We start from the raw sequence: 72,089 nt of genomic DNA, 5'->3' as shown, positions 1-72,089 counted from the left end.
GTAACGTTTAAAAAAATGAAAGTATATTTAACTTAATTTACATTAAAAAGAGAAAATTACTTATAAAATTCTAAGTTATTACCAATGACTAAAGCTAGGCTAGTCTAGAAAGGTCCCAAGGAAGAAACTATGAAATTAAGAGCCAATATTTCACTGAAAAATAAGTTAACAAAATATAAAAACTTCAAAGAGGAAAAGGTTAAGAAAGGAAAACTTACTTTTTCAGATTTATATGTGTAAGATTTCACTTGAGATAAAATCATCTCAAATTGTAAGTAGAAATTATAAAACCCTAATTTATTTTTTATTTTTAAACAGAGAAATATCAATAAACAATTTGACTACCTGAGCCAACATTAGGAGCAGAGTTGTCAATAGTATGTAAAATGCCTTTGTATGAATTAGAAAAAGTTGCCATCTCCGGGTAGATGAATCACAGAAGGTCATCCCTTTTCTCAAATTGACCCAATACCAAGTAGGGGTTCGTGTAGAGATTCCACCCCAATGTGATCCTTCTTCAGGGACCCTTGTTCAGGGAACTACCTGAAAAAAAACAATACAACAGACTTGATTGATGTCACAGGCAGAGGAGAAAGCAAACTGTTCAAAAGAGCATCGTTAGAAACATACCAAATTAAAGTTATCGATCGTGAAACAGACAAATACTGGAAAAAATTCAATTATTCCACAAAGGTGAAGTAATTTCATAGTTATTTAGATAAAAAATGTGGTGGCAGGGTGCATCTGAGTGAAGAAATAAATACAAGTTGTCCACTATGCTTATAGCCCAAATGTTCTTTCACAGAATTAGTGACAGATGTCAGATTCCTTTATGATAAACACATATAAGTTCTTCTGGTCCCCATGAAAAGCCTCTAAATGTTTAGTTATTCTTTGGCTCTGCGACCACACTTGTGTTAGTATATCTTTTCCCCTAACGTTATAAAGAAAAAGCCTTCAGATAATAATGTAATAAACATGTAAGTAAATCTAACAAAAAAATGTTGAAAGCAAGCAGGATGAACTCAATATCTTATAAATTGTTTGAGATTCATGTTTTTCTGATAGCTGACTATCGATACATCATGCATGCTGCATTTCCTAAAAAATGATGCCCTGAAGCTAGGGCTGGTCATGCATACTTAGCTTGTAAATAGAAAGCCTGTATGTATGTATGTATGTATGCATGTATCATGTATGTATGTATGACAGTGGGTTGCTTCTAATAACTGGAAGCAAAATGAACTGATGGCCATAGAGGAAGATTGAGACACACTTTTTTTTCTTTTCCTTTTTTTTTAAAATCTGAACTATACCTGCCTTGATTTTTCCTGTGAAATGGTAATACGGATTCCCAAATTCTGCCATCTCTCTCTGCTGCAGTTTGGTTTCTCTAGAAGCAGATGCCGAGATGGAGTTTGAAGCCACATTGATCTGTTCTAGCAAAGATTCCATATCTGGCACAGTGTTGAAATTGTGGCTATAACCTAGTTGAGTTTGTGGAGTCTACAGTTACTCTCCAGGATCTATTCTGTTTCTGCAGGGGATTGTCTGGGGAATAAATGGATATAATGAGGACAATCATAATTAAATTCTTTAGATGCCCCAGGGGCTACTCCCACCCCCTACTCCCAACTCCCCCATACAATATTGTTTTTGATTTACTATCTGGGCTTCAGTTGGAGGAGATTTTCAGAGGCTTCCACTTGGCCTTTCTCATTATAATAGCTATTCCCTCGTAGGCTCAGGATGCAGTGCGGGGGTTCCACTAGCTACCGCAAAGCATGTACCTGAATTATACAACTGGGGACAGAGGGAATGACAATTAGGTAAGAGATTATACATTTGGGAACTGAAGGGACTACAACCTGGTATGCAAATAGGCCTATTGAATCCACTGTAAATCAGAACTTTTCTGAACTTCATGCATCTCCTGCACCTCATACGCCCTCACTCTAACAGCAAGGCAATGATGTTTCTTCAGCTCTCCCAATACCAAATATTAATTCAGACTCTATTTACAACAATTACTAAGATGCCTAGGTTTTCCCTTTGCCCCAGTGAATAAAACACCATAGGTTCTTTTGAGGAAAACTTGGAAAAACCTTACTGTGTATAGTTGCCACGGTATTTCAGTATCTTTTCCCCTGGGGAAGGGACATCTTCACTAGTCAAAGGGTTTTATGTCTGAAAGCTAACCCAGGTTTGGATATTGGGTAAGAGATTTTGACATTTTATTTGGGAGACCACCCTCAGCCACATAGTAATCTGTCCTTAATTTCTTCTGCTAGTACAAGCTAAGTAAGACAGATGCAGCTTCCCATCTATTCTGCTCTAGGAAGGTTGCAGTCTGTTAGCCATCTTTATAACTCTTCAAATGCAGATCAGCCCCTCAGCTACCACTTTGGCCCTGATGCTCATTACAATAATTATAAACCCTGGCATCTGGCAATTAAGTGCCAACATGGTCTCTATTATTTCAGAGTCCTGTCTTCTTTATTCTCGGTGATCCAGATTCTGGTAATAGACTGTCCTGCCACCAGCCCTCATCCAAAGAAGAGAGCCACCACAATTGCAGTGATGCTGCATAATTGTAGTGATTCTTGTGCCTGTTTCATCAGCAAATTCCTTATACTGCCTTGATAAATGCTATGTCCTCTTGGTCTTCCCATGAAATATAATCAACTGGAAAGTCTTCTGGACATACATAATGTGTCTATCCCAACAGGTCTACTTCCCCAAGGCCTTTAATCCCTTCCTCCATTTTCCTCTATGACATTTCAACTTGCTAAGTATTGACCATTTCTTATTGCATGCTCTAGGAGCTGTGCTAGTAGAAAGTTTGCATGATCTGGGGTTCTTGCCAGGGTGTTACATTATGTATGTCAGGAGAGTGCTCCTAAGTCAATAAGCTATTTTCTATCCAAATTAATCTTCCTGCCACTTTAATCTAGAAACTTCAAATCCAACCCCATGTGTATTCCTCCAGCTCTTACTGGTACATGCTGGCTACTTCTCATAGGTACTTTAGGACATATAACCCTTCTGCCCTCTCATCAATCTCAGCACCTCTCCCTCTGGGTGATGCTGCATCTCAACCCTGGTTGTAGGACACAGTCAGGAGGGGACATGAGGTATGACAAAATGTCTTCCTTCAAGGAAGGGGTGGGGCTGTGGGGGTGGGGATTCTGCAGTCAGGTGTTTTGTATTCAATTAGGACAATTAAGCAAACAAAGCATCAATCACATTGTTATTCATTCACTATAATATTGCAAGCAAGAGGCAAAAAGGGATGCCAGCTCCCAATGTTCCATTTTCCCCCAACAGAACAGTACCAGGTAAAGGTGAGGAGATACAGTATAAACTGGCACAACCATCTCACTGCCAAGGGGCGCTAAACAAAAGGCTCCTGCCTTTATATGGGCCCATGAACTGGGAGGACGGAGAGGGAGATGGACTAGAAGAGGAAAGGTGCTCAAACTGAGAAAGGTACTTCAACCAACATCCCCAGTAAGGAGATCTCAGTGGTGGTACCTTGGCTAGGAATATAGATACGTATATGAGTATGGCTGGCCCTAGAGTGCCTGAATCCTTAGCTGTAACTCCCTCTAGAAAATTGCAATGCGCTAGCTATGCACCAGATCTGAGGTAGGGAGGGAAGCTTCCCCCATGAGACATGCCAGGCAAAGCCTTGTAATCGCCTAGAGTTGGGCCTGAAATATCACATGTAAGATTTGGCCTGGAGTTGAGCTCTTCAACTTTATGCCTTGATCATGCAGGGCCTGAGAGAGAAGCATAAGCTACTCAATCATGGATTCAAATGAACTAGATATTAAGGAGCTATGATCATAAGGTTAATCTACTTGAGTCAACAGAAGACCAAGGCCACAGTCAAAATCACCCCAAGCAGGATCATCAAGCCTGCCAGGAAAAGTGAACATAGCCATGAGCCCCAAGCATTAACAACCTAGTAAAAGATGCCACATAGCCCATTAGGGTCTACTCTAGAGTCCCAGTAAGCCCCCTCATCTAAGCCTCATAATGGTACCGTTCTACTTTACCAGTTCCTTTGATCCAGGTACAACACAAGATGTTGGCAGTTGCACGCTCCTCCTTGGCTGGCCAACAGTAAGTAGAGGGATATGCAATTATCCAACACTACTGAGGCCAAGGAGTTTAGGGCCCTCCAAGTCAGAGGTAGTATCATTAATAACCTCAGCCAGGGTCAAGGACAGGCTTCACACAACTCTTCTATTTGGATGACCTTGACAGTGGGAATAACTGCATCTATGTACAGCAGGGTCAAACGTAGGGGAAGAAAAGACCACCATCGCTGTAGGCAACATGACCCTAGTGATGGATCCCATGCCCCCTCCTCCAGATGTTTCATATGCCATAATCCATAGCAGAAATGAGTTGACATTTAGGAAGGTGTTTGGCTCTGCAGTGTCATAGTTTAATTGCAGCAGTGCATCAAATCCAAATTAATAAGATTGAGGTACCTGAGGTATCTAAGGTACCAGAACAGAGCATGGTTATTGAAATGTCCACTTGTGGTATTTAGGTGCACTGCAATCAGATGTTTAGGATCAGGCAGTGGGCAATATATCCAACAGTTCATCAAATTCATGGTGGTGGCAACTGCCCTAGATAGATGTTTCAATGAACTCAGTGAAGTGGGAATCACACAGGCTACCCTGTGGGATGGAGAGAATAGAAGTTAGATTCCTACTCCTTTTTCCTACCATACCTGAGCTCCCAGATCTGAAGATGCTCACATCCTATCCTTTGGGAAAACTATTCCCCATAGACTACAACTTGGGCAGTCTGTCTTGTATTATGGGAAAGCATAATACCTCTGACCCAATCCCCAGGGTGCTGAATGCAAATTTTCTGGCTTGGATCCTCCTGTAGCTATATAAATTTTTATTTTATATACTGATATTCATTCTGTGGGACTAGTCAGGGCAAAATGTCAGGGCCACCTTAAAGAAAATGTTGAACTAGAGACCTCAAGTTGATGGTCATTTTCTTCAAGATCCTTGTAGGTAAAAACAAGTGGTCTGCTTCCAGGAGATAAATAGAAAAGGAGACCACTGTTTCTTTCTGTACAATAGCCATCCTGATTTTGTATCAACTTGAGTTTTCAGGAAGGCGTCAAGGGAATGGAAGGCCTTTGCTGTATACAATTGAAAGAATGGACTTGGCAGTCTGGTCAAACATGTGTTACAAATGAAAAGTACACATTTGGGGAATTGTTGCATTGAGATGCCATACTGCTCACCTGAGCTATTTAGTCCAGGATGGGGTTACCCTGTTCCCTCCTCCCAGTGACTTAAATCTGTCCTTTCAAATGCTCAACCAACCCTGCAACTTGGAAGTTTTATGGAGCATCACATGTTCCATAACCCGACCCATTCATGTGTAGCTTGAGCCACAAATCCAGATCTGTTATAAGATAAAATGTGCTCAGCGAACCCAAACAAGAAAAATGTGACCTTGTAGACCTGTCTAGTATGGCCTGAGTCAGTGGAATGCATAAGGATGCCTAGGACAAACCTAGAGAAAGTATCAACTGCAGTTAAGATCCAGCAGAAACTTGTGGATAGGATGAGAGTCCCAAGGTGATCTATCTGCCAAGAATACCCTGCCTGTTGGCTCAAGAAACTGTACCTAAGCCATATTTTTAACCTTAATCAGAGTCTAACAGGCAGAACAGTTTTACATGCTGTTTCAGGATCTTCTGATGAACAGGGGAAATCCATGCATGGAGGTCCTGTCTGAATGGTGATTGCAGTTTTATTTCTCATGGATCCAGCAGTCAACTGGTTGCACACCTGCTAGCTCTGGTGTAGAGAACAATTCAGTCTTCATATTTAGCTAAGAGGGGCCTTCTCATTGATTATGTGCCCTTTCATTAGTGTGGAAGTATTTCTGGTGACATGAATAACAAAAAGCTTACTAGGAATGAAATCAATTTTTATCCAAATGCCTTATGCCCACAGGGAAGCTTATTTTATATTCCAGTTCAGGGCTTGCCATTGGCCTGAGCAAATGACTATGGCATTAGTCATAGCCTATATGTCAGTGAAAACATACCACAGCTCAGTTACTGAAGTGACCTAGATCCATGCATACTGCACAAAGCTCTGCCAATCGTCCTGATCATCCTTTACCATGCTCTGCAAGGGACAGGTCTCTTTCAAGTTAAATGGCAGCTGCACCCCACTCCATCCCAGTAGAAGCTAACCAGGAGGAGCAAATAGTGATCCAGGCCCATGCATGGTCCTAGAGGTCTCTATATCTGGGTCCTCATTGGGACAAAAGAGGCAGCAACTCCTCGAACCACATACCTGGGAGTCAGAAGGGCATTCCTGAGATCTCTTCTTGGTCTCAGAGATCTTTTACTGGTTTCAAGACCCCAGCAGGGCCAGGCTTTACCCACTCCTGTGTATACCATTTCCACTTCACCAGAAGGATTTCTGAGTCACTTCCATCTGGCAATTTGAGGCCTCTGCTCAGACCCACAACATGATTGAGATTTCTGGTTATAAGACTACTTCACGGCCATGGAGTATGTGCTCAGTATCCACTAAGGTGCAATAATAAGTCAATTATTGCCTCTCAAAATGTATGTATCTTTCTGCTGACTCCAGGAATTTACAGGTCCAAATCCTAACAGTGCTTCTGGCCCTGGTGATGTCTTTCTGCCATAATTCCAACTAGTGAACTGAGAGGTTGCTGACACCCATAACTCAAATGGTAAATGTGGATCACTGGGGCCCAGGGAAAGGGCAGCCTGAGTGGCCCATTGGAGGGCCTTCAGGGCATCCTGTAGGTTGGGTCTCCACACAAAGCTGGTGGTTAGATACCATCAAATCTACATGTAGGGTATATGAGCGTACCAGTAGCTGAATAGACCTACCAATTCCTGAACCTCTTTTTTTTTTGTTGGTGAAAATCAAAAGCTTAGAAGTCTGGAATGGAATGAGAAGTTGTACCCCTAACTAGATTACATCCAGGAACTTCCCCTGGATTCAGTAACCTCATCTGTGTTAAAGTCCCAGCTGTATTGTTGCATGTGGGTAAACAGGGTTTCCACCCCTTGTTAGACAGGATCCTTCTCTGGGCCCATCAGGAGTATGTCATCAATAAGTCTAGTGCTCCCTTTGGGAGAGAAACTTTTTTTCCAATTACAGTCTACCCATTGATGGCAGATAACCAAGGAATTTATGTTACATTAAAAATGTGTTGCAATCCATTCCACAAAAGGCAAATTGAACAAGATTGTCATGAAGAGAAATGCTAAAAAAATTATTTGTGATATCAGTTGCCATATGCCAAATTCCCTCTGCTTGGGCAATAGTCACAATGTCAAGGGTGGCAGTGTGGCCTTGAGTTGTCAATAGTCAAAAATGAGTTTCCAGGTACTAGAGGGCTTGTCTACAGGCTAGATGGGTCTATTTAATAGAGACATAGTCTCACAGGGTACTTTGGCTTCTTTAAGCTCAGCAGTGAAGGCAGTTATTTCTTTTTCTCTCACAGGCAGCTGAAATTGCTTTTGAGAAACACTGGCACTAAGTGACAGTAGGTGGGTAGGTGCACAGTTTTCCATATGCTCCACTAAAATGATCTTCACTTTTCTATTAGGATTATTAGCAGCTAATCCCATCAGAGTGTGGGTGAGCAGGACTGTATAGAGACAATACAACTTTACCAATAATACGTTCAATAGTGAGGTCCATAACAGTGGAGCTTTATAGGAACCCAAAGGGACCCATTCATAGCCAGGCCGAAGCAAGGGTTCTGGTGATGGTGGTCCCAGATCCAAAACCAGAGCATTATCTGTCCTCCCCTCATCTCAGTATTAAGGATTGTAGGGACCAGAGTCACCTGGGCACCAGTATCCAAAAAGCTCAAATATATGATTCTCACTTATCTCTCCATTGAACCCAAACTTTGGCAAAGGTCCCTCCCTGATCACCCTGGGGACAGAGAACCTTACCCTAACCCATAGTCTCATTTTTGAAAGTTGAGAGGTCCAGGTTTATTTATGGGACCCTCTAATTCATCTCCAGACTAGCTGGGTCAGGTTTCACTAGAAGGAGAAAGCACTTGTGTCAGTCACAGGAGTCATCATTATGCAGAACCTCACTAGGTCTCCTATCAGGCACCTCTGTGGCCAAGTACCTGGCCACAAGTTCCTTGGGGGAGAACTCATCAGTCTCCTTGAGACCTCATTATCGAGTAAACAAACCTGAATATCTCTTGGGAGAAGTTCCTGCCCAGGTTGTCCAGGAAAGGGTGCCTGTTTACTGCTCATATGCTGTTCTTTCTGTGGGTCAGTTTTTGCTGTCTTGTTGTGGCCATGTTTTCCTTGTTAAGAATTTATCAGTTAAGACTTGGATTGTATCATATGCCGATTGACCTGACTTCATAAGGAGGTTTAACTGGGCTGGGTAACCGGCAGGAGCAGCATGGGACAAATCTAGAAATCTGAGTCTGGTGAACGGTCTCATTATCTACTGTTTCCGGTTACTCACTGTAGACCCAAGAGACCATGAGGGTGGCTCATAGGGCCATTATCACCTCTGTGAGGAGAGGACAGGCACGTTTTTCAGTGACAGAGGATTCATCACAAGTGGGCCAAACTTTTCGGATCTGAAATAATACCCAGCTGCAGAAGGACAGGGTCTTGAGTGTTGTTGCTCTTTCTTCCTCCCTGCTCCCTCTCCCTCCTAAGTCAAAGTGGCCTCTGTCAGGGCACTCTGAAGGGGGAGTCTGTAGTGACACACCCTACAAGGAGCCATTTTCCTTCACTAATTTAACAAGATTACCTCCTTCATTGTGCAAGTAAACTAACTATTCTCTAAGGTTCTTTGGGCTGGTAGGCAAAGTAATTCCAAGGGGTTCTACATGCTTTTTCACTGGAGGCACAAGTCTGAATAACTTACTGTGCCACAGGACATACATCAACATCAGGGATCTGTATAGAAATAACAGTAGTCATTGGACACAATTCAGTGACACCGTCCTCTGAAAGTTTTTATCCCATTGTAGGAGGACCACGAGCAGCAGGTACAGAAATGTTTTCCTAGTTTTCTTTGAGCCCCTTCGTTGGATTTCTAATTCAACCTGCTGGGTGAGCTCACCCAGGGAGTCAGGGGCTAAAGAGAAGAACCAACGATCCCCCCCTTGGAACCAAAATGTTTCTGTATACAATCTTCTAGCACTCCCCAGGTAAGACCCATTGCATGGCTGGCAAAGTACCCAGTAGGACCCTCAGGCTTTTTGCTCTTCCAGAATGACATTCTGTGTAATTGAACACCCTGCTCACTGTGCCAGTTTTGTCATGCAGTCAGGTATAATGGTGGTCAATTAAGACAATGAGCCAAAACGAAAGTAAAAATCAAGTCTTTATTCACTTATTGCAATAGTGCACAAAAAAGGCAAAAATAAAGAGGTGCTCGTTCCCCACTGTTGAATTTTTCCCCACAGAGACGATCAGGTGAATACAGCACAGATGAGGGAATCATCTCACTGCCAAAGAGTGCTGAACAAAGAACTACTACCTCTTTATGGAGCCATGGACCAGGGGTAGGGAGAGAAGGAAGGGCTAAGGGCAGAAAGGTGCTCAGCCAAGCTCCCTAAAAATAGGTGGAGGCTCCTTGACTCAAATGCAGACATGTGTATGAACATGACTGGCCCAGGGTGCCTGAGTCCTTGACTGCAACTCTCTCCAGAAAACTGCAGTGCATGGGCTGTGCACCAAGTCTGAAATGGGGTGGGCAGCTTTCCCCCATGAGCCTGCCAGGCAAAGCTTTGTAATTGCCTTGGATCAGGCCTGAAAAATCACATACAGATTTTTTTCATCTATAAAATACAGATTTAATATCTACTGTGCAGAGCAGTAATAATGTGATAAAAGCTAAAGATGAAACACAATGTTAATTTCTTTTCCAAGAGCTAGAACTGGACTCCTTGGGGCATATTGGCTCTTAATCAAGAAGGGTGGACTTTATCTGCAGGCTCAGAAGATTCAGAGGATTCTAGGGTATTAAAATATTTGAAAGTATCCTCACAGAAATACCATACAATGTGTCAGGGTCCTAGATTTTCCCTCACTTTGGCATAAGAAACCTGTCTTAGTTAGGCACTTAACAGTCTTTCAAGTTCATCCATTCTCTTAAGTCTTAGGCTTGTTTATTAGCTTTCCCCACTCCATTGCTGAAGATGAAAATTTCATTTTATGCAACCAAAGAGACTTTCTGGTTAATATTAACATGTTACTTAGACTTAGCTGTTATTATCTTTCTGTATCTCATCAATAACAAAATAGCCATCAATACCATAATATTTAAAGTTACTATTTCTTTTGTATCTCTCAAAAGCTTAATACAGCACACCCTCAAGTACATTTCCTTCCAGTGGTTTTACCATCATAATTCACCACCAGGGAAGGTTGGAGTGTCATCTTGCATTGGGGGTTGTCTGCACTCTACCTTACTATAAGTAATGGGCCTGTAACTGATCTAATTTCCAAGCCCCTAATTATTTTACACTGGCCTGGGCCACTCCTGGTATCAACTGTCACAAAATTATTTCTCCAGAAGCAGATGCTGAGATGGAGTTTGGAACGCAAGATGTTTATTAGGCGTCAACATCTGTGAAAGGAAGCGTAAGGAAGCAATATTTGGTAGAGGAAGAATTTGAGCTGTGATGCACCTGCCTTGGTTTCCTGAGGCAGCTCTCCACAGCTGAAATAGACCATGAAGTTGCTGACAGCTGAAGGCTATCTGCTGATGGCACTCCCCACACCTGAACAGCAAGGGGATCTGGATAGTACATCAAACTGGCTACCATACTCTTCTCCCTATACATTATTTTAGTACCTTGAAAAGAGGTTTAACAGATACAAACAATGCCAGCCAGTCATTCACAGTAAGCATCTCAGTCATTCACAAGAGGCGATGTGGTATCATACATAGAATCAAACAGACCTGGGTTCACATCTCACCAGTGCCTTTTGAAAAGCTTTGTGACTTTGAGAAAGGCACTCAACTTCCTGATGGTTCTATTTCCTCTTCTACAAAATACAGATTTAATCGCCATCATAAAGAGCAAAAACGGTGTAATAAAAGTTAAGGATTAAAAATAATATTAATTTATTTTCCTATTTCCCTTCATTCATTCACTTTTCTCAAGCATCCTTTTTATTTATTTTTGATATGGATTGTTTTCAATTATATTATTTCCACCTTAAGTGAGATTATCTCATGAAAGCACTTTATAAACTCTAAACTTATAAAATATAAGGCTGTTTTTGTTTGGTTTTGTGCAGATGGTGCATGGTAGAATAGAAAGAGCACAAAATTTCTGGTTTCACACCACAGTTGTGAGACATACTAACTGTGTAGTCAAGGGATGTTGTTTAATTTACTTAGAGCCAGTGTCCATATTTCCAAAATAAGGTAAAACTCTCCTATCTGCCTGGCTCACAGTGTAGTTTTGAGAAATAAATAAGTTATTTATGACTTAAGTAACTTAAATGACTGTAAATGAGACTGTTCAATGAATTTTAAAACACAGTACAAATAGAAAATATTATTGTTATAATAATTTCAATAGCCTCCTAAAATGAGTTCCTCAATATTCCAGCCCATTCAACACATAGAAACTAAATAAGTTTTCTAAAAGCAGAACTCAAATGATATCATTTCTCTGCTCAAAATTCATCAGTAGCACCCCTTTGCCTCTCAAATAAAGGTCATACTTCTTAGCCTGGCATTTAGAACTCTACTACTTTTAAAGGTTTATCAACATTTTTCATGAACACAAATGATAAATGCTTCTGGCAAAAATGCACAACTTTTAAAATATAATAATATAATTAGAGAAGTGATAAATGTTTTTTGTAATGAGGGAAACAATGCAATCCAAAAATGTCCCAACCAAATGCAATGACCAATGTTAATGACCTTGTGAGCATTCTATCACCCTAGTCTTCTTCCTTAGAGAAAGACATTTAAGCACATACAAACACAGAGGGGTTTAGTTTCTCTGAATTTTTCCCTTTTTATCCCAAGATAAATTGTCACATAAAATTAATTGGAACTTGCATTTTTTGCTTTCCAAAATATCAATGAGAGGTCTGGTATACAAAGAGTTTGAAAGCCACTAATTCAATCTTTACAATCACAGTAAAATTTACACTGAGGTTAAATAAAAATTAAAGACTTTTCTTGCACCTATCAGAGAACTGAGGTTTTAGAAGAATTGTCACACCCAAATCTGGAGAGTCAGGTACATACAGAGAGATGCAGCAACTGTGCTCTTCTTATCTGAAACAAAAGTTGCTGGAGCCATTAAGTGGTAGAAACATTTAAATAGCAATTTAGATTAAATGCTGGAGGCTGAATGGACTAGCTTAAGAGTGAGAAACCAACTTCTGGGGTCTCAGTGTTAGTGCCCATAAAAATTGCATATGCCTTCTTCCTAGAAACTCACCAGGTTCTCAGAGTGAGATCTGAGAAAAATCCCCTCAGAAATTTGGATCTACATTAGAAAGAGAAGAACATCAGAGAAGGAATAAATGAAAGTAAAATAAATATTTTATTTTTCTTATTTGTAATTAATCTAAAAGATAACTGTTAGTTAAAGCAATAAAGATTAAAATGTATTGAGTTATTATAAAAGATGGATAAGTGAAATAAATAATAAGTGAAATAAATAACAACAATATCACAAAGATGAGATGGAGCAATTTGGAATATTCTATTACAAGTTATCTATAATAACGTGAAACAGTATTCTAGTGTTATTTAAAGAGGGATTAGATTAGTTAAAATGTATATTGTAAACTCTGATGTAACACTAAAAATTTCAAAAAGAAGCATAAATGATAAGCTAAGGAAGGAGATAAAATAGAAGCATATAAAATGCTCAATTAAAACCAGAGAAGGCAAAAAAAGGAGTGCAGGGAAGAAACAAACAGCAAAGTCAAAGAATAGAAAAGTTACAAAAATGATACATATTAATCCAACCATATAAATAATAACTTTATATATTAATGATTGAAACACATCAATTACAAGCCAAAGTTTATTAGAGTGGAAAAAAATAAGTCCCAACTATGTATCGTCTACAAGAAAAACACTTTAAATATAAAGTTTCATGCGAAAAGTAAAAAGGTGGAAAAGGATATACCATACTAACATTAACCAAAGGAAAGCTGGAGTAGGTACATTAATTTCAGACAAAGAAGAACTTCAGAACATGGAACACTATCATGGATGAAGACATCATTCCCCAAGAAGACATAGTCTCAAACATGCATGTACTGGAAACAAAGCATTGAAATACATGAGGCAAAAACAGACTGACATGAAATAAGAAACAGACAAATCGAGTATTATGGTGGGAGACTTTGACACATATCCCTCTTTTAGTAAGTGATAGATTAAGCAGGCAGAAAATCAATAAAGATGTAAATGACATGAACAGCACTGTCACTATCAAGTTGATCTAATTGATGTTTATAGAATACTCCATCTAACAACAGCAGAATATAAATTCATCTCAAGCTGTCATGGAATATTCAACCAAGATAGACCACATTCTGGGCTATATTTTAACACACCTTAACAAAATTTTAAAAATAGAAATCACATAAATTATGTTCTTAGACCACAATGGAATTAAGCTAGAAATCAATAGCAGAGAGATAGCTGAAGAATCCCCAAACATTTGAAAATTAAACAGCAAACTTCTAAATAACCAATTGGTCTCAAATTTTCCTGGCAATGCCCATCTCCCTCACTCTGGATTCAGAGATCTGAACCTGACTACTTTGTTCAGCTGGGGACAATGAAGACCAACACCCTCCCTTTGGAATGGCGTTCTCCCATCTCTCAAGAGCGACTGACCCATGTTCAACTACTGTTCTTATGGAATCCTCCCCTTTGGCCTTCAAAGTGCTGGTTCGAATATTTTTACCACTACCACCAAGATTTGCACCTGTGAGAGGCTCCCTAGGCTTCAAGGGTCACCCCAACACACTTCTGCTTGTAGGGCATAGCATCCAGGGGGTGGGAATTAGGAATTCCCATACCCATCCCTTTCTCCTCTTATTGACTATCAACAATGGTGGCTATGGGATGAATGTTTCAGCACCATCTATGTTCAGGGCTATTTGATTTGGCAGGTGAGTTGTTTAACCTTCTTAGCGGATTCTGACTTCCATGGCAAACTTCCTCCTGGTGTCATTGTTTATTTTACCAAAATAAAGAATCAGGATTCTCTGGATTCTCTTCTTGTCTCATCTATTTTCTCTTTCCATTTCAATACCATATTCATTTATGACTGTGGTTTTATAACTTGTTCTGATATTTGTTCATTTTTATAATTTCCTTCAATTCTTTTATATATAATGTTACATGTAAACTTCAAAATAAGTTATCCATTTTTTTCAAAAATCATATTAGGATTCAAACTGTAGTCATATTAAATTTCAAACAACTGTGGGAGAATTATCATTTTCATGATGTTAAATTTTTCCATTCAAGAATAACATACGATTTTGCATGTGATTTATTAGCATCAATGATTTAATAGTTTTCTTCATATTGTTTTTGATATCCTTTGTTAAATTGATTCCTAAGTACTTTATAGATTTCTGTTTATATTATGAATGGGACTTTTCCTAATTCCTGTTTTTGAGTTATTTATTGCTAGAATAGTTACTATGCTGGAAAAGTTACTATTTTTTCTGGTTATCTTATGGACAATAACTTTTCCCTATTTTCACTGAAGTTAAATAATATTTTTCTTAGAATATCTTTGGCTTTCCAGTTATTTAACCACTTCATCAACAAAAATAAATAATTGTTCTTTCAAAATTTATAATCATTGTTTGATTTTTCCTGTTATTATATATTTTACATCCTTCAACACATTATTGATTAATCATGGCACTAACATGTATCCTTTTCTGGTTTTTAATTGTAATTAAAATGGTATTTACTAGTATTTCACAATTTATATTTGTATTTGCTTTTAAATCTTTATCATATTTAAGTAATTTTCTTATACTCCTGTTTACTCAGAGTTCTAATTAGTCATGGCTCCAGAATTTTTTTTCAAATATATTTCCAGCATTTTAGTGATAAAAACACATAAATTTTTCTCTAATTTGTTAAGGAAATGAATTATGCTAATAGAGCAATCAATATGGAACAACTCTAGCATTTCTAGAATAATTCGTATTGGGGTCTGGTATAATCCTTTGCAACAATGATAGTTCTATTTGGTAATTTTTAAAATAAATTTTGCTTTTATAATAATAAATGAGGTGTTATTGTCTTATAGATTTTAATATTAACATTATTGTGGCTTCATAAAATGAACTGGGAGGTCATATATTTCCTATGAGCTAACATAATTTTGACAACATTGAAATAATCTTTTATTTAGAAGTTAGATAGCTTCCATTTTTAATGTTTCCTTAATCACAATTTCAATTTTTTTTTGACAATTGGCCTATTAAACTTTCCACTTCTCTTGGATTGATTTTGTTAATTTATATTTTGCTGGGACACACTCTATTTCCTATAGATTTTCAATTTCTTTCCATAGTTTCATACAATTATCTCTTATGTTCTTTGCATAATTTCTATATGTATTGCCATTTGTATTCTGAACAAATTGAAACAGTATAATTAATAAATATTAATATAAACCTCTCTGATTTGCTTGCAAGCTGGAGAAGACACACAAATTTGTTCAAGTGTTACCATTTCGTGTCTTCTGAACAGAAAATTTAGAGATTTAGCCTTGTTTGCTTATTTTTTTCTGGGAAAAAGTTAATTATGTTTGGCATCATAATTAGAAAACGTACAATCACAGGAAGCCATTAAACCACTGATAATGTAACAGGAATTTTAAACATTTATAAAAGATATATTTGCAACTATAAAGTGAAAAGTAAATGTTTTCTTACATAAGGTTTAAGCAAATTTCCTTTCTAAACTTAGCCGGAAAATATCTTGCTTGTGGCTTAAGTGAGAAAAATGCATCATTACATTTGAAAGGAGCCTAATAAACAGCCCCCTCATTTTCTACTTGATTTCTGAACCAATTGAAATGTAAGACATAAGAGACAGCAAAGGAGGTTCAAAATATCACCTTTATTACTAATAAAGCTGATACTAGAAAACCTGAATAATATGTGCTGGTAAGCAGGTTTTTTAATAACAAAGCCCACAATTAGATAAACTTGGCTACTGAGACATGGTAGCATTAGAATAAGGAAAATCTATCCCAACATCCTCCTGTCCCTGCAGAACAAAGAGTCTGTCCAAGGAGTATGAGAGAAAACATACTTCCTTGTGTTAACTGAATCCAAGAACAGTAGAGAGAATTGATTGGGCAAGGCATGCCTAGTTACTTCTCTAAAACTCACCAATAATACTAAGTCACTCCTCTTCTAATAAGAAGTGAGTGGGAGAGGTTGAAAAAAAGATGCTAGAAGTCTTAGGCTACTAGGGTTTCCTCCACAGGTAAAGAAACATCCAGAAAAGGAAAGAAATAGACCTACTTTACACCTGAGAATTATCACCTTTTATTCATTTTTTTCATTGATCCACCCATGTATCCATTAAACATTTATTACACATCACTAATATCTAGGCCATTAAAAAGATCAATCTTCAAACGTTTCTCTAGAAAGCCCTTATAGTTAACTCCCCAAAACAAGTTTAATACCATTTTCAAAGTGAATAAAATCTAGAGATAATTTATTGTCTACTCTCCAGATGCCCAATTCCTTTCTGTCTAGAATGATTGATAGAATGGGAAGAAAGACACAGTAGTTGTCTATTATTATTTCTTTGGTATTGAAGTAGATATTGATGCTTCTGGCATGGCCTGGAAAGAGCTGTATGAGTATGAGGATAACAAACAGACCTCACTTACACCATTTTTGGTATGGATATCACACGTAGTAAGTAAATGCCTATACGATACTGGCATCTAGACTTTTCTGTAGTATCTTTTCTGGCATTCCTAACACCATTAAAACACAGTAGTGCCACCTTCAGAAATAAATAAATAATATCCTTTTATCTTCAGTATATATTACTTAGCCTGACTCGTAAAGCACTTTGTAATCTGGAGCCTGCCCACTTCTCCAGAGTTTTCTCTCACCACTTCTCTCTGAGTACTCACTAGTACGGTTCTACTAAACTATTTTCAGTTTCTGAACCCTACTGGCCTCTCTCTCACCAATGGACCTGTATACACATTGATCTCTTTGTCTGAAACACTCTTTCCCACGCTTCTCTCTTTCACTCCTAAATATCTTTTATATATCAATTCTCTAAGAGTCAGTCCATGAATTAGAGGTGACGTTCAAAACATTTAACAAGTATGGCTCAAGCACTGGTGACCAATCGGAAAGGACATAAGCTATGGTGCTGGAACAGAGTCATAGAAGGCTTACAGTGTCCGGTGTACCCCTTGGTGGCAGAGCCAAGACAAGATGTGTGAGGAATGTCTCTGGAGAGAAACCTGAGTAGCCAAGGTGTCAGGGGAAAGAGTTGGGAGTACAGGTAGAGTACAGGTAGAGGCTAATTACAGGTAGAGGCTAATTACCAAACTGTACAGAAGTATTACACTGTTTTAATAAATGGTTCAGCCATTCTGTTGTAACCTCGGTAAATGTCTCCCTTTTATAAACTCCATGAGAAGGTTAGGTATCCCTTCTACGTTCTCCCACTTATCACCATGGTACAACGTGTCACACTGTATTATAATTTCCAATTCACTTTTCTATCTCCCTCACCAAATTAAAAGCTCTTTAAAGTCAAGGACTTTGTCTTGTTTGTCAGGATCAAAACCTGGTAGACAAACTTCATAACTATTTGTGAAAGGGGAAGGAAGAATGGGAAGAAGACAGGAAAGAAAGAAGGAAGGAAGGGAGGGAACAGGGGAGAGAGGAAGGAATTGTAGTAGACCAGATGTACAAATCTTATTAACATTCTCAAGTGCAGGTGTCCCCAATGCCCAAGCCGAGGACAGTCCACAGCCTGTTAGGAACCGGGCCGCACAGCAGGAGGTGAGCAGCAGACAAGCAAGCAAAGCTTCATCTGCCACACCCCATCGGTCCCCATCACTAGCATTACCCTCATTACTGCCTGAACCATCCCCCCACCCCACCCCACCCCTGATCCGTGGGAAAATTGCCTTCTACAAAATCTGTCCCTTGTGCCAAAAAGTTTGGGGACTGCTGCTCTAATGTATTGCTTAAACTTTTAAGAAATTATTAAGAGGAGAAAGACATAAAGATCATTTAATCCAACTTTCTCGTTTTATAAACAAAGACACAGAAATTCAAAGGAATTAGTATTTTTCCCAGCATCATGTAGCTAGGGAAAGTACCCAAGTGCCCTAGTCCAAGATTTGTGCTCTTATTTTTTTCTTCCTTGAACCTTTTGAAAATCAAGATCGAATCCTATTGACAAAATATTCCCCATTAACATCCATGTACTTTTATTACTTTGGAATTGAAAGTTCAGTTGCTACTGCAAATACTTTCAGTGTATTTCAGTAAGGCTGATGTCTTTCTGTGGTGCTGTTTGATAATCATATAAAATAAAAATGCTTATATACATGCTAATGTATTTATCAGGATTTGACTCTGAAATTCTATGACTTTAAGTCTGAAGATAAAAATCCTTGCCCTTATTTCTCTGTATCATGTTCCATGATCATAAAACATGTCTCACACTCCAGAAATAGTGTTCACCCCCACTAAACTGCTGGACCTCAGGTGAAACACCTGTGTTCTTGAAACTAAAATTCTTATGAGATTTGATTGTAAAAGAGAACATACAAACTCTTGTGTAGCTCCGTGTTACACAGTCTCACTTTCCTGGCAGAAAATATAAGCAATCCTTCTTTTAAAATATTTACCAAATGTAATCGAGCAATGAATTAGGTGCTTAGGTCCCCAAACCACCTAACTAGTTTATTTGTATTAACAAAGTACAAAGAGAGACACATGGTACACTGCCAGGGAGTTGTAACAGAAAATAAAGTAGCATATGTTTTGAATCAATTCCTCTTGCTGGCTTCAATAAAGCAGAAAAAAGGCTTTCACCTACTCAATCATATAAACCACAGTTGTTTTAGAAGCAGCATTTCTCAGAATGTGTCCACTGCAGTACTGGTAAACACCAGTAAAAACGGAATTCTCAGAGCACAGAAAAGTATTCGAGTGAAACTATTCTATATGATACTATCATGATGGATACATGTCATTACACGTTTGTCAAAACCCATAAAATACACAACATCAAGAGTGAACCCTAATGTAAACTATGGACTTTGGGTGATGATGATGTGGCATTGCAGGTTCATTGATCGTAACAAAAGCACTACACTAGTGGTAAAGGTTGATCGTGAGAAGCTGTGCATGTGTGGATGTGTGAGGATAGGGAGTATGTGGGAACTCTCTGTATTTTCCATTCAATATTGCAGGAAACCTAAAACTGCTCTACAAAATAAAGTCTATGGGAAAAAAAGAGATACTTTCTCTCTCTCTCTCTCTCTCTCTCTCTCTCTCTCTCTCTCTCTCTCTCTCCCTCCCCCCCCCCACACACACATGGAGAAGGACATAGTCAAATAAACTTAGAAATTGCTGCAGACTGTCTCTCACGTGTGGTGCTCCCTGAACTCAATAAAAAGGAATTAGGCCCTTTATTTTTAAACCCAGCTCTCATTGACTAACTCCAGAACTAACTGTGAATAAATCAACTCAAACTCTATGTCTTCCTGCCTTTCAAATTCCCAAGGAAAGGGGGAAAGGGAGCTCAGGAAGCAGCATAATTAGAGTTCTCAGCCTCCTATGGGTTCAGAAGTGGTTTGCCTCAGTCCCGTCCCCACCCCCTCCCACCTGCCAGGAGAGAGCAAGTGACAAGCAAAGATTATGTGGAAGCCCTTGAAGCCCAGTGGTGACGCTTCTCTGTGTTCTTCCTGCTGTCACATGACTTTAAAAATGAAGTCTTATACTGTTTATAAAATCAAGAGAATTAAGGCAGCTGGAGTATTCTCTTCTCTCTTGGATTCCTTGATCCTGACTTGATTACTTCAATTTCATTTGAATAACTTTTAAATGTACTTATGATGATCACTTGCAGATTGTTTAGAATGTCCTCAGAAAATGATTTTTCCATAAAAGAGTGGGGGAAAAAAAGGCTGTAAATAATAAGCTTAACCATTCTAATAAAATAACTTTGATGTTGTTCCTTATATGTGTTGTACAAACTGGGAGGTAGTAGTGGAGGATATTGATGAGATATTTTTCCATTAGGAAAAAAGGAGAGTGTACTTGCCCCAGGGTTCTTTATATAGCTTCCACACCAGAATATGCCTTGGCTTACCTAAAAGTTCAAACTCCTACAGTCAAAATAATTTCCTGAATTTTATAAACTCAGAATACTTTTTGAGCAATATCTTTTAGTGTCTTATGAGACACCACTGGTCCTAGGAAGAGTTTGAGAAATGCTTATCTGAAGGCTATGTTTGGTCTAATTGACTGTAAATAAGATGATTTATGACATAAATTAACTTATGACTATATGATCTATTATCAATTAGGAATTTCCCCCAGATATAGAATTTTAGTTAGGAAGACCTTTGAGATTCTTTAGTTCAACTCTGTTTTGTGTGTAGGACAAAAACTGTTTCACAACCCACTCAGGGGCACACAGAAAACAAATGACTCAGTCAGAACTGGATCCCATGCCACTAATGCTTTCTCTTTGAAACCTTCCCCTCAAGATGACATGCAAGTATCTGAATTGTGGCCCTCCAAAGTTTGCGTGTTGAAGCCCTAACACCTAATACATCAGAATGTAACTATATTTAGAAATAGAGCCTTTAAAGAGGTGATTAAGTTAAAAGAGGCTGATAGAGTGAGACCTAATGCAATTTGACTGGTGTCCTTAATAAGAAGAGGAGGAGTTTTGTTCAAGATGGCAGATTAGGATGACGTGCTCTCACTCCATCTTGTGAGAACACTGGAATCACAACTAACTGCTGAACAATCATTGACAGGAAGACACTGGAACTCACCAAAAAAGATACCCCACATCCAAAGACAAAGGAGAAGTCACAATGAGATGGTAGGAAGGGCGCAATCACAATAAAATCAAATCCCGTAACTGCTGGGTGGGTGACTGACAAACTGGAGAATACTTATACCACAGAAATCCACCCACTGGAGTGAAGGTTCTGAGCCCCACGTCAGGCTTACCAACCTGGGGGTCCCGCAACAGGAGGAGGAATTCCTAGAGAATCACACTTTGAAGGCTAGTGGGATTTGATTGCAGGATTTCAACAGGACTGGGTAAAACAGGGACTCCACTCTTGGAGGGCACAAACAAAGAAGTGTGTGCATCGGGACCCAGAGAAAGGAGCAGTGACTCCATAGAGACTGAACCAGACCTACCTGCTAGTGTTGAGGGATCTCCTGCAGAGGCGGGGGTTGGCTCTGTCTCACCATGAGGACAAGGACACTGACAGCAGAAGTTCTGGGAAGTACTCCTTGGCATGAGCCCTCCCAGAATCCACCATTAACCCCAGCAAAGAGCCCAGGTAGGCTCCAGTTTTGTGTCGACTCAGGCCAAAGAACCAACAGGGAGGGAACCCAGCCCAACCCATCAGCAAGCAAGTGGATTAAAGTTTTACTGAGCTCTGCCCACCAGAGAAGCAGCCAGCTCTACCCACCACCAGTCCCCGCCCCCCGCCCCAATCAGGAAACCTGCACAAGCCTCTTAGATAGCCTCATGCACCAGAGGGCAGACAGCAGAAGCAAGAAGAACTACAATCCTGCAGCCTGTGGAACAAAAACTGCATTCATAGAAAGATAGACAAGATGAAAGGCAGAAGGGTATGTATCAGATGAAGGAACAAGATAAAACCCCAGGGAAAAAACTAAATGAAGTGGAGACAGGCAACCTTCCAGAAAAAGAATTCAGAATAATGATATTGAATATGATCCAGGACCTCAGAAAAAGAATAGAGGTAAAGATCGAGAAGATGCAATAAATCTTTAACAAAGACCTAGAAGAATTAAAGAACAAACAGAGATAAACAACACAATAATTGAAATGAAAAATACACTAGAAGGAATCAATAACAGAATAATTGAGGCAGAAGAACAGATAAGTAACCTGGAAGACAAAATGGTGGAATTCACAGCTGCAGAACAGAATAAAGAAAAAAGAATGAAAAAATATGAAGACAGCATAAGAGACTTCTGGTACCACATTAAATGCAACAACAGTTGCGTTTTACAGGTCCCAGAAGGAGAAGAGAGAGAGAAAGGACCCGAGAAAATATTTGAAGAGATTATAGTCAAAAACGTCCCTAACATGGGAAAGGAAATAGCCACCGAAGTCCAGGAAGCACAGAGAGTCTTATACAGGATAAACCCAAGGAGAACCATGCCGAGACACATAGTAATTAAATTGGCAAAAATTAAAGACAAAGAAAAATTATTGAAAACAACAAGAGAAAAATGACAAATAACATACAAGGGAACTCCCATAAGGTTAACAGCTGATTTCTCAGCAAAAACTCTATAAGTCAGAAGGGAGTGGCATGGTATACTTAGAGTGATGAAAGGGAAAAACCTACAACCAAGATTACTCTACCCATCAAGGATCTCATTCAGATTTGATGGAGAAATCAAAAGCTTTACAGGCAAGCAAAAGCTAAGAGAATTCAGCACCACCAAACAAGCTCTACAATAAATGCTAAAGTAACTTCTCTAAGTGGGAAACACAAGAGAAGAAAAAGACCTACAAAAACAAACCAAAATGATTAAGAAAATGGTAATAGGAACATACATATCAATAATTACCTTAAACGTGAATGGATTAAATGCTCCAACAAAAAGACACAGACTCGCTGAATGGATACAAAAACAAGATCCATATATATGCTGTCTCCAGGAGACCTACTTCAGACCTAGGGCCACATAAAGACTGAAAGTGAGGGGATGGAAAAAGGTATTCCATGCAAATGGAAATTAAAAGAAAGCTGGAGTAGCAATACACATATCAGATGAAATAGACTTTAAAATAAAGAATGTTACAAGAGACAAGGAAGGACACTACATAATGATCAAGGGATCAATCCAAGAAGAAGATGTAACAATTATAAATATATGTGCACCCAACATAGGAGCACACCAATACATATGGCAACTGCTCACATTTATAAAAGAGGAAATTGACTGTGACACAATATAGTGGGAGACTTTAACATCTCATTTACACCAATGGATAGATCATCCAAACAGAAAATTAATAGGGAAACATGAGCTTTAAATGGCACAATAGACCAGATAGGTTTAATTGATATTTATAGGACATTCCATCCAAAAACAGAGGATTACACTTGCTTCTCAAGTGCACATGGAACATTCTCCAGGATAGATCACATCTTGGGTCACAAATCAAGCCTCAGGAAATTTAAGAAAATTGAAATAATGTCAAGGCATCTTTTCAGACCACAATGCTACGAGATTAGAAATCAATTACAGGGAAGAAAAAAACTGTAAAAACACAAAAATCATACAGGTAAACAATATGTTACTAAATAACCAAGGCATCACTGAAGAAATCAAAGGGGAAATGAAAAAATACCTAGAGACAAATGACAATGAAAACATGATGATCCAAAACCTATGGGATGCAGCAAAAGCAGTTCTAAGAGGGAAGTTTATAGCTATACAAGCCTACCTCAAGAAACAAGAAAAATCTCAAATAAACAATCTAACCTTACACCTAAAGAAATTAGAGACTGAATAACAAACAAAACCCAAAGTTAGCAGAAGGAAAGAAATCATAAAGATCAGAGGAGAAATAAATGAAATAGAAACAAAGAAAACAGTAGCAAAGATCAATAAAACTAAAGGTGGTTCTCTGAGAAGATAAAACTGATGAACCATTAGCCAGACTCATCAAGAAAAAGATGGAGAGGACTCAAATCAGTAAAATTAGAAATGAAAAATGAGAACTTACAATAGACACCGAAGAAGTACAAAGCATCCAAAGAGACTACCACAAGCAACTCTATGCCAATAAAATGGACGACCTGGAAGAAACTGACAAATTCTTAGAAAGGTATAACCTCCCAAAACTGAACCAGGAAGAATAGAAAATATGAACAGACAAATCACAAGGAATCAAATTGAAACTGTGATTAAAAATCTTCCAACAAACAAAAGTCCAGGACCAGATGGCTTCACAGGTGAATCCTATCAAATATTTAGAGAACAGGTGATACCCATCCTTCTCAAGCTCTTCTGAAAATTGCAGAGGAAGGAACACTCCCAAACTCATTCTATGAGGCCACCATCATCCTGATACCAAAACCAGACAAAGATACTACAAAAAAAGAAAATTACAGATCAATATCACTGATGAATACAGATACAAAATTCTTCAACAAAATACTAGCAAAAAGAATCCAACAACACATTAAACTGATCATACACCATGATCAAGTGGGATTTATCCCAGGGATACAAGGTTTCTTCAATATATGCAAATCAATCAATGTGATACACCATATTAACAAATTGAAGAAGAAAAACCACATGCTCATCACAATAGATGCAGAAAAAGCTTCTGACAAAATTCAACAATTCATGATAAAAACTCTCCAGAAAGTGGGCATAAAGTGAACCTACATCAACATAATAAACGCCATATACAACAAACCCACAGCAAACATCATTCTCAATGGTGAAAAATTGAAAGTATTTCCTCTAAGATCAGGTAAAAGACAAGGTTACCCACTCTCACTTTATTATTCAACATAGTTTTGGAAGTCCTAACCATGGCAATCACAGAATAAAAAGAAACAAAAGAAATACAAATTGGAAAAGAAGAAGTAAAACTGTCACTGTTTGCAGATGACATGATACTATACATAGAGAATCCTAAAGATGCTACCAGAAAACTACTAGAGCTAATCAAAGAATCTGGTAAATTTGCAGGATACAAAATTAATGCACATAAATCTCTCGCATTCCTATACACTAATGATGAAAAATCTGAAAGAGAAATTAAAGAAACACTCCCTTTTACCATTGCAACAAAAAGAATAAAATACCTAGGAATAAACCTACCTAGGGAGACAAAAGACCTGTATGCAGAAAACTATAAGACACTGATGAAAGAAATTAAAGATGATACCAACAGATGGAGAGATATACCATGTTCTTGGATTGGAAGAATCAATATTGTGAAAATGACTATACTACCCAAAGCAATCTACAGATTCAATGCAATCCCTATCAAAATACCAATGGCATTTTTTATGGAACTAGGACAAAAAATCTTAAAATTTGTATGGAGACACAAAAGACCCCGAATAGCCAAAGCAGTCTTGAGGGAAAAAAACAGAGCTGGAGGAATCAGACTCCCTGACTTCAGACTATACTACAAAGCTACAGTAATCAAGACAATATGCTACTGGCACAAAAACAGAAACATAGATCAACGGAACAAGATAGAAAGCCCAGAGACAAACCCAGGCACCTAGGATAAACTAATCTATGACAAAGGAGACAAGGATATACAATGGAGAAAAGACAGTCTCTTCAATAAGTGGTGCTGGAAAACTGGACAGCTACGGGTAAGGGAATGAAATTAGAACACTCCCTAACACCATACACAAAAATAAACTCAAAATGGATTAGACACCTAAATATAAGACCAGACACTATAAAACTCTTAGAGGAAAACATAGTAAGAACACTCTTTGACATAAATCACAGCAAGATCTTTTTTGATCCACCTCCTAGAATAATGGAAATAAGAACAAAAATAAACAAATGGGATCTAATGATACTTAAAAGCTTTTGCACAGCAAAGGAAACCATAGAAAATGGGATAAAATATTTGCCAATGAATCAACGGACAAAGGATTAATCTCCAAAATATTTAAACAGCTCATGCAGCTCAATATTAAAGAAACAAACAACCCAATCCAAAAATGGGCAGAAGACCTAAATAGACATTTCTCCAAAGATGACATAAAGATGGCCAAGAAGTACATGAAAAGCTGGCCAACATCACTAATTATTAGAGAAATCAAAACTACAATGAGGTATCACCTCACACCAGTTAGAATGGGCATCATCAGAGAATCTACAAACAACAAATGCTGGAGAAGGTGTAGAGAAAAGAGAACCCTCTTGCACTGTTGGTGGGAACATAAATTGATACAGCCACTATGGAGAAAAGCATGGAGTTTCCTTAAAAAACTAAAAATAGAATTACCATATGACCCAGCAATCCCACTACTGGGCATATACCCAGCAAAAACCATACTTCTAAAAGACACACGCACCCCAATGTTCACTGCAGCACTATTTACAATAGCCAGATCATGGAAGCAACCTAAATGCCCATCAACAGACAAATGGATAAAGAAGATGTGGTACATATATACAATGGAATATTACTCAGCCATAAAAAGGAACTAAATTGGGTCATTTGTAGAGACGTCGATGGATCTAGAGACTGTCATACAGAGTGAAGTAAGAAATAGAAAAACAAATATCGTATATTAACGCATATATGTGCAACCTAGAAAAATGGTACAGATGAACCGGTTTGCAGTGCAGAAATTGATACACAGATGTAGAGAACAAATGTATGGACAGTAAAGTGGGGGAAAGTGGCAGGGGGTTGGGATGGGGGGGGAGGATGAATTGGGAGACTGGGATTGACATGTATACACTCATGGGTATAAAATGGATGACTAATAAGAACCTGCTGTATAAAAAAATAAATTAAATTAAATTCAATAAGAAGAGGAAATTTGAACAGACAAGAAGAGGCACCAGGGATGTGTGCACAAAGAGGAAAGATCATGTGAAGACATGGCCAGTTGAGAGCCAAGGAAAAAGGCCTCAGAAGAAACCAAACCTGTCACACCACCTCTTTCTTGGACTTCTAGCCTTCAGAACTGTGAAAAAGAGTTTTCTGTTGTTTAAGTCACCCCATCTGTGATATTTTGCTATGGCAGCCCTCAAAAACTAGCACAGTCCTTCTGCTATCTGATCCCCTTACTTTTTCAACATTTTCCTCTTCAATCCCAGTGTAAAATGTACATTTCAACCATAGTACATCCCTTGAACATTCCTGCCTCTGTCCTTCCCCACAGCTTTTTTTCTAGAATGTCACTTATTTCTTCCCCTGTATATTATCTGCTTCTATACAGTGAAACTCCACTTCTGTAATAACATTCCTGACTAGCCCAGCCCATTGTGTTCATTCTTTTTGCTAAACTTCTCAAAAACTACAACATATGAGTTGTATCATTCTTTTCATACAATTATTATTACTAGTCATCTTTGATGATTGTGTGTCTTGTCACCCAAATTAGTTCCTCAAGTACCATTTCTTTGGTATCTCCACTGTGGCTAGTCTTTGAACATATTCTGTTGATTTTTCTCTACTTCTAAACAAGTGAGCCAGAAGATTTTTTTTTCCCCAAGATATATATGGGGACATCAGTTTAATCCTAAGGAAATTCAACAAAACTAATGACCATAGGAATTTGTAATGGTGACACCACAAAGCAATATAATAAAAGTAGGCATATTTGGTCTTCTCTACTGATAACAATAACAAAATACTAGCATAACTCTCCGGTTATACATGAAATTACTGAGCATTATATACAAAGCCAAACTGCTAAAACAAACTGCCCATTTAAAATAGATATTCTCTGGTCAATTCTGCTTGTATTTCTTCATTCTTTACTTCCAATTTCTTCAGCAAACTCAATCCTCAATAATAGTATTTTTGCTATCTTATGAGTATTCTCTGTTATGATGTTTGGTGTTAAAATAGCAATCTAAACTGCATAGTATCTCCGAAGGTTTAAAATGGGCCCTAAGCTGCTTGGCAGTATTTGTGCCAAGATTATTCAACTTGTAGAATAATTCTAATATTTGGACTCGTGATAATCATCAGCTTTGGGGATGAAAGGAAAGGACAAAGAATGACTTCAGAGAAAATGAGCTTTAACTGCTTTAATGAGCTACTCGTATTCAATTATTCAATTATGATGAATCAGGAGTCGTTTTGGTCAATATCTTGTCAAATCAAATAGCAGCAGACTTAAGGACAGAGCTTCTAACCAAATGTCTTTAAAACTTACATCTGAATATGTCCAGAAGCTGTCAGTATCTAACTACATATCTACCACTTTTCTTCTCTCTTAAAAGCAAAATCTTATATTTTTAAAGATAAGACCATAACTTAAATTTTCTAATCTCTTCAGACAAAATAGCACTGTCTGGAAAGGAATCATTTATTTTTTTCAAGAGGTCTCTGTGGAAAGCCTTAGAAGAAAGATGCTTCTTTCTTATTAGGATTCAAAACAAGCAAGAAACTTTTCTCATCACCTTGGTTCTCTGATTCCCTACGATATTTTAACAAAATGCCAGTTACCCTTAGTTATTTTAATTCTGTCAAGTGTAACTCTCAAAAGCCAATTGTACTGCCAACGCTGCCCTCTGAACCACCTGGGAACTTTCCATTCAAGAAGATCTGATCCTAGAACAAAGTGTAGAACTCATTCTCTAATTTACTCCTAAGCCATAGTAGATGAACTCTGATTCAGTCAATATCAATTCCTCCCCCTCAAACTCTAATTGACTCCACATAAGGAGCCAAAATCATTAGGTATGAGAACCTTCAGGCTGAAAGAGCCCCAAGTAATTGAGTTATAAATATGCCATTGTTCTTCACACGTCCCAATTGGAAAATAAAGGTCAGGAAAAGACAAGCCCTGAAGATTATGTGTAGTGATCTGATGGGAGGGCAGAAGTCCAGATACTTTTTGTCACACTGGTCTGCCTTTTATTTTAGAATATTTATTTCCTTGGAGAGTGGCCATTATAATAAAGATCATATACCTTCAATGTTCCAAGATGGTGGCACTCCAAATAGATGCTAGGGGACAAATAAAGCATAAGAATTTAAAGGTGACTTGCCAAGCAGGACTCTTAATTGGATATTCTCCATGACTATGCTGAATGTCAGTAATAACTGTGTGAGGAAGGAAAGGCAGGCCATAAGCAACTAAAAACTGACCTTTTAAAAATTCACTTTAGGTTCCCAAAGTCCTTCATCTAGGAAATGATGCTTTGGAATGCAAATTCCTAGGGTATTTCCTTGGACTCAAACGGAGGGGCAAACCCATGATATCTAAAGCAAGAGAAGTTCCCTTCCACACTTCATTTTTTTTCCCTCTACCCTAATATTACTCACACTTGGTTGTACACCTCTCATTTTTGTAAACAGCACAAAGTTGGGTATATGATACTAATGCAATAACAAAACTCAGGCGGTAACATCATGTGACTATGCTATATTTAGAGAGACAAATGATGCATCTTAAGTAATAGTTATACATTGAATGAAATCTTATACATTATTCTTTGATTTTATTGTGTAAAAATACAATTCTACCCATTTTTCTGGCAAGCAACTTCTATAATCCTCTCTCTCCTAAACACCATTTAAATTTAAATATTAGTGGAAAGTACCTCTAACTTCCTAAGAACATTCTGTGACAGGGAAAAGGAATTGATGTGCCCTCTGGAAAGATGTTTATGACTTCAAAATTATATTTAAAATTCGAGTTGCTTACTTAATAAGCTTGAAGACTTTGTTTCATTTGGTATACTTTGTTGTCTCTAAGCTACCACAGACAGCTAAACAAGTTATAGCTAAAAGCTTTAGGCTTCATGTGCATTTTTAGTTAGGTTCTCACCATAGTCCCTGTAGGAAGTACTACCATTAGCACCACCCCCCAACCAAACAAGACTTAAAGAGGTCAAGTAACCACTACTAAATATTGTATTCAGAACTGAAACCTAGGACTTTATGACTCTAAAGTTATAGAGCTTAGAGTATATGAGAAATAATGAAGGATAGAGAAGTGTGGAGAAGTTGCTGCTAAAACCAGCAGCACTGAGATGGGATGGCTGCCATTAAAAGCCAGACAACAGAATTATGACACAATACAGCAATCTAGCATAATTTCAGGACAAACAAAATAATGACTCTGGGTCCTGAAGAACGTTTATATTCTGTGCAGTATTCTCTCTTTAATAAATCAAAGAAATGCACAATACATTTTTAGATATGTTTCTATGACAAATAAAATACAACCCACTGTTTAAATGGATAAGTTTCAGTTATTTGGGGATGGAGTTGGTCCTAGGCAGAATGATAAAATGGGAAAACTTTTCTATAGGTAAGAGCTCCTCTTTCTTTTCCAAAGTCCATGGTTCACTCTATCACAATCGGTTTCTAAAAAGAAAGATTCTATTAGCCACTTCCAACTTCATAAGAACAACAGACATCCATTTATTTGCCCTAGAATATTCACATTTTCAATCTTAGTATCAGGAATGAAATAGAATAATCTTTCTTATTAAAAAAAATTCAGCCACCAGAGAATATTAAATTGGAGTGTGCAAATTTGGGAAACAGTAAGAGTCATTATCAGAGTTCCTAATGTCACAGTGCATGGGTACCTATACTACTTGGGGATAAATTCAGTCTGTGTAAAAATTTTACTTATGAAAAATGCCATATTTCTTAGAACTGTCTTCTCAGTGAGATAGCTTTGTGTTTATTTATAATATTCCCAAAGTATCTCTGAGATAACTAAGACATGTGAAACTAGACCATGAAAGAGCCATCAAAATCTTTCACCCAGGGCTTCCCTGGTGGCGCAGTGGTTGAGAATCCGCCTGCCGATGCAGGGGACACGGGTTCGTGCCCCGGTCCGGGAGGATCCCGCATGCCGCGGAGCGGCTGGGCCCGTGAGCCATGGCCACTGAGCCTGCGCGTCCGGAGCCTGTGCTCCGCAGCGGGAGAGGCCACAGCAGTGAGAGGCCCGTGTACCGCAAAAAAAAAAAAAAAATCTTTCGCCCAATTAACCACTTATTGTTCTGTTAAAATATACATCTGCAATGACTGAACTTTGAGAAAAAGACTTTTTCTGACTGTCAAGGGCACCATTTGATTCATTCCACATAATTAGGCTCTTTGTAAGTCCTAATTAGTCATTTTATTTACTTTTTCTTTCTCTTTCTCAGAGGTGTCAATCCAAGCAGCATTCATAATGTAGGAAACTTTCCCTAAAGAGCCCTCAAATTTCCTACATATCTGGTAATGGTCATGTTCACAATGCTGAAACTCTAACATAATTGATTTTATGGCATTATTTCTTAATGAATCCTGTTAAAATGTAAGTAACTAAAAAGTACATAAGGTACCTCCATTTGAGCTTTGAAATGGGAAAGATCAAAGAGAGGCCTTCTATCTCTTTCTTGGTTCCAGTGAACTGTAGCTCAGTAAATGATAACAGTTCAGTTCCTAATACGGAAGGCTTTTATGATTAAAAAGAAAAGTACCATTAACAATCACACCAATTTATTTGGATGAAACATCCTGTTAAGCAGAAAATGTTCTGAACACGTCATGAAAAATATATCTTAGTTGTACATAAAGTAGGCCTTTTACTCAATGTGGCAGCTCAATAGGTTAATAAAAATTCTTTCTTATGAGATTATGTTAGAGCTATCTGAGAGCTAAACATATTTGGAGTATAGAAATAGACAATAAAATCTTTAATCTTCTGTCAGTTTGTTAAAATCATCTAAGGCTAGTTGTGGACAAAAGCTATGACTACTTGACCAACTTATGGTGACATACATGAAATTTGTTGATTATCTCAGCTCAGTACTTCCACTAGCTAAAGACATAATTGTTATTATAATGTGTATAATGGTACTCTCATAGAGTACTAAAAATAGTTTTTAAAATGCCAGTGCTTAATCAATACTTAAATATATTTTAACAATATTCAACCATCATGTATTATGAAACTAATATATTGCTGATACTGTGGTACAGAGCGCAGGAGATTCATAGATTAAAAACACATTTTTCTTGACCTCCAAAGATTTAAGATCTAGTAAGGAGTTAGACTAAAATTTAGAATCATAGTTGTGTGTAAGAGCTGTAACAGACATATGCATAGTGATCTGAAAACAAGACGAAGATACAGCTACTACCAGTGGAGTTAGGAAAGGCTTCACAGTAGATGTGACATCTGAACTGGTTATGGAAAGGGGAGTTGAAGTATGTCAGAGAAGGTAAAGAAAGATATTCTGATAGAACAGATATAGAGCTGTGAAGGAGCATAGTGTGTCCAGTGAGAACTAGTACCTAGGAAAAATGCCTAGGACATAGTACATGTTCGATAAATGTCTCTGGAATGAATGAGTAAAAGGTAAAAGGTAAAAGTTATATTTGACTGGAAATATAAACAGTGCATATGAATAAAAGGAAATGAATTTGGGGAAATAGAGAAATATAGGCAAGAACTAGTGGTCAATTTCCAATGTAGTTTTCTTACTATATAGTACTGTAATAATTACTTTACTGAAATGAACCGAAGTTTAGATATAGAGACTTTTTCTTCAACTATCTATTTCTGCATTTAAAAAATCTCGAACTGAATGGCTTAAAACATCTAAAGCATTTATTTTGTTCACAAATGTGCCCTTCAGGAAGTAATGGCTGGTCTTGGTTCCACTCAGCTGAGGCAAATTAAAGACTGAGGCCTATAGGTATCTGAAGGCTTGCTCACTCACACATCTCACAGGTGGTACTGGCTATCCGCTGAGACCTCCATTGGGGCTATCAACAGAAATATGAACACACAACCTTCGTTTTAACTTGGGCTTCCTTACAATATGGTGGTTATGTTCCAGTGGTGAATATCTTAAGAGAGAGGCAGGGAGAAGCTGTATAATTTTTAGATCTAGTCTTAGAAGTTATGTAGTATCATATCTGCTATACTCTTTTGGTCAAAGCATATACAACCCCTTCCAAGTTGAAAGGGATAGAAAATAGACTCCTTGTCCTGATTGTTGGTGTGACAAGGATTATAAGAGCATGTGAGACCAGAAATATTGCTGTGAACATTTTTAGAAAATGCAATCTACCACAAATGACTTTTTTCCTCATCTCCATAATAAATATTTAATAAAAATGACATACACAAAATAGGAGCCTAACATTTTTTTAATGGACTCAACAGTAGAGACTACAAAATTCATCTTGTTTAGCTCAAAACTTATCAATTATCTTACTATATTATAATTGTCAATTTCCTAACCTGATATTTTAAGTTTCATTAGAGCAGGAAATGAGTCTGTTTTGTTTAATCATTGTATCTCCAACACCTGGTGGGATCCTGGATTTGTTTTTTAATAAATGTTTAATTTGTATTTGCTAAATAAATGAATAAACAAGTATATAAACTTATTAAATATCATTTCTTCCTGTATAACTGACTTCCATAGTATTTTCACATGTATATATTTTAGAATCCTAATGCCAATTTTGATATCAATGTAATTGTTAGTGTGTGATCCACTCAAATATAATGATAATTGAAAGTTTTTGAGGATTATAATCTTGCCAAGGTTGGGGAGTGTATGGTCAGACCACACAAGATGACTGTTCTCTTTTTTTTTTTTTAACATCTTTATTGGGGTATAATTGCTTTACAATGGTGTGTTAGTTTCTGCTTTATAACAAAGTGAATCAGTTATACATATATATATGTTCCCATATCTCTTCCCTCTTGATGACTGTTCTCTTGCTCTCTGTACATCCCCTGCTCAACCAGTGCCTGCTTCACCTACACCCTCACCTGACTGACCGTCCTACATACTTGCCCCAGGCCCCAGCTAGTGATTGTTCTAACCTTTAGATCAGAATATTTCCACCTGGAGAGATTATCAGCGGGGTGGTGAGGGGTGTGCCCCTCTGCTGGTTTCCCTGGTAACCAATGAGCCAACCTGAAGTCAATTCCCCCTATAACTGGCAACTTCCCCCCTACCACCCCTAGCCCCCGGGAGTGAAGACTGACGCCATGACCTTGTCCTGCCTGCCATCCACTGCACGCTCTGCAGTGTCGCTCCAGGACCTTGCTTCTGTCACCGACACTGGGCTGTTTCTTTGATCTTGAAGCTGGGCAAGTACAGGCCTTGTAAGCCTGAGGGGTGCAGCCCAATGGGGGGGCAGGTATCAATAACAAATAACCAATATTTTTCTTATTTTTTAATAAAAGGAATCAGCCATCTGAAATCAGAGTTTTTAAAAATAAAACAAGGATTATAAAAGTTTGAACTGCTACTTTAAAATATTTACCCACCTTCTTCCAGTGACTAAAATACACCCTGAAGTCAATTCAGTCACTATGAAAACAATACTCAAATCCCTTTGAAACATTGTGTGTATTTGTAATTTATTTAAATATGTGTAAGAGTGAAGACTAAAAAACCTCAATCTATTAGTATAGTTGCTACACAAATGCCCAATTTATGTTGAATAGTCCCCCATCACTCTCTCTCCCCTCCTCAGCTCAGTGAAAGCATATGACCAAACCTGATTTTTAACATAAGAAAAAAAATTCATTTTTGTTATTTGTAAGATACCCCATACTATGATCTCTTCATATGTTAAAGCATAGAATGTATGATTTGGAGGATTTATATGTCTGGACCACATTTATTAGTTTTAACATTTTTGAATGAGTTACTTTGAAGTGCCGCATGAAGTTTCATTTGCAAATCAATGCATGTTTAATCTAGTTTCCTAAACTATTACCAAAGAGGCTTGTCAGTTTCAATTCCCTTCAATAATATTTAAAACGAACAAGGATGAAATTACATTGTAAGGGAATGTGGAGGAGCATGTGATGAGGTTTAGAACGCTTTCCGTTTTGAATACGGCAAGAGAAGTCTGTTGTCAAGTGAATTTCCTATAGTGCCTTAGCTCCCTCAAAGCCTATTGTCTCTTGAGTGACACAAATGTTGACCATGCATACATATGAGTTAGTCTGAAAATGACAGTCATAAAATATGACTTTTTAATCTATTTGTTAAATTTCTGGTAAATTCTTATGAATATAGCACTTAACACAAGTGTAGTAGGGAGAATGGGAGCAAGGAGAATTTTCTCTGACTTTGTCATTTAAGAAGTTTTGCACTGGACATACTTGTCTTGTTCCTGATCTTAGAGGAACTTTCAGCTTTTCACCATTGGGTATGATGTTAGCTGTGGGTTTGTCATACATGGGCTTTATTATGTTGGGGTAGGTTCCCTCTGTGCCCACTTTCTGGAGAGTTTTTATCATAAATGGATGTTGAATGTTATCAAAAGATTTTCTGCATCTATTGAGATGATCATATGGTTTTCATTCTTCAATTTGTTAATGTGGTGTATCACACTGATTGACTTGTGGATAGTAAAAAATCCTTGCATCCCTGGGATAAATCCCACTTGATCATAGTGTATGATCCTTTTAATGTATTGTTGGATTTGGTTTGCTAGTATTTTGTTGAGGATTTTTGCATAAAACGAACCCTCCTACACTGTTGGTGGGAGTGTAAATTTTTCTCCATAGCCACTATGGAGAACAGTATGGAGGTTCCTTAAAAAAACTAAAAGTAGAGCTACTATATGATCCAGCAATCCCTTTCCTGGGAGTATATCAAGAGAAACCATAATTTAAAAAAATACATGCACCCTAATTTTCATAGCAGCACTATTTACAATAGCCAAGACATGGAAGCAACCTAAATTTCCATCAATAGAAGAATGGATAAAGAAGATGTGGTATGTATATGCAATGGAATATTACTTAGCCATAAAAAGAATGAAATACTGCCATTTACAGCAACATGGATGGATCTATAGATTACCATACTAAGTGAAGTAAGCCAGGAAGAGAAAGACAAATATCATTTGATGTCACTTATATCTGAAATCTAAAACAAAAAAAATGGTACAATGAACTTATATACAGAAAACATTAAATAATCAGTAATGTTCTTTTCTTACTGCATTTTCTAGAATGTATTTTTTAAAGTTAAATAATAATCGTCAAAGTGAGCTTCTCATTGTTTACAAGTGAAAACTATGCTATCCTAAGACAGGATATCCTAAGAAAGTTTCTTTTCTTTCTTATTTTAGTCAGGGTTTATTAAGAATATCTGCTGAATTTCATCAAATAACTTTCAGCATCTAGGGCTATATTCATTTATATTCATTAACATCATGTGTCATAAAATGTGTTAAATTTCCTGATTTTGTACTCACTCTTATATTCCTGGAATCCTATCTATGAATACCTCACTGCTGAACTCCAACTGATAATATTTTATTTACATCTATAATTTAAACTATCATTGAACTATATTTTCCTTCTTTGTACACTTTTTATCATGTTTTGATATTAATATCATATTGTCTTTTTATAATGAATTTAGAAAACTTCTCCCGTTTTCTTATGGTCTATAATTTAAATAAATTAGAACTATCTCTTGTCTAAAGATTGGATAAAATTAATCTTTGCAACTCTCTAATCATGGTTCCTTGTTTAGTGATATGTTTTAAATCTCCTCTCCAATCTATTTTACAATAATTGGTATCCCAAGTTTTCTGCTTATTCATGAGTCAATGTTGGTAATTTATCTTTTTTCTTAGAAAACATGTATGTAATCTAGGTTTTCAAAAGTTTAGAGTATTTGATTATAATTATTTAAATCTCATTTGTATCTAGATTATATCTCCATTTTTATTTAGGATTTTCCTAATGAAGGAAATGAAAATGGAGATATAATTCATTTTTGCTTCCCTTTTTTGCTTAATTCAGCTCATAATCTATATTACTGATATTTTAAAGAAATAGTTTTCAGGTTTATCTTTTCTTATTTATTTGTTATTTTCTACTTCATTTCTTCAGATTCTACTTTTATGTATTCCTTCTACTGCTTTGTTTTAGCATATTCTTTGTTTTGTCTAATTTCTCAAGATTAATACCAACTTTCCATACTTTTTGTCTTTCTTCTTTAGTAATAAAACCATTTAAAATGTAAATTTTTCTATGAGAATACTTTTACCTGTGTCCCATGGGTTTCAATGTAGAGTTTTCCTTTTATAACTCTCTAGATAATTTGTAATTTCACTTTTGAATTCCTCCTTCATCTAAGGGTTATCTAAGAGAATGTTTCTTAATTTCCAAGTAGTTGATTTTTCAGAACTTCTAGATTATAAAATTAACTATCAGAGGATGTGATCTGTAAAATCTCTACTTTAAAATGTTTTCATTTATTCTTTGTCAGCAAGTGGAACACTGATTTTAAAAATATCCCATGGATATTAAAAAAATTGTCTCCTATTTGTGAGATGCAAGGTTCTGTCTCTCTGTCTCTCTCTATCTATCTTTTCTCTCCCTACACACACATACAAAGTGTGATTATATTATTCAATTTCTTCCCATCTGAACTTCTTTTTGTTTACCTGATTTGTCATGGTCTATAAATGTGAATCCAAATATCCTAATTTAATTTTTTTAATCAAATTCTCCTGTGGTTTAATAAATTGTCTTTATATAATCAGCTACTGTGTTTTTGGAAAATATAAGTTTATTACTGTTCTTTTCCATAAAGAATTGCATTTTACTACTCTTTTATTTTTTATTATTACACAGTGTTCTTTTTATCCTATTTAACCTAAAATTCCTAACTTGTCTAATATCAACTTTGCTTCTCCTGCCTTTCTTTGTTTTTAATTTGTCTGGTACACCTCTGCCCATTCCAATTTTTTCCTTTAAAACCACTTCTGTACATATAAATGTACTTGTATTATTTTAATTGCATAATTTTTTTCCATTTTTGTGAATTTTTTTCACAGTAGCCTATTTTTGTTTTTATTTGTGTGATCAAATTACTGTTGATTATGCTTTTCCTATGTTTCTTGGCTCCCTCAGCCCCCTCTCTTTCTGCATATTTACTCACATTATCTCCTGTTAATATAAGCCCTTCCTACCCTCACCCCATAAGTCATGTTAGAAATCTTTATTAGTCTACATTATTCTTCACGCTCATATAATCATACACAATCCAAATATATTTGCACACACAAACTTATAGTCATCTAGATTTTCCATTGTTTGTTTTATAAAAATATGATCACATTATAATTCTCTACATTTTGATTTCTTTCTTCATGAATACCTCATAGAAATTTTACCTCCAGTTCAAATTATATAGTTTTTATTAATTTTCTTTAATGCTGTATAAACTTCCAAAGAACAGGTGCAGCATAATTTGTTCAATAATTCCTCTATCCATTATACATTGGGGTTTTTTGGCCATGCTGCATGGCACACAGGGATCTTAGTTCCCTGACCAGGGATTGAACCCACACCCTCTGTAGTGGAAGCATGGAGTCTTAACCACTGGACCACCCAGGAAGTCCCTATTATACACTGCTGTTTTCTCTTTTATTTTTTCCATACTTTTTTTTTTTACTTGTTTGATCAAATTACCTTTATCTCATTCCTCTCGTCAGTTTGGAGGTTCTACGGAAATTTTACATTCTACTAAGGCTTACCCATCAATTCCAAGGGCACTCTTTTTATAATGCATTCCTCTCCCATTACTTTCAGTCCCAAGTTATTCTAATCCCACAATTTGTGGGAGACATGTTGTGTCTGGCCCTCTGAGCAGGGGATATATCAGCTTGAGGTTTTTTGACCACCTATTGAGTCCAAAGGAGAAAATCCCTCTACTCCCATAAATTATAATGGTTAATTCTTTCTAGTAAAAGAGATAAAGAGAACTCTTCCAAATTCTTCAGCATTGGGGGAGGTACTTAGGGACCTGAGGGACCATTAAGTTCTTACAGCAAATGTGGATGGGCAGGTGTTAGTTTCTTCTTAGTGCTCCATAGACCTCAATGGACCAACTTCTTTTCAGGAAGCACAAAGCTCTAATTGGTCCAACAAGAGATCTTCTCTGTAGTGTCCAGGATCTGGGCAGGCCCAGATAAGAGGTAAGTCCTATGTATGTGCTTCCTGCCAGGATCTCCACAAAGGCAAGACCTTGTTCTCTGCTTCCAGACCCAGTTTTCTTTGGATGCTGCTCCACTCAATGAGTAATTCTAAGGGGAAGGAGAGGGCAACAGAAATGTACATGTAGCCTGGCATTTTCTCTGAACTCTCTTCCATTTCTATCTCTCAGATATTAACTATTATTTATGACTTACTTCAAATGATATCCCTTCCATGAATCTTTTTTTTTTTTTTTTTTTTTTTTTGCAGGGAGAGGAGATCTTTGGGATGTTGTCTCTCATCTTTGAATCGGAAAACATGTCCCTCTCGAAAGTCAATTTTTAGATTCTGGTTAGTAACAATGGCCATCACTTATTGAGTGTTTACTATCTGCCAAGCACTGTGTTATACATTTTATATGCACAACTTTGTGCTCAATGTCCAATATCAAAACTTCGGGCTGTATATCTTTCTGCTGGGGTTTTTCTGTGAATAGGCTGAGTATCAAGTCACATAATTAGAAATGGTCACTTGGAAAACACATTGGATATCTCCTCAATTTTATTTAATCATAAAACAAATCAAAATAGGTACTTTAATGTACAAATAATCTGGTACCTTCACTGGCTTGATATCTATACTAGCTTCATAGGTAGAGTTAATAATTAGCTCCAAATGCAGGGAAATCTTCATCTGTTCATGATTTTCTTATTTCCATCTGAAAGTCACTAACTTAAAGCTCCTGATTCACTTTTTTAGCAGTTTTCATTTGTTTTTTTTTAACATCTTTATTAGAGTATAATTGCTTTACAGTAGTGTGTTCGTTTCTGCTGTATAACAAAGTGATCAGCTATACATATACATATATCCCCAGATGGAATAAAATAAAGTCCTTTCTTACTTGATCATATTGGATAGAATTTGCCAGTGAACAAAGTAATATGTTGGATCAGGATCTTTACCATCAGTATGACTAATACATAATTGGTAGTGACTTGAGATTAATTTCTTCTTTTTTTCATCTTTATTGGAGTATAATTTCTTTACAATGTTGTGGGGTTGTTTTCATAATTTCTTCTTGATGTAAACAACATAAAGTAAAATGGTTACTCTCTCAATACAGATAAATATTATTTTACATAAGGCTATCCTGGTGCTTTAAATAATGAACCACTCAAACAAGATCCAAACTATTTTTCATATCTGTAGCCTATATCTTAAAATACCATAGTAAGGTAGAATGTGATCATTCCCAACTACTGGAGTTGCAGAAATGGCTCACGACTCACTGTGCTTGCCATATATATATATATATATATATATATATATATATATATATATATATGAACCTTGCTTCCTCTCCTAAAAGAATGTATTACTTTAAAACTTTAAAGCTGAGTTAAATTTTTTAATATTATCTGAGGTATGTAGCACTTTTTGTGGCAATCAAACACCAAATGAGGGTTGAGACTCATTGAGTGTAGAATCTCAGGATATTAGCTATGAACAGGGAAGAGTAAAATAATCCCAAGACAGATCAGTTACATGTACTCTGACTCTCATGTACAAACAGAACTGCCTTTCCTGTCACTCTGTGGCATTTTTCATTCATTCATTTGGCAATTCATTTAATTAATAGATATTTACCCTCAAGATTATCATATTAAGTGCAGTAAGTCAAACAAGGATCATATGATATCACTTATATGAGGAGTCTAAAAAATTGATACAAATGAACTTATTTACCAAACAGAAATAGACTCACAGACATAGAAAACAAACTTATGGTTACCTAGCATGTACACACAATTGTATATAAAAGAGATAAACAAGAAGGAGTTAGTGTATATAGCATAGGGAACGATACTCAGTATCTTGTAATAACCTATACTGGAAAAGATTCACTGAACTGAATCATTTTACTGTCCACCTGAAACTAACACAACATTGTAAGTTAACTATACTTCAATTTTAAAAAATGGAAAAAAACAGATATTTATTGAATGTCCACTATGAACCAGACACTGGGCCAGACACCATAGTGAACAATATACAATTCCAATCATGTTATTGAATAAGGGAATAATATTTATTTGTTCACTGTCTATTCCTCCCCCACCAGAATGTAAGATCCATGAGGGTGAATGCATCCCAGAATTCAGAAATGTACCTGGAAATAAAGGAATAGTAAGTAAACAACTAATGATAATTTAGTGTAATAAGTGCTATGTTACAGTATTAGAGCAGGAATCAGCCCTATTTTTCTTTTCTGCAAAGGGGCAGATACAAAATAAATTAGGATTTGGAGGCCATACAGCCTCTGTTGCCTCCTGCAATTGTAACTCAATAGAGCCATAGACATAGCAAATGGATGTGATTTTATTCCAATGACTCTTATTACAAAAAAAAAAGCTGCAGGATGGGTTTGGTCTGGAGGGCTATAGTTTGGCCAACCCTGTGTTAGAAATACACATAAGAAGTCTATATACACAGACTCACTCGTCTGTGGAGAGTTTGGGAAGACTTTCTAGAAAAAGTTTAAACCAGGTTTTCTCAAATGTTAGCTGGCATGTACATCAGTCACCTGCAAGGTTTGTTAAAACACAGATTGCTGGGTCCCACCCCACAGTGCCTGAGTCCATAGTCTGGGATGGAACTTGAGATTTGCATTTCTAACAAGACCAGGTAATACTGATGCTTCTGGGGACCACATCTTGAAAACCACTAGTCTAAATTGAGACATGATAGCTCTGTAGGGGGAGGGAAGGAGACAAAATGTAGGGAATGTAGAAAATATGGGAGATGGTACATTCAGAGGGCCAAAGGCAAGAAAAAATAAAACATGTTCAGTAGCAAGGACTTCCCTAAGACTGGAACATGGGTGGAGAAGGGTTACTGAAGAACAGGGAGAGATAAGGCTGGAGAATTAGGCTTCATCCTAAGGGCACATGTATCCCATGTTGTTCACAGTTGTCACAGGCTATTAATGGAAACGAAATTTCTTGTTGTGTCCATTTTACCTCACTTGTGATTGTGTATTATTTTTAAAATAGCAAAGCTATCATAATTGAAAAGCCATATTTGACGGAATTTTGTTTAAAGTTCAAGCAAACTATAATGATTTCTTAGGAGAGTGAAAGAGTATGTGTATGTGTTATGCATACTTGACACCAAATAACTGATGAGTTTATCACACAAATTTTCAATGAACTAAGTGCTATAAGAGCCCTGTGCTTATTTTCTTCAGATGCTCATCAATGTTTAATTTTCTAGTTTATACATTTATTAGTTATTTTTCTTTTCCTATCTCCATAACCAGACTCTGCTGTGCTCCATGAGGGCAGAGACTTTGTCTCTGGTTTACCAGCATATTTCCAGGATCTAGCTCAATGCTGGTACAGCGCAGGTGTTTAGAAAAAGATGCTGAATAAAAGCATGAGTGAATTAATGAAATGACTCTAAGATGTTAAGTTAATTAAAAATGTTTTTAATATTTTCAGTTAGATGACATGTTATAACAAAATACAGTGAGTCCCCTACATACGAAACTTCAAGTTGCAAACTTTCAAAGATGAAAACATGCGTTTGTATGTCCAGTCACGTAAGTTAGTTCACGTGTCTGGCGTACATTGTCACGTGTGTGCAGCTTCTACAGGTGGTTGTGCTTTTGTGTACTTTACAGTACTGTTGCTGTGCAATACGAGGAGCTTACAAAGACCTGATGGCATTGGAGGCCCAGAGAAAGGATGAAGAGAGAAGACAAGAGGAAGAAGTAACTGAAGAACCCAAGAGATTCACGATGCAGGAAATGTCAGGGGGATTTTCTTTATTTGAGGAATGACTGTTAGTTTTTAAGGCACAGGACCCAAACGTAGAACAGTACACAAAGGTTGCAGCAGCTGTTCAGAATGCAATCCAGGGCTACCATGTCATCTATTTCAAGAAAAAATGAGCTACTACCCAGACATCACTGGATCATTTTTTCAAGAGGGGAGATAGAATTGAATCCAGCAAGGAACCAGAACCTGTGACATCGACGTCAGGTGTGAGTGAAATTGCAGCCTGGCCTCCGTCTCCTGTTGCTGGCAATCCTTCAGCTCTACCATCTCCCACCTCTGCTCCCTTGTCCAATCAGTAACTCTTCTTGCCTGTTCACTCGCTGCCAGCCCCTGTAGACCAGCTGTTGTACTGTACTATTGTACTTTTCAAGGTACTGTACTGTAAGATTAAAAATGGTTTCTTTATTTTTTGTGTTTGTTTTTTTATGTATTATTTTTGTGAAAAGTATTATAAACCTATTACAGTACAGTACTGTATAGCCGATTGTGTTAGTTGGGTACCTAGGCTAACTTTGTTGGACTTACGAACAAATTGGATGTATGAACATACTCTCAGAATGGAATTCATTCATATGTAGAGGACCTACTGTATTAGAAAAATTTTAAAATAGAGTCTTTTATATTATTAAGTAATGGTAACTCAAAGATAAAATAAATAGTAGGCATAAATAAGAGAAAATTTTGACCTATAAAAAAGGTCTTTTATTTTTATATTTTTAAAAGAGATAGATTTGGTGCTTGTAAAGTAGATAATTCCTATTTGGATATTTTCCATGATATAATTCATAACTTGTTTTATGAACATTTATCTTGGTGTCCTTCTCAAAGAAAACAGAAAGTGTACAATGGACACAAAATAAGGTCAACATGATATATGAAGAAGCAAAATAAACATCATAAGGAAATATCAACATTCCTTTAACAATCAATCACTAATAATATGTCAGCAAGCATGAGGTCATCTTTAACTTGCAGTTCAACGGAAACAGATCATTTAAGTAAGGAAGGCAGTCTTACTAAATTCAACACACCTATCAACAGTTGCTTGACTATTTCACAAAACTGAAAGCCAGCTGCATAAGATAAATGCATAAAAAACTACAGCATGCAAATTAAAATACTAGTCTTCCAAAATTGCTTTGGACTGAATCTTCAATCAGATTTAACAAACTGAATTTTTTAAACTAATTTCTTTATATTTATTTTTGGCTGCATTGGGTCTTCGTTGCTGCACACAGGCTTTCTCTAGTCACGGCGAGTGGGGGCTACTCTTCGTTGTGGTGCATGGGCTTCTCATTGTGGTGGCTTCTCTTGTTGTGGATCACGGGCTGTAGGCACGTGGGCTTCAAAAGTTGTGGCACACAGGCTCAGTAGTTGTGGTGCATGGGTTTAGTTGCTCTGCGGCATGTGGGATCTTCCTGGACCAGGGCTTGAACCCGTGTCCCCTGCATTGGCAGGCAGATTCTTAACCATTGGGCCACCAGGGAAGTCCAAAAAACTGAATTTTTAATCAACTATTATATTTTACTTTTCAAAGTAAAGAATTTGTCTTTAAATGGAAGAAACCTTCTTATCTTAGTCTTCTTAGAAGTAGACTCTTTTTGAGGGGAGAGGAAAGTTATTTTCATTCAGAATACCACAAAATACATATAGGCACATATAAATGAAAACATTTTTCAGGCATGAAGTATATATGAATTTAATTTTTTTTTCCCATAGATGTACATACTCTGTATTGGCCCTTATATGTCTGTGAGAAAGAGATGAACTACAATTCTTCCAACCATTTAAATAATTGCTAGCTATAAAAAAATTCACAGTAATAAAACTTATTCTCCTTTTATCATCGTATGTCTCAAAGGAGAAAGTTGAGAACTATTTAAATGAATAATTAATTTCATGAGAAATTGGTAAAAAATTAAAAAAGAGGGGGTTAAATTTTAAGTGATAGATGAGTCATCAGGTTTAAACAGAGAAAGCATGGAGGATAGAATGATTCTAAGGCCTTTAATATTTCATTAAATAGTATCTTCTTCAAGTCATTTATTGTATCTGAAAATTGGGGAGGGGGGAGAATAAAAAAATACATTGGAAGAAAAAGTATTCCTGCAAATCTCCAGCTCAATATATATGTAATTGATTGTTAACCTGACTTTTCCAATTGCTTTAGAGTTTCATCCAAGTGCCACCACAAGCATTCTAAAGAGAGCTTCTGGGAGGGTTAACTGAAAGAAATAGATACCATCAACCCTCCTGGTACCCCTCAAGACTATATGAGAAGTCCATGTATCTTTGGGACCTGTCAGCTGTGGCAGTCTACCTTCTTAGCCATGGAAGAACATATTCTCATTTATTGTCAAAGCTGTCACCATTTAATTGGTATGAGATTCTGACTTGTACAAGTAACATTCTTCACTTCAAAAACCCGGAGGGTACTGGGTTATTGGGCAAACACGTAACTACTGTTCAAATGTTTCTAGGAAACTGAACTAATTGTTCCAATGGATGATGAAAAACATAACAAGATATCAAGAAATCCAAAGCGACATGTGTGAAGTCTTATTTAGCGTCCTGCAGTACACTGCCAAACGTGATTTTTAATCTTAAGTATGGTATTTAAGTGGAGAATAAATGAGTGCTTCCTTGCTATAAAAAAGACTATATGAGAGGGAAAAAAAGGAAATAAAAGGGTCCATGAATAGAGTTGTAGGAAGTGTAGATATCCTAGTAAAATTTTACATCCTTCCTTCACAAAGGAAGGATAAATGTTGCTCCTCTCATTCCAATAAGGAGGCTCCCAGAGAACAATTTATAGAGATTGGGGTGCATGCAAGAAGACAAGATGGTATCCCCTTCTCTAGGTGGACATCTGCCTATGGCCCTCAAGATCATTTGTGAAGAAGGAAGAGAGGGTGGAGAGATTATGCAAAGTGAAAAGTGGAGACAGCAGTGAGACACGCAACATTCAAACTGTTTGGCATGATAAAGGTGTGGGAATTTCCCATGAGCCAGATAAGAAGGTAAATCGGCTTCAGTAGCCACCTCAGAAGCTGATTCCAGCAACAACAGAAATGATATACTGTGGGGAAAGAGAACTCAAGGAAGGTGTGAAGAGAATGGCTTCCACATTATAAAGTTGTTCAGTGGGAAAACCTACAAAATCTGTGATGACTTCACATGTTCCACATGAAAGAGTCACCATTTAAATGCTGGCCATACCCATCTCATTGAAAACCAAGAAGATTACAAAGGCACCAATTAAGTAAAAATATTTCTGCACATTTCCCCATCTCTGATCCTAGAAAAAGGCAGGAGAGGAATTAAAGAGCTGATTTTGCCCTTCTTTACAATGAGACCCTCAGGCTGAGGTTTAGAAAAAGTTATGCAGAAGGAAGAATATGAACTTAAAATACTCAACTGATTTAAATTGTACAGTACTGCAATAGACTTTTTTTTTTTTACCCAAAAGTGACCAAAAAGTTATGGGATTGCCTGAGACAGGAAAGGGAAATTCTACATAGAGCATGTTAGAAGGTAGAAGTTAGAATATGCTTTTTTATTGAGGTGTAGTTAATTTAAAATGTGTTAGTTTCAAGTGCACAGCAAAGTGATTCAATAAATTTTTTTTCAGATTTTTCTTCCATTATAGGTTATTACAAGGTATTGAGTATAGTTCTCTCTGATATACAGTAGGTCCTTGTTGTTTACCTGTTTTATATAGTAGTGTGTATATGTTAATCCCAAACTCCTAATTTATCTCCCCACCACCACCACTATCCCCTTTGGTAACCATAGGTTTGTTTTCTATGTCTCTGAGTCTTTCTCTGTTTTGTAGATAAGTTCATTTGTATCATTTTTTTTAGACATCATATGTACGTGATATCATATGATATTTGTCTTTCCCTGTCTGACTTCACTTAATAAGATAATTTCTAGTTACAGCTGTGTTGCTGCAGATGGCATTATTTCATTCCTTTTTATGGCTGAGTAATATTCCATTGTATATATGTACCACATCTTCTTTACCCATTCATCTGTTGATGGACATTTGGGTTGCTTCCATGTCTTAGCTATTGTAAATAGTGCTGCTATGAACACTGAGGTGCATGTATCTTTTCAAATCGGAGTTTTCTCTGGATATATGCCCAGGAGTGGGATTGCAGGATTATATGGTAACTCTATTAGAATATATTTTAAATATTGTAAATATCAGCATCTAATTGCAAATATTTAATATATTTCTTACATATACAGATTTCTAACACTAGCCAAAATAATTCATTTTATCTAATCCAATAAAACTTTGATGGTACCATCTAAAGATGTTTTGGTAAAGAAGCAGAGTAATTTTTTCTAATACAAACTCAAAAAGTTCAGTGATATTCTCCTACCTTAATCTTGACTTCATCTGTAATTAATTGAACTAATACCTTAATAATCTAATTCATGTTTAAGCCTTTAACATTTCTTAGTATTTACTTATACACTCTCAATTGTCTCAGGTTTACTCTTTCAAGTTTAAGTGTTTCCAAGTAAATAAGTCAATGTTAACAATATCCATTGTCTTCATGAATTTAGGTGATTACTACTCCCAGATTTTAGGTTTTCTAAGTGAAAGTCCTATATTTTAAGCTGTTGTCATGCATGTAAAAGGCTCCAAGCTTCATACTGCATTTAAATTAGATCTGTCAAAGGCAACACTAATTTTTGGCAGCTATGGAGGAGAGCTAGTCAAAACGTTCTTTTTAACCACAAAACCGACACATGGTATTGAATTGATTATATGATGGTGGAGTTCATTTATAGAGCACTGAATTAATTTTCTCAAAGCTAATAAATTAATTTACAGCTTAAGTAAGGAAATTCAATTTTCCATTAAAAAACATTTTATTGGCTGAGTGAGCAAATAGAATAACCTATAACAAACATATAAGTTTTCTGGTCACCACAAACCTCATATACAAATACTACATTCCTGGGAAATTAACCACAAAAATCATAGTTAAATAGCTGAATATCTTGGACTGTTCTCTCCTCCTCAGCAAACATAGAGAAAGAAGCTCATATAATCATGATAAGAAACAGAGGATGTGTAGATTTTTACTTAATTAATCCCATTGCTATTTGGATCTTGTTCCAACATGACTCTTAATTGTAGAAACATTATAATCACAGAAGTGTAAATATTTTCTTGTTTTCTTTCCTTTTGCTTAGAAGGGCAATTTCACAGTCACTTAAGTACTTAATTCATGAGAGGAAAATAAGGTCCAAAATTATTTTCTCCTATAGGTCTCTTATTCAATTCTAATGTAAGATACATTTTTATAACTAAGGCCAGTCAAATTAAAGCCTATACTTTCTGATCTCTACTAATAAAAGCTGTGTGTACTTTCTCTAAATGGCCTTCAGATATGCTGTAGTATTCTTGAGGCTGAGAACCAGAACTTCCAAATGTAGCTATTTCAATAATTTAGGGTAATTTATGATAAGCACTTTTTTTCATTTTGTTTCCAATATCTTTCCTAGTGAGAGCAAATATTTATTGATCCTTTTTGGACACAGTATCATATTGAGAAAATATCATTAATAGGTAGCCTTCTAGGATTTCAGCCTCTTTCCTGTGTCAGAACAAAAAGCCCTAAGTCACAAATTCAATATTTTTGTCAATATTTACTATTCGTTATATGCAAAGAAGCATGCTGAGGATTCAAAGAGGAACAAGCTAAGTCCCTGCAATCAAGATATTCAGAGCTGAATGTACATAGTATTTTACAAAAACACTAGATAATTATAAATAAGGAGTGTGTTACAAAGCCACTGTATAATTATAAAGTAGCTTTCTTTAAAAATATACTTATGACTATCTTATTAAATTTGTTACACTTTTAAAGAATGATGGAACACAGAACAGAGGCCTGAAGAATTCTAATTCTATGCTTTCAATGTTTAAGAAGTTTTGGTAAGGAACTAGCAATTATTGGAGGTATTTAATAAATTTTAATTATTTGTTACAAGTTTCAAAACATTAGAATCCAGTGCAAAATATGAGCTCTTTGGCAAGCCTCAGTTAACAAGAACCTTCCATTAACCGAAATACTTTAGCCTACATCATTCTGGGGAAATAGAGATTTATCATACTATTAGGAAATTTAGATTCTAAAAAGGGGACTTCCCTGGTGGTCCAGTGGTTAAGACTCCACAGTCTCAATGCAGGGGGCATGGGTTTGATCCCTGGTTGGGAAATTAAGATGCTGCAGGGCATGGTCAAAAATAAAAAGAATTTTAAAAAATAATTGGATGTTTAATTTTGGGAAAACACGATATATGCAATAATCTTAGAATCAGACATAGTGAAACATATTTCTCAAATTTTTTTCTTGTTGAAAATAATTTTTCTAGAAAAATATGGATTGAGTTTTTTCCTTTACATTTGGTACAGCGTTGCTTTCCTATCTCTTTGGTACATTATCTAGGCAAAGATAAATATCTATTTTTTGATTCCTCCTTTCAAATTAATTCCTTGAACACCTATTCACAGCGTTCTAGTCAAATCCAGATATTTAAACTGCAAAGGTAACTTGTGACCTTATGACTCATATCAAAAGCCTCAATCTTTTCAGCCACATTACACAATTATCTACCACTTATCACTCCTCTCCCTTAACTTCTTCACACACTTGTCTCCTACAGTCAGTCACAGAGAACAAAGAAAACATATGTAAATCAAGGAAAAGCTGTATAATTAATACATGAATACAAAAATGAAAAGAATGAACGGGAAGGAGATAATAGGTAATCAGATCAAATACAAAAAGTGGAAAGGCAGGAGAATGGAAGAAGAAGCAAAAAGTATGCAAAAGATAAAGTGAATCAAGGAGAGGCATTGAGAGAATTGTTCACAAAGTTCACACAGCATCTTTGTTAATGATGTCTAGTCTTTCTCCACCATTAGCCATTTGAGAGAGAGTCTTTATTAAGTCAACTTTAAGCCTCAAAGCACCGCATGTGTTGTAATACATTTAACAGGTGCTTAACAAGTCTTACTATTAAGACAACAAAAAAGTGCTTTTCTTTACAAATCCAAATATAGTTGTTGATATAGGTGAAATGAATTAAGTATATGCTATCATAACATGTACAATTGACTTTCAAGGACTGCTGTTACATTTACTACTTGCATAATTGCAGACTTTGTTCTAGTTATGGCATGTGAACACAACTAAGCAAATTGCAATGGTTATAGGTTTTCCCAGAGTTAACCTATATTTGGTTAAGTGTATTGGAGTATAAGGGTTCTTTTTTTTAGTTTAAACATGTTCTCAATCTGTTTTTAATTTTCTGCTATTTGGTTTTACAAGATGCAGGATTGTAGAATGCGATGCCACTCATTTCTAAAATGATATAAAATCTCTCATACAATAATTAAGTCAAACCCTATATAAATTCATTTTTTGCTTATTTGTTTTGTAATATAAGTTTATGACCACAACTTAACCACAAAGAAATCAAACAAATGTATTAGTGCTCGTACCACAAGAAGCAAAGATATCCAAGTTTAACAAGAAACCCTTTTTAATTATTAATATGGAAATGAATTTGTGTATTCTTAAATCTGAATATCTATTCGTGGTCTGCATTTTTCTAGCATTCTTTTTCAAAATGAAGAGTGAAACATAATATTTTTTCTATCTGCCAGAACAAAGGAAAACAGATGTAATACGTATTAATTTCCTTTACTTGTAGGAGTGCTAGTGATAGGAATAGGCTTTCTTGAGGACAAAGTGGGAATTTTAAAAAGTGTTTTATTACAGAAAGAACTCAACTCAGAGTCAGGTACAAAGAGTCCTAGACCTGCTCTACCACAAACACTCTAGGCACATGTGGGCAACTTGGTTAGGTGCTCTACATTAAGGTTTCACCTCTGAGCTGATTGGGTAAAGCAATGGCTTTTAAGTTGTGTTTTAGAGTGGCTGCAGGGGTTCCATCAGTCTTTTATTCTAGTTTAATTTTTAAATATATGTATGTATTTAACTGTGGTAAAATACATATAACATAAAATTTACCGTCTTAACCATTTTTAAGTGCGTAGTGTAGTAGTATTAAGTATATTCACACTGGTGTGCAATAAATCTCCAGAACTTTTCATCTTGCAAAACCCAACTCTACACCCATTAAACAACTTCCCATGTCCCCCTCCCCCAGCCCCTGGTAACCACTACTCTACTTTGTGTTTCTATGAGAATGACTACTCATTTACCTCATCCCAGTGAGATCATACAGTATTTGTCCTTTTGTGACTGGCTTACTTCACTTAGTATATCCTCAAATTTCATCCATATTGTGGCATGTGTCAGAATTTCCTTCCTTTTTCTGGGTGAATAATATTTCACTGCATGTATATACTACATTTATATACTACATTTTATTAATCCATTTATCTGTTGACAGATATTTGGCTCTCTTCCACCTTTTGACTATCTCGAATAATACTGCTATGAACATGAGTATACAAATATCTCTTTAAGTTTTTAAATATTTTTAAGTATCTAAAATAAAGTGGGAGGGCTTCCCTGGTGGCACAGTGGTTAAGAATCCACCTGCCAATGCAGGGGACATGGGTTCGAGCCCTGGTCTGGGAAGATCCCACATGCCACGGAGCAACAAAGCCCGTGCGCCACAACTACTGAGCCTTGCACTCTAGAGCCCACGAGCCACAGCTACTGAGGTCGTGTGCCACAACTACTGAAGCCCACAAGCCTAGAGCCTGTGCTCTGCAACAAGAGAAGCCACTGCAAATAGAAGCCCACACACTGCAACAAAGAGTAGCCACCGCCTGCTGCAGCTAGAGAAAGCCTGTGCACAGCAACAAGACCCAACACAGCCAAAAATAAAATAAATAAATAAATTTCTAAAAATAAAAAAGTGGGAATGAATAAGTGAATATTAAATTGTGTTATAAGCCAAAGTTTCACCTGTTGCCAATCTCCAATATATTAATGTGTTTTTGTATAAACCTTGAAAAGGATGTTTAGCTTGCTTTCATGGTTACATATATTTGATTTTTTTGTAAATATGTCATCAGCTATAAAGCTTATACTGTGACACTGACCTTTTATTTAAATCTAGGCCTGAACATGTCTGCTCATAAACAGAGAGTACAAGTGCTTTTAGTAAAAGCACTCAGGCAACATACACAAATACCAGTCAATGCTCGGGTATTTCTGCTTGGTCCATGCTTTCTTTGTGGTATGGTAATTTGTACAAGTAAACTCATACATTATCATATCATGATAATACCATTCTATGGTTTTATTGTTGCTATAAAAGAATTATTTCTTGACTCTTGTATCTCTGACAAGAATTTCAGCAAATGTTACATAATGGTAGGAGGACTTTTCAATCACTCAGACATAATATCATTTATCAGCTACTAGTTTTCTCCCCAACTTTGTCAACCTGGTAAATTCCTAAACATCCTTCACAACAGAGCAAGTGTCATCTCCTCCAGGAAGCTTCATATAACTCTCTTCCACAACCTCAATATAGAGCTCTCTCCTCATTTTGTTTCTCCACTGTAGCCTATACATTACTGCATGCTTCTTTCAGTTCATCTTTGATATTTTGTTGCTTTTATTTTTATGCTTTTATTTTCCCTTTGCACTAACTTTCTTAAGGGCAAAGGCTATGTCTCTATTCAATTTTCGTATCTGCAGACCATTGTACAATAATCATTCAATAAAAGATTTATGAGAGGGTGAGCCTTTCTTAAGTTAAATTTAAGCCTCAAAAAACTTCATACATGGGCTTCCCTGGTGACGCAGTGGTTGAGAGTCCGCCTGCCGATGCAGGGGACACGGGTTCGTGCCCCGGTTCGGGAAGATCCCACATGCCGTGGAGAGGCTGGGCCCGTGAGCCATGGCCGCTGAGCCTGCGCGTCCGGAGCCTGTGCTCCGCAACGGGAGAGGCCACAACAGTGAGAGGCCCGCGTACCGCAAAAAAAAAAAACAAACAAAACAAAAAAAACTTCATACATTATAATACACTTAACGGGTGCTTCATAATAGTCTTAATTATAATCCATGTATGAATAGACAAATATTAAGTGTCCCTGCCCTTTCAGATAGTTTATTTCCTGAGTTTCCTAAGATTCTAATATGATGTTTTAAAAATTGTTACCATTTACAACAACTTACTTGTGTGATTCAGGATTTTCTTTGAAGAGTACAATCAAAGCAAAATACATAAATAAATTGGATACTGTGGAATAATATAATTGCAACTTCCAGGTTCAGATTTTTAGACATTTGTGTTCATTAAAACAGACTAATTTTCTTATTAAGTTCAAAATATATAACTATTATAAATCTAAATTTATAAGTTTATATTAATTAAATTCCACTTTTATCAGTGTTGTATATTGGTATTACACAGATTTATTTAGGAAAATGAGATTCTGTTAATAAAGCTATTAAGTTTATTTTCTTTCTCAAGATTGCTTTGGCTATTCAGGGTCTTTTGTGTTTCCATACAAATTTAAAAATTTTCTGTTCTAGTTCTGTGGATAATGCCAGTGGTAATCTGATAGGGATTGCATTGAATCTGTAGATTGCCTTGGGTGGTATAGTCATTTTAATAATATTGACTCTTCCAATCCAAGAACATGATCTTTCCATCTGTTTGTGTCATCTTCAGTTTCTTTCATCAGCATCTTATAGCTTTCAGAATACAGGTCTTTTTATGATCAGATGACTGATGAAAACTTTTCCAGCTCTCACATTTTATGAGTTAATAGGTCCTCTTCATTCCATTCAGTCATGCATTTACATAGCTTATGGAATTCTCTGCTCCCAACCCACAAGACAAAACTATGCTGAGCAAGGACAAACCCCATCCATCTGGAAAACTCAAAGAGAATTTTCAAAATTAGAGCTATGGATTCCACTCTGCTCTCCCTTACAAGGCCATAAGCTTTCATCTTTGACCATACTACACCTTAATTGTTCTACCTGATTATATAGCTAAGTGTTCTAAGAGAATCACATTCACTTATAGAACATGAATGTTTCTGGGTGTTACACGGATCACACTTATGTCTGCAAATGGTATTGTAATGATGAGAAAGTGTGCTTGGTAAGGTCAATTCCAAATATATACATTAACACCCACTTAGTTGATATCTCTTTCTTCTCCCTCCATAAAGTTCTTTGAAAGAATAATCTATATATTTATCTCCTCCTCCTCACCTCCCATTCCTTCTTCAAACTTCAACCTTCAGGTTTTTACCCCACTACTCCATATAAACCACTCTGGAAAAGACCCTCATTACTTCCTAATTGCCAAATTCAAGAGACTCTTGTCAATTTTTACCCTATTTTACCTCTATTCTGCACTTGTCATATTCCTACCTTTATTTCTACAAGGCCCCTTTCTCCTTCTTTGGTTTTTGCCTTTCTCATATTTTTCGTCTTATAGCTCCTTTTTACTCATTTACACCTTAAACATTACATTTTCCAATGGTCTGTCCTTTCTTCTCTTCTCTTTCCATTTTCACTAGATGGTCTCATCCATATGCATGGCTTTAGTCAGCATTTATATATGGATAGATTCTCAAGGCCGCAGTTCTAATCCAGAGTTTGCCCTTGATTCCAAATGCTGCTATATATTTCTTCTTGGAATCCCAACAGGCATCTTAATCGAAATCTATCCAAAACTGAGCTTGTTAATTTTTTCTCTTGGACTCATCTCATCCTCCATCTCCTGCCTAAACTATCACAAAGTCTCCCAACGTATCTCGTTGTTGCCAAATACCCCTCAAATACCCCCAAATACCCCTCAATCTGTCCACTATACCTCCGTCAGAGTGAAATTTCAAAACTACAAATAAGACTGTCACTTTCCTTCAGAACTCATTCCTGACTCTAAGTGCCCAGATAATAAGGTCCAAATTTCTCGATATGACATGAAAAGCTTTCCTGACCATACTGCTATCTACATTTACCACCTTATATTTTGCACTTTCTCACACAAATTATTTTCACTTTTCAAATAAACCACACTATGTATGCCCTTTTTAAATTCACACACTGATCCTTCTGTGTAGAATATTCTGCTTCACAGTTATTCAGTCTAGTGAACTCCTGTACATCTTTCAAAATAGTTCAAGAGTTCCTTTCTAATGAAGCTTTCCATCACTCCACCTTACATTCCTATAGACAGTAAAGATTCCTATAGACAGTAAAGATTTTGTGATACCACTGTAGCCAATACATACTTCCATCGTGGCACCCATAATTTATTGACCTTACTTGTATGTGTCTGCCTTGCCTTTACATACTTTAGGTTTCTTAGAGGCAGAAGTTATGTCTTATTCATTATTTTATCCCCAGTCTGTTGCATATTAAGTATGCAATAAGTGATTAATAAAAGTATGATTGCATGAATTAATTAATGTGAACATTTCTTACCCTCAACTGTCTTAAAGTCTAATGGGGAAACATACACAAACATCAAAAATTATAATAGAGTATGTATCTGCAATGGTTGACTTGTGTGCATTCTGTTATTTCCAGATAGGTCAAGGGAAAACACATATGCTCATTGTGAACATGAAGTATCTGTCTGTGTCCTTTGTAATTTGTTTATATCATTCCTACCAGTTCCTGTTTCTACTATAACTATATAGTTTTATATATCTCCTAAATATTAACAACTAAATAAAAATACATATCTGCATACAATATAAAATTAGTCAAACTATCCCTATAGCAGTTTACTTTCAGAGGAATGAATTTCATGAGAAATATGTGAGAAGATACTCCTTTTCAAGAAAAATGTATTTTTCCCATGACCTGTGTTCTGCAGTTAACAATGGTTGTAGATTAGAAAAATGTTTAAGATTGTGCTTTCAGCTGTTGACAAATTGTAAAATAGGCTAAATAAGAGGATACCAAAATATCAAGTGGAAATTGGACCCACTATTTAAAATTCTGAATTGTTCCCTAGGCTTTAGTCTTGTTTTTTCCTTTTGTAGCAGGGTCAGTATGAGAAGGCTGAAGTAGATGGAGGAATGGTGAGTGTAATGAGGGGAAGAGGTTGAGGAAATTAGTCTGGCACTCATGATTTAAGCCTCAAGTAAGGATTCATTCTAAAGGAAATGAAATTGGTGATTTCAGTTTGCTCCCTAGCAACTACTGTAGCAGAGATGCAATTTGAATGCATCAATGTGTTTCACATATTGGGAATCTCTGTGGAAATGTATAATGAGCTCCTGTTGGGGCAGTTTTCTGTATTATGCTTCAGTGCTAGGGCATGCATTTGTCTGGATGTTCTCAGCATCCTGAGCTGCTCAACAAATTTTAAACATTTTGGAGACAAAAATAGTTTGAGGTTTTCCCTAAGCACTCTCCAAGGTACCAGGCTGAAAACAAAGTAGAACCCCCAAATCCTAAAAAAACTGATGCCTACCACACCTGGAGTACTCACCTTGGCAAGGAACTAGGTGACATTTACACGGAAAAACCATATATTCCACATGGCTCTTGATGAGCTTATTTTTTGGAAGAACATACACAGTGTCATTTAATCAAAATATAACACATTGGTATGAAATTTGATGAGCTAGCACAAAGTCAATTGTGTTTGATGACATTTCCAATTAACTTAAGACATATTTTACTTGCCCCTGCTTCTTAACAGTTCACTTTAAAAAAATTCCATTCATAAAAATTAAATAAACACAATGTGCTGAATTTTAAAATCTATCTTTATCTGTTTTCATTTCCATCCCTTTCTTTTTCAATCTCTTGCCTCCTTTCTCTCTCTTAAATAAAGATGAGAAGTGAAGAGGTACTGCCATCTACTGGTATATGGGAAACATTCCTGAAATAGTTGAACTGCACTAGAAATTGGCTTTGCCAAGGACACTCAGGGAGACAATAGAAAAAGTTGTGGTGCTTTAAGCTCTTTAAATGAAACCCTGGATGATATATTCATTCATTTATTCACTAATTTCAGCAAAGTTGAATTTAGAACTTCCAGCATTGCCAAGCCCTGAACTAAATCCATAGAACACAGAGATGACTAAATCCTGGCACTTGACAGAAAAACCATTTCATTTTCTTTCCTTCCTCTGTTCACGTACTGTCAATAGTATATGAGGCTGTTTTTGCAGCAGGCACTTGAGTTAATGGATTGAGCCCCTGAGGATAATTTCTGGAAAATATTAAATATTTACAGGCTACGCTGCCAGCAAAAAATCCCAGGAGGATTCCAGAAGCATACAAGTCCTGTAAATACCTCTCTCTTCATTCATTTGAAATTCAGTCTACTTATTTTAATATATTTAATAATCCCCTTAAATAATACCATTCACAAAGGAATGGAGAAAAGATAGAAAAGTAGCTCTGTTGAATGTGTTCCTTAATAGAAGCTGCAGAGCAGGAATATTGGAAGTGGTAAAGAATACACACAGATATTGATTTCACAACATTAATACTGATTAATACATCAAGACTATTCAGCATACACCTCGGATACTTTAGCAAGCCTGCCCTAACACCTATGCTATTGACTCGAATCAAACTAGAAACTCACTCAGGCAATGAGGAAGCCTACAATACATGTGATCATCAAACACCAATAAAAAAGGATTCTTGCACAAACATTAGAGATTAGAAGTATTTCAGTTATGCAGTTTTGTTATTTTCTTATGAAATCTTGGTTTTCCCAATACACATCCACCTTGAAGATAACCAGACTTTGAAGATGATTCGAAGACACTTATGGCTGAGCCCCAAAACCAATTTCATTATTGTAAATTCAAACTTTCTCAGTTTCCCTCTACTCGTGGATAATAACACTCATTATCCCCTTTGGCAACTAAAAGAACATGTATGTTTCATTTGTTTCTATAAACCCCATAGTGCTTGACCCATTATAAGTCCCCAGTATATTTGTATTTTAAGGAGTGAATGAACGTCATTGGTTTATATGTGTGTGTGTGGTTAATTGGAGAGTTTTCCACCAGTGATGTGTCAGTGCTCTGCTTTATTATTTGAAAAGTCTTAATTTTGCTCTTTAAAAAAAAATATGGTGACATAATTTTTGACCAGCAAAAGAGTTGCAAAGATAGTAGAGTTCTCTTATACCCTTCATTCAGCTTCTCTTTAATGTTAACATCTCACATAACCAAGGCATAATTATTAAAAGTGAGAGTTTGACATCACTATAATACTACTAACTAATTTATTTTGGATTTCCCCAGCTTTTCCACTGATATGCATTTTTTGTTCCAGGATATATCTCTAGTCCCCTCGAATCTGTGACAGTTCCTTAGTCTTTCCTTATCCTTCATGACCTTGACACTTCAGAAGAATAGTAGTCATGAACTTTGGTTTTGTCGGATGTTTTCTCATGATTACGCTTGTGTCATAGATTTTTGAAAATAATACCACAAAGGAGAAGTGCATGCCTGAGCGCATTACGTTGGGGGTATATGATATCAATATGTATTATTACTGATGATGTTAACTTCAATTACTTGATGGAGATTGTATCTCCAGGTTTCTCCACTGTTAGGTCTACCTCCTGGAGGGAGGAGAGAGTATCAAAGCATTTATTCCTCTTTCCCCAGTCTCAGGTAGTTTTCTCACGTAAAGTCTGATCAGTACTCAGCTGAAGACTCAAGGGAAAGCCTTTTCCAACTTCTAGAGCTCTGTCTTCTCATCCACATCTCTTCTCTCCTGTGCACTGCCCTATAAATTTCTCTCTGCATTCTAAGCTCTGTTTTCTCAACTCAGGGAAATTATGAGGGTCCATTTGGGTTCCCTCCCCCTGCACTGCAGCCTAGATATTCTCTTAAGGCATTATGTTGGATCAATAGTAGGATTCACCTCATTTGTTTTCCTTCTCTCAGATGCTGGTGGTTCAATTTCTGAAAAAAACATTGTTTCTTATATTTTTGTCCTACTTTTTATTTGTTTAAGGTGTATGGGTATGTCCAGGCCTTTATTCCATGTGGCTGGAAGCAGATACCAAGGTCAATGTTTTAAATACCATCTATATGATAATACCACTAAAAATTAAAATTTTAGTTCAGTACTCTCCCTTGAATTACAAACACATATCCAATTTCCCATTTTATAGGTTCCCTTAAGTTCTCATTAACATTTTAAACCCAACTTATCCAAAGCATGAAGCAAACTCTTGAGTCACTCCATCCCCCATGCATTTCTCTTCTGCTAATCCCAATTTCAGTACATGTCACCACCAGCCTCCTAGATGTTCAATTCTAGATGTTCAAGAGTTATCTTTGACTCCTCTTTTCCCCTACTGTCATATGCAATACATTGGCAATTCTTATTATTCTATTTCAAAATGCATATCAAATCCAGCCTCTTGTCTCTCTCTACACTGAAACCACTCTCAGAATCGCTCATCTGAACCACTGCAGAAACTTCTAATCTCTTTCCTCCCACTCTTGCTTCTCCTCTTTAATTCACTATCTAGCAACCAGAATATTTTTTTAAATATACATGATATCCTGTTATCTCCCTTATAAAACATTTTCAGCAGCTTCTTGTTGCAATTTGAAAACATTTCACACACATTACCATGACTTTCAGGGCCCTACTTGATCTGGATACCATCTTCATCTACAATCCCATTTTATACCTGATATTCTAGGCACATAGTCTTCCTTTCTGTTCTCAGAATATACCAAGTACCTTCCCATCTCAGAGCCTTTATACTTTTCATTTCCCTTTCCTGGAATACTCTTTTCCACAGCCTCATGATATGGCTAGTTTTCTCTATCATTCAGGTTTCAGCTTAAATGTCACTTTCTTCAGAAAACATTCCTTGACTACCCTATTTAAAGTTGGGCTCCTAGCTTCAATTACTTTCTTTTACATCATAGTATTTGTTTCCTTGGTAATAAAATGATTTTTTTATTATCTTGGTTACTTGCTTCTTTGTTTATTTATCATCTGTTTCTTAGACAAAAACTTTTAGAGGAAATGGTCTTTTTTCACTACTGTATCACACTGTATGACATGGGGTCTGGTATGTACTTGATGTGCTATAAAATTTCCTGAATAAATGAATGAAGATATAAAGACTGTTTTTACAAATAGGAAGGAGGCTAATGTCATGATCTGGGCAAAATTTGACTTGGTGAGCAAGAATCTAGACAAAGAGTGGGTCAAATCAGCTTGTCACCTGCTTTTGTAAATAAAGTGATGTCAAAACACAGCCACACCCATTTTATTATGTATTGTCTATGGCTATAGAGGCAGTGGTTGTACCAGAGACTATATGGCCTGAAAGCCTGAAATATTTACCATCTGTCCCTTTATAGAAAATGTTTACCAACTCTTGATCTAAACATATGCAGAGATAATGGAGATATAGCAGGAAAACTAGAATATTTAAAGCACTACTCTCAGACCACAAGTCTGTGTTCCATGACAATACACATGAAATTCATCTCTCTCCCTCTTCATGGTCTGCTCTCTACATTCTTCCCTACCACTATCACCCCAGGGTTAGGATAACCTTGTGCATCCTATGTACTGATGTACATCCTATGTTTCTGAGACCCTGATTATGTCTTTAAAACTCCTTCTTTATCACTATAAAAGTACAGCCAGGATGCAACTTACAGATTCTGTAGTTTGTCATAATTTCCCAGAACTTTCAACTTCCATATCCTGGGTCAAACACCACCATCACTCTTGCTATTTCTTTTGCATTTTCAAAATGTTGCCATTTCATGAAACTTATTGAAATGCATATTGTTTTTGCTGGAATTCTATTAAAATGTAATTTCAACCAGAAAGAGTGATCCATCTTTCTAGGATCATTGGATGCGTAAATGCCCTTTTAAATGGGTATTCAATGCATTCAACTTTCCAAACCATAATAATGTCAGCTAGACCACTGGAAATGTAATATACATTACCAGTACTTTCCAAAGTTCTTAATGTAATATACGTTACCAGTACTTTACAAAATCAATCCAAAGAAAATATTTTATTCAACTAGCAATGAGTGTTTGTGACAAAAGTTGCAACCAGACACTTTTTCTGCCTTCCAGCCCTCCTACTTGGAGGCAGGAGGCCATGGAAGACTTAATCTGTCTACCAAGGAAGCCTCGACTTTTCCCAAGGTCTCCTCACTTTGTCACCATGACAGATTTTAGAAGTGGTGGCTTTTCAACTTCATATGACCACGTATCAAATACACAATGATATTACCACCTAAACACAAATGATGTTTCAATGTAATCATTTCCCGCTCCAAGATGAAAAATGATTCATAAGTCACCAGGTCACAAAGGAAAAAGTTGAATTTGAGGAGAGGTCTTTAGAGGTTCATGCACCTTACCTCTGTGCTTTGTCCTATCTGGTTATATCCTTGAATATGACTATAGAATTAAAAATTAGGCTATTGATATTAAATATAAATTTTTCACCACATGTGACATTGGTCACTATAGGTAAAGATGGAGACACATTAAGACAATGTGAATGATTTTATGGGGGTCTGTCTTAGATACTTTGTGTCTGTGGATAAGCAGCCCACATGATAATTTAAATGCCTTGAAAGCCCCCAAGCTCACACTTTTAGCAAAACCAAAACAAAATAAAATAACCTGCTTGGCTGCTTTCCATAACTCGCTCTTCCATTACTTAGTATGTCCTGCAGCAAAGGTCTAGGAGTTCTTTCAAGTAAGTGGAATCAAAACCAAAACAAATCAAAATGAAACTTAAAAAACAAAATGCTAAGAAATAAATCTTAAAAGACCAAGTTACTTGCAGAGTGAAAATATTTAATATTCAAGCCTCTCAGATCAACATGGTATCATCTAAAATGGTTGTAAGTATGTAAATAAATTGTATTAAGGAGCCAAGGAAAGTAAACTTGACAAAATTTGAATTAGATATAAGGTAGTGAAGAAAAGGGAATGTCAACGATGACTCCCAGGTTTCTGAAAATAACTCAGTGGATGAAAAAGTCACTTACTAAGACAGCTAACATTAGAAGAGAAACTATTTGATGAGGGCAGATCATAAGTTCAGTTTTTGACCATGAGGCACCAAAGTGGAGTGTTCAAATAAGCCACTATATATATGGGTCTTGAGATCAATTTGGATTTAATGTTTAATGCTTGAGTGAAGCATTTTTGAGGCGATATTTCTGATACATAAAGTTATATAAAAATAGTTTTCATTAACTGTAGCTTCCACTTAGTTATTAACTATAGCTTCTATATTCACTTTATCCAAAATGAATCTGGAAGCTTAAAAACTATGCACATTTTATTCATATAATTAAAATTCTGATAAGAATTACCTTTTCAAGAGAAGATCAACTAATTAATCTAATAACAGTGTTACGTGAGTATTATTCATTTAAATACAAGAACTGTCCAAGGTCAACTTTCTTCCTGTACAGAAAGCCTTAATCTTTAACAGGCTAACATGCCATCCCTCCCAACTACTTTGTACTTTCCTTTTGTGTATCTGCACAAGTACCAACTTTTTTACAGACTAGCTGTGGATTACAAAAGATATGTAGTTAAGAAGAATCCATTTAAAAGATCTCCTCCTCTTAAAAGAGCAAATCTTCAAGAGGTAAATGAACTATTAAAATGGAAGTTGTCATAGACACCATTGTACCCAGCTTTTCTCTAATGAATGAGTCCTTTCCATATCTGAATATGTTGTGCCAAACTTGCTTGAGCTCTTCTAATAAAACAGAACATATATTTCAAGAAAATAATTTTAAATGATCATTTGATCATGCATTTATTTCTTCATTTAGGTATTTCTTCATTAGTTCTACATAGAGTATATTAACAAAGCATGATGCTAGATGCTAGACAGGGGGAAGTTGAATAAAAAGATGAATCAGGAGGCGCGCCGTGCGTTCTTCCGGGGGAGTTGTCCCTGGATCCCGGGACCCTGGCGGTGGCGGGCTGCACAGGCTCTCCGGAAGGGCGGTGGGAATGGTGGCCTGTGATCACACACAGGCTTCCTGGTGGCGGCAGCAGCGGCCTCGGTGTCTCATGCACGTCTCTGGGGTCCGTGCTTTTGGCTGCGGCTCGCGCCCGTCTATGGGGCTCCTTTAGGCAGCGGTCTTAAGCCCTTCTCCTCGCGCACCAGGAAACAGGTATAAAGCCTCAGAAATTAACTGTGGGAGCTGGTCCTGATTCACCCAAGATCACCCAGCAGCTGCAAGAACATTTTCTGTTAAAAACTTGATAATGAATCAAGTTTGCTTGTTAAAATGTCCAACACATAGCAGGATAAACATGGCGATGAAAAGTGGATACTGTACAATAATGTGGAATGGAAGAGATCGTGGAGCAAGGGAAATGAACCACCACCAACCACACCAAAGGCTGGTCTTCATCCAAAGGTGATGTTGTGTATATCGTGGGATTGGAAGGGAGTCATCTATTCTGAGCTCCTTCCAGAAAACCAAACAATTCCAGCAAGTACCGCTCCCAATTAGACCAACTGAAAGCAGCACTTGATGAAAAGTGTCCGGAATTAGTCAACAGAAAACGCATACTCTTCCATCAGGATAACGCAAGAGCGCGTGTTTCTTTGATGACCAGGCAAAAACTGTTACAGCTTGGCTGGGAAGTTCTGATTAATCCTCCGTATTCACCAGACATTGCACCTTCAGGTTTCCACTTATTTAGGTCTTTTCAAAATTCTCTTAATGGAAAAAAATTCAATTCCTTGGAAGACTGTAAAAGGCACCTGGAACAGTTCTTTGCTCAAAAAGATAAAAAGTTTTGGGAAGATGGAATTATGAAGTTGCCTGAAAACTGGCAGAAGTTAATGGAACAAAAGTGTGAATACATTGTTCAATAAAGTTCTTGGTGAAAATGAAAAAAAAAAAAAAAAAGATGAATCAGTTATAGGTACTTGCTCCTCAAGCAGCTTAAAGGCTCGTAGATATAAAAGAAAAATGTAATAATATGAGGAAAACATAAAACTAAGATAAAGTCCATAAAATATCTTAGTAATTCAAGAGATGAAGAGTCCGTTTTAGCTGGTAAACGACTTAAGACTTGTAGTGGATATTGCTGTTTACCTACTCAGAATATAATGGGTATTTTTTAACATCTTTATTAGAGTATAATTGCTTTACAATAGTGTGTTAGTTTCTGCTGTATAACAAAGTGAATCAGCTATACATATACATATATCCCTCTATCCCCTCCCACACTCCCTATCTCACCCCTCTAGGTGGTCACAAAGCACCGAGGTGATCTCCCTGTGCTATGCAGCTGCTTACCACTATCTATTTTACATTTGGTGGAGTATATATGTCCATGCCACTCTCTCACTTCATCCCAGCTTACCCTTCCCACTCCCCATGTCCTCAAGTCCATTCTCTACGTCTGTGTCTTTATTCCTGTCCTGCCCCTAGCCTCTTCATAACAATTTTTTTTTTTTAGATTCTGTATATATGTGTTAGCATACAGTATTTGCTTTTCTCTTTCTGACTTACTTAACTCTGCATGACAGACTCTAGGTCCATCCACCTCACTACAAATAACTCAATTTCGTTTCTTTTTATGGTTGAGTAATATTCCATTGTATATATGTGCCACAATTTCTTTATCTTTTCATCTGTCAATGGACATTTAGGTTGCTTTCATGTCCTAGAGGTTATAAATAGTGCTGCAATGAACACTGTAGTACATCTCTTTTGGAATTACAGTTTTCTCAGGGTATATGCTCAGTAATGGGATTGCTGTGTCATATGGTAGTTCTCTTTTTAGTTTTCTAAGGAACCCCATACTGTTCTCCATAGTGGCTATATCACTTTACATTCCCACAAACAGTGCAAGAGGGTTCCCTTTTCTCCACACCCTCTCCAGCATTTATTGTTTGTAGATTTTTTTATGTTGGCCATTCTGACTAGTGTGAGGTGATACCTCATTGTAGTTTTGATTTGCATTTCTATAATGATTAATGATGTTGAGCAGCCTTTCATGTGTTTGTTGGCAATCTGTATATCTTCTTCAGAAAAATGTCTATTTAGGTTTTCTGCCCATTTATGGATTGGGTTGTTTGTTTTTCTCGTATTAAGCTGCATGAGCTACTTGTATATTTTGGAGATTAATCTTTTGTCAGTTGCTTCCCTTGCAAATATTTTCTCTCATTCTGAGGGTTGTCTTTTTGTCTTGTTAATGGTTTCCTTTGCTATGCAAAAGCTTTTAAGTTTCATTAGGTCTCATTTTTTTATTTTTGTTTTTATTTCCATTCCTCTAGGAAGTGGGTCAAAAAGGATCTTGCTGTGATTTATATCATAGAGTGTCTGCCTATGTTTTCCTCTAAGAGTTTGATGGTGTCTGGCCTTACATTTAGGTCTTTAACCCATTTTGAGTTTATTTTTGTGTATGCTGTTAGGAAGTGTTCTAATTTCATTCTTTTACATATAGCTGTCCAGTTTTCCCAGCACCACTTAGTGAAGAGGGTTTTTTTTCTCCATTATATATTCTTGCCTCCTTTATCAAAGATAAGGTGACCATATGTGTGTGAAGTTATCTCTGGGCTTTCTATCCTGTTCCATTGATCTATATTTCTGTTTTTGTGCCAATATCATATTTTTTTGATAACTGTAACTTTGTAGTATGGTCTGAAGTCCAGGATCCTGATTCCTCCTGCTCCGTTTTTCTTTCTCAAGATTGTTTTGGCTATTCGGGGTCTTTTGTGTTTCCATACAAATTGTGAAATTTTTTGTTCTAGTTCTGTGAAAAATGCTAATGGTAGTTTTATAGGGATTGCACTGAATCTGTAGATTGCTTCGGGTAGTATAGTCATGTCCATAATGTTGATTCTTCCAATCCAAGAACATGGTATATCTCTCCATGTGTTTGTATCAACTTTAATTTCTTTCATCAGTGTCTTATAGTTTTCTGCATACAGGTTTTTGTCTCCTTAGTTAGGTTTATACCTAGGTATTTTATACTTTTTGTTGCAATTGTAAAGGGGAGCATTTCCTTAATTTCACTTTCAGGTTTTACATCATTAGTGTATAGAAATGCAAGAGATTTCTGTGCATTAATTTTGTTTCCTACTACTTTACCAAACTCATTGATTAACTCTAGTAGTTTTCTGGAAGCATCTTTAGGATTCTCTCTTTTAGTATCAGGTCATCTGCAAACAGTGACAGCTTTACTTCTTCCTTTCCTATTTGGATTCTTTTTCTTTTTCTTCTCTGATTGCTGCGGCCAAAACTTCCAAACTGTGTTGAATAATAGTGGTGAGAGTGGGAAACCTTATCTTGTTCTTGATCTTAGAGGAAATGCTTTCAGTTTTTCACCATTGAGAACAATGTTGGCAGTGGGCTTGCAGTATATGGCCTTTATTATGTTGAGGTAGGTTCCCTCTATGCCTACTTTCTGGAGGGTTTTTATCATAAATGGGTGTTAAAATATTTTTTGAAAGTTTTTCCTGCATCTATTGAGATTATCATATGGTTTTTACCCTTCAATTTGTAATATGGTGTATCACATTGATTGATTTGTGTATACTGAAGAATCCTTTCATTCGTGGGTTAAACCCCACTTGGTCATTGTGTATGATCCTTTTAATGGGCTATTGGATTCTCTTTGCTAGTATCTTGTTGAGGATTTTTGCCTCTATGTTCATCAGTGATATTGGTCTGTAGTTTCTTTTTATGTGACATCTTTTTCTGGTTTCGGTATCAGGGTAATGGTGGCTTCGTAGAATGAGTTTGGCAGTGTTCCTTCCTCTGCTATATTTTGGAAGAGTTTGAGAAGGATAAGTGTTAGCTCTTCTCTAAATGTTTGAAAGAATTTGCCTGTGAAGCCATGTGGTCCTGGGTTTTGTTTGTTGGAAGATTTTTAATCACAGTTTCAATTTCAGTGCTTGTGATTCGTCTGTTTATATTTTCTATTTCTTCCTGGTTCAGTATCAGAAGGTTGTGCTTTTCTAAGAATTTGTCCATATCTTCCAGGTTGTCCATTTTATTAGCATGTAGTTGCTTATAGTAATCCCTTATGATTCTTTGTATTTCTGCAGTTTCAGTTGTCACTCCTCCTTTTTCATTTCAAATTCTGTTGATTTGAGCCTTCTCCCTTTTTTTCTTGATGAGTCTGGCTAGTGGTTTATCAATTTTGTTTATCTTCTCAAAGAACCAGCTTTTAGTTTTAATGGTCTTTGTTATCATTTCCTTCATTTCTTTTTTATTTGTATCTGGTCTGATCTTTATGATTTCTTTCCTTCTGCAAACTTTGAGGGTTTTTTACTCTTCTTTCTCTAATTGCTTTAGGTGTAAGGTTATGTTGTTTATTTGAGATTTTTTTTGTTTGTTTCTTGAGGTAAGGTTGTACTGCTATAAATTTTCCTCTTAGAACTGCTTTTGCTGCATCCCATAGGTTTTGGTTCATGGTGTTTTCATTGTTATTTGTTCTAGGTATTTTTTTATTTCCTCTTTGATGTCTTCAGTGATCTCTTGGTTACTTAGTAGCTTATTGTTTAGCCTCCATGTGTTTGTATTTTCTAGTTTCTTTCCTGTAAATGACAGTCTCATAGCATTGTGGTCAGAAATGATACTTGATATGATTTCATTTTTTTTAATTTACCAAGGCTTGATTTGTCACCCAAGATATCATCTCTCCTGGAGAATGTTCCATGAGCACTTGAGAAGAAAGTGTATTCTGTTGTTTGGGGATGGAATGTCCTATAAATATCAATTAACACATCTTATCTAATGTGTCATTTAAAGCTTGTGTTTACTTATTTACTTTCATTTTGGATGATCTGTCTATTGGTGAAAGTGGGGTGTTTAAGTCCTCTACTATTATTGTGTTACTGTCAATTTCCCCTTTTATGGCTGTTAGCATTTGCCTTATGTATTGAGGTGCTCCTATGTTGGGTGCGTAATATTTACAATGTTGTATCTTCTTCTTGGATTGATCCTTTTATCCTTATGTAGTGTCCTTCTTTGTCTCTTGTAATAGTCTTTATTTTAAAGTGTATTTTTTCTGGCATGAGAAATGCTACTCCACCTTTCTTTTGATTTCCATTTGAATGGAATATCTTTTTCCATCCCCTCACTTTCAGTCTGTAGCTGTCCCCAGGTCTGAAGTGGGTCTCTTGTAGACAACATATATATGGGTCTTGTTTTTGTATCCATTCAGCAAGCCTGTGTCTTTTGGTTGGAGCATTTGATCCATTCACGTTTAAGGTAATTATTGATATGTATGTTCCTATTACCATTTTCTTAATTGTTTTGTTTTTGTTTTTGTAGGTCTTTTCCTTCTCTTGTGTTTCCTCCCTAGAGAAGTTCCTTTAGCATTTGTTGTACAGTTGGTTTGGTGGTGCTGAATTCTCTTAGCTTTTGCTTGTCTATAAAGATTTTAATTTCTCCATCAAATCTGAATGAGTTTCTGGCTGGGTTGAGTCATCTTGGTTGTAGGTTTTTCCCTTTCATCACTTTATTTGTTTTTTTTAACTAATTTATTTATTTATTTATTTTTGGCTGCACTGGGTCTTCGCTGCTGCACATGGGCTTTTCTCTAGTTGCAGCAACTGGGGGCTACTCTTCGTTGTGGTGCATGGGCTTCTCATTGTGGTGGCTTCTCTTGCTGTAGAGCATGGGATCTAGGCACATGGGCTTCAGTAGTTGTGGATCATGGGCTACAGAGCACAGGCTCAGTAGTTTAGGCACTTGACAAGTCAAGACTCTGTCAGCCACATGGCTCAGAACAAAAGGGAGAAAAAAAGAAAGAAAAAATAAATTTTTAAAAATTATTTGTTAATTATTAAAATAAAAAATAGGGCTTCCCTGGTGGTGCAGTGGTTAAGAATCTGACTGCCAATGCAGGGGACCTGGATTCAAGCCCTGGTCTGGGAAGATCCTACATACAGTGGAGCACCACAACTACCCTAGCCTGTGTGCCACAACTCCTGAAGCCCGCGCGTCTAGAGCCCATGTTCCACAACAGGAGAAGCCACTGCAATGGGAAGACAGAGCACCTCAGCAAAGAGTAGTCCCCACTTGCCACAACTAGAGAAAGCCCACACACAGCAACAAAGACCCAATGCAGCCAAAAATAAATTAATTAATTAAATAAAATAAAATAATTTTTTTAAAAAAGAGAGCAACCAAACCAATAACAAATCCACCAATGGTAACAAGTGCTAAGAAGTCCCATCCCTATTCTTTTGTCTCTGTTTTTTCTTTTTTCTCTTGCCCTACCCAGTCATGTGGGGAAGTTTCTTGCATTTTAGGGAGGTCTGAGGTCTTCTGCCAGCATTCAGTTGATGTTCTGTAGGAGCTGTTCCACATGTAGATGTATTTCTGCTGTATTTGTGGGGAGGAAGGTGATCTCCACATCTTACTCCTCCACCATCTTGAAGGTCTCCCCAGAATATAATGTTTTTATGTCCATTATGAAGCAGCCATGAAATTGATAACCTACAGGCTCTCGGCAGGTGGTGCAGTGCGGGATGAGGGGCCCTGCTAGCTTAACACAGAAGTCGGGCCTGGCTGACTTAATCTTATCAGTATTTATCTGGCCACACAAATAGGAAGATGACCTAAGCTAATTCAGTGTGAAGCCAAGGACTTATACTGAACTGTGCAGCCTCTGGTGGGGATTGGGGAAGTTTTTCTTGCTTGCTTGCTCTACGTGATGTAGAATGCAAGTGTGAGGCTTTGAATTGCTGCAACATTGTGTAACCATGAAGAAACCCAGCCTGAGTAGAAAAACCACATGAAGGAATGGCTTCAAGGCCTGATAAAACTGCTCATGGGCCCTTCTCTTTATCTTCTTTTTTCACTGGCATGAGCCCTTATTTCCTTTATTAATCATACCAATTTGAATGGTTCTCTGATCTAACTGCTAAAATATTCACAAAGGAATTAGCATCTGAGCTAGAATTTGAAAAATGGTTAAAATTGAAGCCTAAAGGGATGGAAGGAAACAATCCAGGCAGAAGGAATAAACACGTAGGAAAGTAGGGAATTTCTGTGGCTAAATGTAATTAAGTTTGACTATAATAAAGACTGAATGAGGATTTAGCATGAAAGTGATGGTTGAGGTAAAGGTTCTAGAGGAAATGAATGACTGGCTAAGTAACCCGGACGTCGTTCTATGGTCCAGTGGTTTTCAATGATTAATAATCATGCACCTTATTTAGAAAAATATCTCACCCCCACTTTTATATTTATTTGCTTATTAATAAAATATAGATTCTTTATTACTATCATAATACAAATAACGTTTTCATATTGTATTTTCCATATCCTAGTGCTCGTGCTTTCACTTAAATATGCTCACGCTCCTTTGGAATAAGACAATGACAAGCCACAACACATTGATAACTATATCTTAGAAAGATTTATCTGAAAGTAACATCTAAAATTAATTTAAATAGGTATACTGGAAATAGGGCAATTTGTTATTTTTTTTTGTAACAAGCCAATAATTCAAGAATAATTGAGATCTTTTTTTTGTATAGAGACATTGGAAAACAAGAGAAGGAGGTAAATCTCATAGCTATCATGCAGATAGAACTGGTTAAAAATATATGTTAAATATCAACCCAAGGCCAGTCACTTGATAGAAACTCAATACATTATACTAGTTTCCTTTTTATTTCTCTATAATTGAACATACATACTTACCAAGGGAAATAAAACGGGACTCAACATTAATCAGGCCAATTTTATTGCTGTATCCATTAATGCTTTGAAGATAGGGAGTGGAGTAAGAACAAAAAAAATACACATTTATGATCTAGCTTAGGTTGGACATTGGAAAATTGGATAAGATGTAAAGAAAAAAGAATAGGGAAATCAAGGATTATCAGAAGAGCCTAGTTGAAAGTTAACCAAGCGGTCAAGACTGAGTAGGAAGGCATTGAAGAATGTGATCTTTCATGAATGGAAGATGCAATCATTTGTGAATAAAAGATGCTGTCAAGTGATTAGAGACATCAATCTGCCTAAATCACATAAAAATGCCATTCTGTGCAGTGTGAGCAGGAGTATTTGAGGAGTAATTCTGGCTGACCCTGACAAAGTTACAGTTTGTTGATATACAAGGTTTCCCTACCTTCATCAACAAATGGAACATCCAGAAAAATCAGACTGAGTACAAAACTGAAAGCGTTTTGAATACATTACTAAATGTAAACTGAAATTCAAACACCACACGTAAGTGCTAGGGAGGAAATAAACCAGCATAATAATAAATTTAGTGACACACTATAACATACTTATTTCAGTAACACATTATAACATTCTTATTTCCTACTTAAAGAAGGTACTCTGCTAGGCACTTAAAGAAATGCTAGTGATCTAGTCTCAGCAAATACTCTAGTGCTTGTCGTTATAGATTATGAAAATTTCATTTACAGAGCATTCAATACTTTGCTTTTTTTTAGTGTTCTTTATATTTACATATCATTATGCTTTAAGAATTTTTTTTTTTTGGTGTGACTTTCAGAGTTTTATTCATTGCTGAATTTTGCAAACTTGGTCTCTACTCTACTTGAACTTACAGAACTAAACAATTTTCCCAGAATTTCTCAAGGTCACGTTTATTTCCAAAGATCATTCAAATCACGATCTAAGGGAAAATGATGACCTCTTAATGGTTTGTTTAGTCTCAACCTGACTGCATTAGAATCACTTGGGGAATCTTTCAAAATAGTGTTGCCTAAGCCCTACCTGCAGAGTTTCTGATTTTAAAAGGCCAAGGCATCAGTATTTTTAAAAGATACCCAGGTGATTCTATGTACCACTAGGATTAAGAACAATTGAGCTAGTCAATATCTTGGAAGACATTTACTCATTTCTTTTTTTTTTTTTCTGCTAGTTTTAAGTTCTTTTTTTTTTTCACACACACACTGTATTTTATTTTTACAAGAGAAAAATAAACTGACACCAAGCATTATAAATGCATGACCATAAGAAAAGCAACAATGATTGCAATTACCAAACACGAAACACACTCATACTATGTCATAATATTGACATTCAGTACAGTAATCCTCCACTGTAACAGCTCCTTCACTTTGCAGTGAAAATTGATTTGTATATTTTTTGCCTCTGAGTCTTTGTGGGATTTTTTTCTTTTTATTCAAACAGAAAGTCACAAAAATTATAATCATCCTCATCAGTTCACTCAGTCCCATGTAATTAATTGTTTTTTCTTCTTGATGT

At 36.5% G+C, this 72,089-nt stretch overlaps 1 non-coding gene across 1 annotated transcript; it reads left to right on the top strand.

The window, feature by feature from the left end:
- The first annotated feature begins 45,143 nt into the window (after window positions 1–45,143).
- On the top strand, window positions 45,144–45,274 carry LOC132526604 (small nucleolar RNA SNORA24). The gene has a single exon (XR_009542598.1). It is a non-coding gene; the product is annotated as a small nucleolar RNA SNORA24 (small nucleolar RNA).
- The last annotated feature ends 26,815 nt before the right edge of the window (window positions 45,275–72,089 follow it).

The sequence above is a fragment of the Lagenorhynchus albirostris genome, chromosome 9, assembly GCF_949774975.1.
Source record: "Lagenorhynchus albirostris chromosome 9, mLagAlb1.1, whole genome shotgun sequence".
Taxonomy (NCBI): Eukaryota; Metazoa; Chordata; class Mammalia; order Artiodactyla; family Delphinidae; genus Lagenorhynchus; species Lagenorhynchus albirostris.
The sequence above is the reverse complement of the archived record's forward strand: the minus strand, read 5'-3'. Positions and strand labels throughout refer to the sequence as shown.